The following is a 71,558-nucleotide window of genomic DNA, read 5'->3' on the forward strand; positions in this document are numbered from 1 at the left end:
CCAGAAAACATAGATCCTGCAACTTGTCAGGACTGCTAAATATGTAACAGTGTGGGAACTCTTAGCCTTGTGGGTCTGGGATAGCTGCTGACTTGTTGCTATAGACAACGTATTTTCTCTTCCACCTTGCTGATGATACCTGCCTGTTTCTCTCTGTTGCTTCCCTTTACAGATATCTGCAGGATCCACAGGTTCTCTGGAGAAGCCATTGGCCCCAAAAGCCCACATGGAAATACCATCTGCACCCAGAGATACTCCTCATTCCTTTCCTTCCAAGTTCACTCCAAAGCCAAGTGGAAGCTTATCTTTCAAGCCCCCTGGAGCAGATTTGACCCCTGCCCCAACCCCATGGGCAGCTCCACAGCAACGCGTGGAGCCCCTAGCACCAGTCCCTCCACCCCCCTCTCTCCCTCCTGCTCAGACTACCCCTAAATTCACCCCACCCCCTGTTGCTGGCTCTCCTAAGTCTGGGTCCAAATCAGGTGCCAATGTTCCCATGGCTCCCTCAAACTCTACAAGATATCCTACCTCCCTTCAGAGTCAGTTCACATCCCCTTCACCTTCAGGTCCCTCCTCTCGGCCACAGCCTCCCAATTTCACCTATGCCCAGCAGAGGGAAAGACCCCAAGTGCAGGAGAAGCCACGTCCCACAGAACAACCTGCTGCTGCAAAAGACATGGTAAGGGATAAAGCCATGGGACCAGTGTCTTTGGACAGGCATGGCATCACTGGGAGTGGAGTTGGAGGATGGAGGGTCTGTCCCAGGCTAGGGGAAGCTGTTACCCATCTGAAAGAGAGATGTAACTAGAGACAGTGGTGGAGAGTGACAGGACTTCATGTAAAGGTGGAAAGAAACAGGCATGGTGGATGGCAGATTGTTCCCTAGAGGGAGACAGAGAGAAGGTGGGAGAAGTAGGTTTAAATTAGGAACAGGGCGGGAGGGAGTCTGTATGTGTCCTTTGGGATTGAATGTTTCCTCTTCCTGCAGCATAGACCTGCAGGTTCCAGTGCAGATCCACCTAGGGGAAACTCCTGTCTGACCATGAAGGAGGTAGAAGAGCTGGAGATGTTGACCCAGAAACTAATGAAGGATATGGAGCATCCGCCCCCAGCAGAGGCTGCTACTTCTGGTGCGTTCCCTCAGTGGACAGCAGCAGGACTAGGACTGTGGTGGGTTTTCCTCTCTCGTAAGCCCTTTCTTCTTCCATCGACAGAGCTCTGCGGCTTCTGCCGGAAGCCACTGTCGCGAACCCAGCCAGCTGTGAGGGCCCTGGACTGCCTTTTCCATGTGGAATGCTTCACCTGCTTCAAATGTGAGAAGCAGCTGCAGGGGCAGCAGTTCTACAATGTGGATGAGAAGCCCTTCTGCGAGGACTGCTATGCTGTGAGTCACTGGGATGAAAGCTGCTGGAGAGGGCTGAGCTTGCAGTGGTTGCCCTGTTGCTTTCCCTTCCTCCTTCCATCTTGCCTGTCTGTGGTGTAGCCTCCCAGGGGTGAGGGATTGGATTAATGTGTCTTACTTGTTTCCTTTGGGTTCAGGGGACCTTGGAAAAGTGCAGTGTGTGCAAACAGACCATCACAGACCGGATGCTGAAGGCCACTGGTAATTCATACCATCCCCAGTGCTTCACCTGCGTGATGTGCCATACCCCTCTTGAGGGGGCCTCTTTTATTGTGGACCAGGCCAACCAGCCTCACTGTGTGGATGACTACCACAGGTATGGAGAGAGCATGTGCATGTGGTGTCTGAAAGAAGGCAGATTCCCTCATAGCTGTTTAATTTTGCTGTAGTATGGGGTTGGGTTGCCCATGTGGTCTGTTGGACATGAAGTTAAAAATGAGTCATCAATGTACCTTGTAGAAATTAAGGTCTTTTCCCACCTAAACTTCTTTGTCACTTATTCCTCTGCTGCTAATACTATTGTACGGCAGTGAGAAAACTGCATTGAATGCCACTATGGTGGTCATGGGTCTCCTCTATATTTTTGTGGGTTGCAGGAAGTATGCTCCACGCTGCTCAGTCTGTAGTGAGCCTATCATGCCAGAGCCCGGAAAGGATGAGACAGTGCGTGTGGTGGCATTGGAGAAAAATTTCCACATGAAATGTTACAAGTGTGAGGTAAGCCTGGTGGCCCCACTCCTCCCATCTTTCCCATTCCCATCACCAGCAACTGAGCACCTTTGTTGTCTGTCCTGACCAAACACTAAGATTGTTTTGAATGAGTCTGGAGCATTTTGAAGCAGGTTCAGAAAAACATGAGACATGGACCACAGGTCCCTGAACAGGGACTGTGCAGGGCTGTAGTCTCTAACATTCCTAATACAACAGCTGTGTATATAGGAGGAACATGAAGGAACTTGCTCTTCCCTCAAAATAGCATTTCCTGCTAGCACCATCAGAGACAGAGCAGTGGGCTGTGAGCCATTATCCTGATCCAGTGGAGCATTTCTTACATCCTTGAATGCATTTACCCTGCTGTTGCCTGTCACTGAGTTCCCTCCCTTCTGTCCCTGTTTAGGACTGTGGGAAGCCCTTGTCCATTGAAGCAGATGAGAATGGGTGCTTTCCACTGGATGGGCATGTGCTGTGTATGAAGTGTCACACTGTTCGTGCCAAAACAGCACGCTGAGGAGCTTGGAGTGGGCATACCCTCGAGACCCCTGCACTCAATACTCTTCCCCTCCCCGCCATTGTCCTCTCCCTCTGCCTGACAAGGCAGATTGCTACCAATGGAGACTCTGCCAGCGCAGTTCTTTACTCATGTAGGACTCACTGCTCCTAGATGTCACTCTGCACACCCACCACGAAAGGACCTCTTCTCCTGTTGCCACTTCATGGCCACAATGTGTTCCACACTGGGGGCTGTGGTCAAGGTGAGTGCAAAATATCTGTTCCCTTAAGACTCTGGAGGAGAAAGACCAGACCTCCACCACCGCCTGGTGGAAGTAGCAAGAATGACCTGGTGGCAGGTGCTGGAAGGGCTGAGCATTCTTCTGTTCAACGGAGCCAAGAACAATGATTTGACCTTAGAAGGTGGAAGCCTCCATCTCGGCACCACTTCTGTCTTTGATTTTATCTTCTTTTTTTTTTTTTTTTTTTTCTCTTGTGCCACCTCGTTATCAGGATGTCTTCCCCTGCCCCCTCCCTCACTTCTAGGTTAGAGTGTGGAGGCAGAACATATTGGAAATCTCTGTTATCGTTGCTGGAAAAAGCTAACCTACTATAGCTTTTCTGTCTCTAATGGATTTTACTGGCTAACTGTCTTGTCACTTTTTTTTCCTTAGCCAGATTAAACTGGCAATGTTTGGAATCCTACTCTGTTCCTGAGTTTGGAAACTTTTTTTTTCTCTTAAAATTTTTTTCCCTCCCCAAAATGAATCATTTCCCAGTGTGGTTTCTGGACAGCCAGGCTGGGCACCAGAGTAGCAAAGCAGTCCAAAGAATGCATGTTTACAAATAAAGGCTGTCATAAGGACGGGCAGCACATGGTAAGGAGGCATCTCAGTGAATGGATGAGGATTCAGCAGACTGAGGAACGTCTCCCTGTTTCCAGTAGGGATGCTTTCACTGCTGTCAGTGAAAGCTGCAGTGTGATTGCAATGTACTGTCTGGCTCTAAGTGTTACTGCACTGAGCCCCGTTTCCTGGACTAGAAAATCTCAAACTGAACAAACCTTTTGAATAAGTACACTGTCCAACCACTGTTTGCATTCAATAAAATGTGGGTTTTTTCCATTAAGGTGTGTCTGCTGTATTTGTTCAACTACCCATGAGAACTGCTGTCTTAAGCAGTAGAGAATGTATGTATAGTTGCTATTCCACCTAGCCTCCAGAGATGTTGTCTGAAAATGGCCTTTCTCTCTCCACCTCTTGGTCTCCTTTTCAGACTGTTTAGTTTCCTGCTTTTGTGTGTCTGAAGAGTAGCTCTCATTTAAAGCAGTGGAAGACTGCATTTCAGCAAGATTGTAGTCTGCTTAATGGTGTCACTGGGAGGCAGGTTATTACAATCCACTTGCATCAGACTGGAATGAAGTGGTCATTTTGCTTGCTTTGCCTTAACTATTGCTACTCAGAAAGTGTTTGTGCTTGATGTTTATGGTTTTAGGCATGGTATTGTCTTGGTCACTGCAGGTGAAGCTCCTCTTTGTGGTAAGCATCAATGCTTCTACACTTCAAAGACATGAAATGTCTCTTGCTCTCTTGCCAGTTTTGGGGAAATCTTTAATGACTCCTTGCAAATTGATCCAGTAAATGATTTGGGGTTTCCTATAGGATGAGCAAAGAAGAAACAAATTGTACATTTGCTTTCTTTTTCTTACCTTTCTTGCTTGTTTGTAGACATTGTTTTGAGTGATTGTTTCTAGATTATGTGATTAAAAGCTCATGCCCACAAACACCAATGAGCACAGAGAAGAGAAACAATGGGGGGGAGGGGAGAGAAGCACTCTAACCTAGCTCCTCCCAGAGCTATCAGAGGACTATAGCCCCTGTGTCTGAGTATGACACCTGTCCAGCAGAGTCAGTGGGAAGGAATCTCTGGATCACCTTGCAGATTAAGGGGAGGTTAGTCCCTCTGAGGGGCATGGGGTGCAGGGGAAGAGCATTTGGGGACTATAACACTTGTTACGGGATGTGTAAGGACAAGATCAAAGGCGGGAAAAGGGAGTGTTTGAGGAGAGGAAGCAGCATGGGAAAACTGGGGAGGGGGGAAGGGCACAGAAGGGGTCAGGCTGCATGTACACAGTACACTTGTCTGGCCATGCCCTGTGTGTCGTTACTGCAGTCTGTCCTGATTTCTTACTAAACTTTTTTTTTCCCCCTTCTTCCCCCCCCGCCCCCCACTGTGTGAAGGGACTCTGTTCAGTGTTTGTGGAGGTCTAAGTGCCAGCAACTGGAAATACCTGAGTGCATGCATATTGTGTGGGTGTGTATGTCCATGCGTAATCACTAGCAAAAATCAAGTCAGAGTAGCTGGTGAGTGAGGAGGGTAAGAGACTTGAGAGCCATGAGTTGGCATGGCTGAGTCTACCCAGATGCTGGAAAGACCAGTGTAAGAGTCAGCAGCTGGAGCTCCCAGGAGGTCCAAGCCAGCTACTCTTGGGTCTGGAAGTCAACTACTGGTAAGCCTGGACCAGCTACCAGAGAACAGGTTGCACCTGTGTGTGAGGTGACTGGGAGACCAGGGAATCCTGGGGTCAGCTGCTGGGTAGAGCCAATGTCTAAGGCTAATTACCGGTGGGCTCCCGTGTGTGCGCACACGCATGCATGAGGGGTCCGAGTGCTCACCACCGGAGTGGAGCTGCAGGCCTCAAGGACTTGTATGTCCTGGTGCTAGCAACTGAGGAGAACCAGCTCAGGCTCCAGATTGTGGAGCCAGCTACTAGAGGACTGCTCTTAGACACTAGAGGGATCCATAGTATATACGTATGTATTTCCCCTGTAACAGGTTCATCCTGATCAGCCGGAGGAGGGAATACGATCAGGCTGTTTTGTGCTGTGCTTGCATGACTGCTGTGTTTTCTCCCTCAGGCCAGTCATATGCAATGCGTATGCGTATATATACATGCACATATTATACACATGTATATTTTGTGTGCATGAGTGCCTATTGGGAATACATGCTCATGATTGCTACTGGCTGTACCTGAGGACATAGAACTGAGCAGCCTCTTCTCTGTCAGGCCAGCTGATTCAGCAGCTCCTCACAGTTGAAGTTGGAAGGGACCTCCCTGCTCAGAGCAGGGTCAACCGGAGCAGGTTGCTCAGGAATGTACACTGCCAGTTTTTTAATACCTCCACAACCTCCCTGGGTAACCTGGTCCAGTGTTTAACAATTCTCATAGTAAGTTTTTTCTTGCCTTCAAATGGAATTTATTCTATTTTGATGTGTTCCCACTGCTGCTTCTCCTTTCACTGGATACTGCTGAGGAGAGCCTGGCTCCCTCTTCTCCACTCCCTCCCATCAGGGATTTATACACAATAAAAGAGCCACCCAAACCTTCCTATCTCGAGGCTGAACAGTCCCAGCTGTCTCAGCCTCTCCTCGTATGTCAGATGCTCTGATCCCTTCAAAATCATAGTGGCCTCTCAGTGGACTTGCTTCAGTAAGTCCATGTCCTTCTTTTTACTGGGGAGCCCAAAATTGGACAGAACGCTCTGGATGTCTGACCAATGATGAATAGAGGGGAAGAATCGCCTCCCTCCAGCTACTGGTGATGCATTTGCTAATGCAGCCCAGATACCGTTGGCCTCCTTTGCTACAAGGGCACATAACTGGCTCAAGTACAGCTTGCTGTTCACTATGACCTGCAAGTCCTTTCCCACAAAGCTGCTTTCCAGCTGGTCAGCACCCAGCATGTACTGGTGCATGGGACTGTTCCTCCCCGGTTGCAGGGCTCTGCATTTCCCTTTTTTCAACTTCATGAGTCTCCTCTCTTCCCATTTCTCCCATCTGTTAAGGTTCCGCTAAATGGCAGCACAACTATCTGATGTATCGACCAGTCCCAATTTTCTGTCATCTGCAAGAATAGGCTGAAGTTTACATGTGCATGACACAAGCTCATCATCTTGTGTCAGCCTCATCAGGGCTTATCTTCTAGCCTGGATATCTGCCGTGTAGCAACTTCATTACCAATACTTCATGTTAAAGACACCTATTACTAAGATTGAACTTACTGATACACTAAAAAGACTCACAGTAAGAGCTTGTCATATTGGCTGTATCTCTTACTATAGTCGCAGTGACTTGAGCAGCTGAGGTATGTGTATAATGTGGTTCCTTGTGTATACTGCTTCTCGTGATGAATAGAAACTAGCCTTCTTGCTTTAAGTTGCAGTTCTTTAGATCGCTGCTTCTTAACCCTTCTGTCATTTATGGCTAAGCAAGACCTTTCCAGGAGCAGGAGTGTTAATTTATAGCCTTAAGAATTTGGAGCATTATGCAATTACAGAAACAGTGATAGCTATCTACAGCAAGTAACTGATTGCTGAAGGGCTAGCACTCACCTCCTTCACCAACCTAGACTTAGCTCAAGCACTGAAAAATAAATCTTGAGGTGACTACTATTCACAGGTAGGAGAAAGTCTTAGGAACATCAGAGTGAGGTCTCAATCATATTTGAAATAAGCCAAAGAACTCAAACACAGCCTGCTCTGCCACAGGTTTATTTACAAAATATTATTTACAGTCTATAACTGTCTTGAGCTCTGATAAATAATAACATTTCCTCCACAGAGAAGGAATAAGACAGACCACCTACAGGTTTTTCTGTTACAAATACCCTATCCAGCCACACAAGAATATTCTCTCTTTTGAAAAGGGGCAGAGAAAAAGGGGTACCTAAAGGGTTTTCTGTCCATGGCAGAAGTAAAGGTATTAAGCAGGTCAGAGAGATTTAAATCTCCCTGCTGAAGTGTGCATGTGCAAAACAGCAACATGCTGAGGTTATGTGATCACACAAGTTACAGCAGGGTGTGCTGCTACTCCCAACTTCTTCTCCAAAGTAGTACACCATGAGTTGGTGTTTAAGGCAAGAATAGCTGAATTAAAAAATATATCCCTTACCAGCAGTCCTGTGAAAGACTGAATAGTTTGTTCCTGTTGTGAAATAAGGAAGACGGAAGGCTGCTGACTGAGAAGGGATGTATGCCAGGAAGTGAATGGGCCCAATCTCTATATGTCTGTGTCCTTGTGCCTGTTCCCTGAATGTCCCATTCTATCTGAACTCTCATCTCCAATCTTTAAGCATTATCCACCACCCCCAACCCACTTTGTATGTATCCTTATGTTTCCATGTGATATACTGAGGGTCTGAAATTCCAGTATGTGGACTACAGGGATTACTGCAGACTACAGAAGGCAGGGCTGAGACCAGTTTCTGAGACCAGTGCTCTGAAACGTACTGATGGATACTGTAGAGTTAAAGCAATGGGGAACAGAAATGAGAGCAGGTGGTGTTGCCTCATGAGCCTTTTCAGTTCTGTCTGTTTTGCTTTGCTTGTCCCAGTCACTCATTTGGAAGCAATTGCCATAGGAATGATTCCAAGTGATATCTGGTAAGAATGGGCATTTAGCAAGCTTAAGAGAGCAACAACTGATCACTCCTTAAAGCCTTGGATGCTACACAGGATCCTCTTCTGGTGGCCTGGAAGTGACACTCCCATCTGTTTCAAGTCCCTGAAGGAAATGGGAAAAGAAAGGAAAAAATGAATTGTTGTTCTTGTTCCTTGGGGACTGGGATGTGGGTAAGGGCAGAAACAGTTACCAAGCATTAGTGTAGAAAGCTTCCTTTCCCTCAGTGCCTCCTACTACGCCTACCTTTTCTCTAGAGGGAAGAAATTTCTAGATGTTCCTGCCCTTCCCTGCCTACCTCTGCTCACCCAGTCAACTAGCTTCTCCCACCTTATGACTAGGCCTGTGCTCCCATTAAATCAGGGCTGTGTCCATGTCAGCTTGTGATACGGGCCATGTCTCAACCCTTTAGCAGGTCTGTCCCTGCACTGTGCCTACTCATTTGTTTTATGTAACTGCCCTGGTTGGAGCTGGCTATGTGTCCCCCAACCCCACAACAGAGCATGCCTATGTTGGTAAAGCATCTGACCTGAGTCCTTCTAAGGAGCCCAGAAGGACTTTGCTCTGTGATAAAACAGCCTGGCTGATGTGGGGGGAATATCACTAGCCCATCTGGAGTTCAAGGCAAGAAAATTCTCTTATAAAGTCCTACAGGGGTGAGGAGATGGTCAAGTTAGAGAACTGTCAGCCATCTATTGTTTCCCCTTGCTGTTTGTGTCTGATGTGAGTTCAGAGCAGCTCAGGCCCCTGAAGAGCCTTAAGCATGGACAGTTAGGGAATTAGTCTCACAGTCTGGGCTGATCCCAATTCTTCTGGGCTAATTCTTCCCTTTTAGGGCAAGAATCCAGTCCACTTCCATTTAACTATATAGAGAAGATGGAGAGAAGCCTTCCAAGTAAATAATGGGTGCCTGTTCAGATAGCACAGGGACAGACACAGCTATTTGTAGCATAGCCTGGGGTGCCTTGTGGGAGCTTAGCCTGCCCTTACTCAGCAGTGAGCTCCAAAATGGACTCCATGGTGTCCAGGCCAGCAGTGCGAAAGTTGGAGATGTAGCGCTTCATGCGAATGGATTCCAGCCACTCAGGAATGGATCGATAAGGGATCCCATCAGATCCACTGCAGCTGGGGAGCCGGAGTGTTACCCTAAAGACAGATAAAATCCTCATTATCCAGGTAGCTACCTTAAATGGCCAGTACTATGAGATAGCAGCTAAAAGGCAAGCACCCTCTGCCAGAGCTAGGCCAACTTATCTGCTCTCTGCACAGCGAGGTCAGAGTGCCCAGGCCAATGGCTATGCCTTCTGTCACCATGAGAGAGAAGTTATTACTATCTTCTGCAACAGATCATTCAAGGTGCCTCATGTCAGCCTGCATTGCTAGCACTACCTCTCCTCCTGCTGGAGACGGGGAGGTGAAAATCTCCCAGTTAACCTCTCCTCCTCCAATGATAGCCTGTTACCTGGGATCAAAGTCTGCAACAGGACGGAGGAGCTGGGGACTTGAGATGAAATGTTGGAGCTGTGCCCGGATTTCCTGAAAATGAGGCCTCCTCATCCGATCGTGTGACCAACAGCTCTTCATGAGCTCGTAGAGGATAGATGGACAGTCCACAGGTGGGGGGAGCTGGTACCCATCCTCTAAGCTTTTCATTACCTGCACAGAGGACAGAGAGAAATCTGACCAAGAGCAGAGAATGCTAAAGAGGAGCCAGAGACCTCTGCAGGTCTGGGAGCAGGTAGTTCACCATTTTGCACAGTGTGCAGTCACGGAGGGGTTGAAGCAGATTACATGTGTATAAAGTAGGGTATGGGCAGCACAGCAAAGGATCAGGACACCTAAGGGATGTCAAAAAGTGAAGTGGCATATGCATGTATTTACTGGCCTAACTCCCATTTGCCATTCAGGGCATGTGTTCATGAGAAGTGAGGACCAAATGATCCTGGCACAGGCCTGGTGAGAACACAGGAACCAGACTCTGAGGAGTAATTTCAACAGCATGTGCTAATCTCACAGATGTGCTGAACCTAGAATGAGTATGAGACCACATATACTACTCCAGAGCCAAAGGAAAGAGAGAAAGAAACCAACAGAGAACATCTCCAGACCCAAAGGCCATGGCTGATTTAACCAGTCTTTAATTTGGCTCATTGCTGTTGACACCTGAACATGGTTCAGAGGCCCAAATAGTTATTGCCCTTGACTTGGTTGCATTTATTTTTTAGCAGGGAGGGAGACATAGTAGTTAGGCCTTCAAAAGAATGTCAAGACTGCAGGCCGAGGGAGATCTGCAAAAGTTGGGCCTACATGCCTTGTTTATTTTTTTAAATCAGCCCTTGAGCCCAGTGTCTGTTACCTCTTGATTGCTCATGTCCCCATATGGCTTGTCACCAAATGACAGCACCTCCCACATGACAATTCCAAAGCTCCAGACATCACTGGCTGAGGTGAAAATCCGATGAGCAATGGCCTCTGGGGCTGTCCATCGGATGGGAATCTTACCACCCTGTGAAAGAGCAGAGACACAGTGTATCCAGCATGTATCACTGAGTTGTGTTTCTCCAGTGCTTTCATGCAAGGAGCTTACGAAGTGGTTCAAAGGCTGGGCCCACTTCACTTGAAGTGACATGTAACCACCCCGGGGGAAATTTCTCAAAAGGACAGAAACATTCTTGGAAAGTGAGTTTAAGCCCTCTGTTCAGTTGAATGCTACACAAAACCACTGCTGTGGGAGTAATAGCCTGACACCAGTCACAGCCCTACTTTGAATGACACCAGATATTAGAATCACAGGAACTTTCATTGAAAGGGACCTGTAAATGTGTCTAGTCCAAACCCCTGATCACAGCAGGGCTATCTTCAAAGCTAGATTTAGTTAATTGAGTCCAAAAGATCAGACCTCTTATTTTGCTTCTCATTTCAAAACTACAGTCCCTCTGAATCTCTTAGCAAACAGAATCAATTCTCCAGACAGAAAAGCACCACCTTCTGAATCATCCACACTATGACTTGCAGTTTTATTACAGGTTTTCCTCAGAGATTTTCCATCCAAATCTTCCCCTGGCCTGGTGTTTTCTATTGTGAAGAAATTCTGCCATTCTTATCTGGCAGAATTCCAATCCCCCTGAGACTACAGTTCATTTACAAGACTGAGAGATTGTTTTTGCATTACCTTGGTTTCATAGGTTCCCTCTGCATCATTCTCCAATATTCGGGAGAGACCAAAGTCAGACACCTTGCATTGAAGACTGCGTGTTACCAGGATGTTCCGAGCAGCCAGATCCCGGTGCACATAGTTGTGTTCTGAAAGGTAGGTCATGCCAGAGGCTATTCCCTGCAGCATGCTCACAAGTTGCACAGGGCTAAATTTTTCCTCATTCTCCTGCATGGAAGAAGAAGTGAGAGAAGATCCTGGTCAAGTGACATCAATCTGTTGGGTTTCTAGTTACTGGCCTTATCAACTTGCAAAAGTGGGCATTGGTGAACAAGCAAAAAGGCAGTGCTGCAACCCAAGGGACCCAACAGGTTCTCACTAAGGGACTGGTGGTGGTCTCCACATTCATCATTAGGCACCTGCACTTCAACTACCAAAGGCAGCACTACTGGACACTGAGCAAACTGGATGGCATCAAGCTTCAGCTGCTGGGACTGGAAATGCTAGTGAGCGGAAAGTAGAGTGGATGTCTGGATCTTATTTCCAGTCTTCTTTTAGGGTCCTAAATCCAGGTCAAGTGCAAGTTTCAGCAGTACACAAGCCTATTACAGATTGGAGTCTCTCACCCGGAGGAAGGTATCCAGCGCTCCGTTCTCCATATACTCAGTGATGATCATCATCGGCCTCCCTTGAGGAAGACAAGAAGGTGTCAGCCCTTTTGCAATTCTCCTGCTCTTACCTTTCAATGCTCTCCACATTGCCCCAAAACAGAGAACCATATCCAACCCCAGCCAACATCCCCACTCCACTGATACAGATGGCTGACCCTTCTCCTTAGATCTCCCCCAATGATTTTGTATTTCTCCTTGTGTCACACATATAGCCTTACAGCATCCCTTACACTACCCCAGCTTCTCATCCACTCACCAACCCAAGAAGACTTCTCCTAACACTGCCTCATGACTCTGCTGGAAATCCGTACCTCTCCTCCCTTCCTCATTCTCTGGCATAGGCTAACATGACAATGCCTGTCTTCTCCCAGCCTCTCTGACAGCATCCTCTCTAAGAAAGGCCCAAGAAATGTGCCAGTTTCTGCTCTCATTCCAGGACTCTCTCCCACACACTCTTACTTTTGGTGACAACTCCTTCTAGACGCACAATGTTCGGGTGATTGAATTGCCCCATAATTGTTGCCTCGCGTAGAAAGTTCCACCACTGTGAGTCTGAATATGTCGGCTTCAGGGTCTTGATGGCAACCACGACACGTTCTTTCCCTGGGAGCCTCAGGGACCCACGATAGACCTCCCCAAACTCCCCTGAAGACAACCAGAGGCAAAAGGTCACAGATGACCTCTGGAATAGACAGCAAAGTAACAGTGTGGGGGAACTGAAAGATAGGGAGAGCAACAAGTAACTCACCCTCTCCAATCACATTCTCCATAGTGACACAGGAGACATCCAGTTCCTTAGTGAATTCCAACATCCCTCTGCTGGGGTCATCATACGGTTGCAGGTCTACATATGGTTTCAACCAGACTTTCTCTACAGTAAAGGGAAACAAAAGAGCAAATTAACCTGTCAACTCTTTGGACAAGCTTTGTAGGGCAAAGCTACCGAAGCAGAAGTGAATCCATGGGATTCTGACAATGGCAGTAAACAAATCTACCAAACATACATTGAAGACTAGAGCTGTTATGGGAAGAGGCAAATTACATCAGAAAATCCATGCCAGTGTCTGGTTTGCAACTACTGTTTCTCTTCATTCCTTCTAACCCATTCCAAGCTTTTCCCTGGTTCTACTACCCCTTTGAAGCTCACCTCGATCAAAGCCTGAAGTATTGTAATCTGGCCGTGCTTGTCTCCGACGAGCCTGCCTGGAACATAAGGAGCAGTCATGAAAATAAAATGGTCAGCAGATAGCAAAGAGAAAAGTAAGACTTCCACGGTGTCTCCCCTAGCTGGTCAGGGACAGAGTTCAGGGTAGCACAGAGCAAAGAGGAACCAGACGCTGCACCTACTTGGTAGAGTACAGCTAGCAAGAAAATGTGATGCTTCACTTACATTTAGAAATTGAGCTTTGTTTTCATGCAGGTAGTTTTGTTTATCCTTCTGCTTGCTGAATTATAGATTAATTTCTATTTTATGTTTTCTGTACACTTTCAGTACAATACCTGATCTTCTTAAAACCAAATAATAGCAGCCTTATAGACATTTAGAAAGGAAGTAGAATTTTGTATTTGAGTAGAGAACCACTAAAGTAATGGTATATGGAAAATGGTTTGAAATGACTGGATATATTGCCCACTTAATTGATCAGCAGCTATAGAAATTATTGTAACATAACAATATTTTTATTCATCTGTCATGGTAACAGTATGATAGTTCTGGATTATAACAAAACTGAGAAACCACCACATTTTCCTCTGTCCTTAGCAGCAAGCATTATCTTACAGACATATCAATCCCTCCAATCCTGCTAACTGAAATTACCTACTGAGACTTATTCCATCTTGCTGCAGCGCACTGGTCTTAACTCCTTCTTCTCTAACTAACTTCTACCTATCCAATATCCTGTGAGAAATCAGGGCCTCCCTCCCTTTCTCAAGCTCCCATAGCTCAGCTATTCCTACATCTGTACCTTTTTCAATACCAAAAATCAACACTTACTTTCGCCGAAAGATGAGAAGTCCCAGAAACAGCCCAATAAATAGTAGAACTCCAAAGATAATAGAGACTATGACTCCACCAGACAGAGCTCCCGTGTCTGCAGAAACAAAGAGAAACGCCATTTATCATTTAAAAGACCAAGAACTGTTTGTCTGGAATGTAGCAACCAGCTTCTACCAGCCAATGGTATTAGGTAAGCTATGGCCATTTGTCTTCCAGGCAGTAGAGCCACCAGATTTGAGTCCTATCATATTGTTATTCATGTGCATGGAGCACCTTCTGGTGGGTATCTGGTTGACTCTTATCTACAGTCTTGTTCTACTTGAGTAATTTATCCCTATGCCTGATTTCCCGCATAAATTCCATGACACTTTCAAAAACCAAGAACAGCTGTCCCTTCCCTCCCACTCCTCTCCATCTACTCTTTCAGATCAGACCCTTCTTCCTGGCCAGCGGCTGATTTAGACTATGGCACAAGCAAAGACATGATTTTCCCCAGCAGTCTAACTTGACTCTCTTCTTGTTTATTAAATTAATTTCCCCCTTCCTTTCCATCAATATCTGGGTTGGTCCTTTGCCTAATTACCTTGACAGAAGCCACTGTCTGCTTAGGACTTTTGAAACAAGCAGGTACTGACTTATGAACTTGCAGTCTAACATCATATTCCTGCTTTCTCAAAACTAAGCATCAGGTGGTTTCATTTCGTGATTGGACAGCATTCAGATAGCGTTCACACAACACAGTCTTCTTCCATTTAGATTCTCAAGCTAAAGCCATCCATTTCCATACGGTATATTTGAATTCATCAGAGGAAATGCTAAATGACCTCTGTTGGTGAAGTAGGTGTTTTTAAACCTTATTTCCCGTAACTTAAAAAACTATTTAAAAAATTTTAAAAAATTAATGAAAAGTGTTCATACCACATCTAATGAGAATCTACTTTTTTAAATATTTTCCCTAAAGAGATTTAGGAAAACATCCAGAAGAAAGAAAATTCCTAAAGAAATTCTTTCAATAAATGAGCAGATTTTAACATAAGGAACAGCTTGTGTGACACAGACAACTGTGTCTGGAGATGCTTCCTAACATCCAGTCTAATGGTCAGCATCCATAAAGCCTAATTAACACTTGTTATTCTTGCTCAATTTGATGCTGACTCATCCCACTAAAATTACTAAAAATCACCAGCTTCGTTAAGCAGAAATCAAAGGGCAGAGCTAATGTTCTTTTCTGTTAAAATAAAAGAAAGCAAGATTTGGAAGGTGAAATAATATATTTTATTAATAAAATGGACAAGCTTTTAGGTCCATAGCACTTCTGCAGGAAATTAAGGGATATAAATTCTCAAATTCAGATTAAAAAAAAAGCCTCTTCCTGCAAAGCTTGTTCCACTAATATCCCTAGGCCATTACAGCTAAACAATGCTTCTAGTATTATCAGAGAAGAAATCCCACCAAATTAAAACTTGCTGGCACTTCTTTTTAATACCCTTCATATTCAAAATGCCTTTGTCTTGGCAGGATGAGGTGATCAACTGTTATTTAAAAAAGCACAGTCTTGAAAGTATTTTCTAATATGTCCTTTTATAATTAAAACCATGTAAGGTACATGTTAACTTACATATTTTCCACAGAACCTTTGTGGTACGTTATTCTATTGGTTAAAGATCATTTATGTCATCATCATTTGGCACTGTGACTTCATGAAAATTTTACCAAAAGCTCCTGGTGCCAAAAAAAGCCCAATCTTTAAATTATATTCCAATCACGGTATCACAACTCCTTATCAGCTTTTACACAGTTAACTTAACTATTTAGTTACATTAATTTCTTCTTTGATTTCTTCCATGTCCTTATTTCATTACAATAAAATTAGCCTTTCAAAGGCATCATTTCAATGGATGTATTTCTAAAATTATCCATAGGGTCAATAGGAGGATCTGTGAATGTGTGGAATGAAGAGAGAGCAAACTCCATTATAGAAATTTTTTTATAAATGGGAAGTCTCTGGGTAACCCAGGGAAAGAGGAGGTTGGATGTGAGGCCTGTATGAGATGTTCTTTGACATAGGAGAAAGGTCTTCCTTGTGGCCTCAATAGCTTGGCCTTCTACACTTTGTGCTTTCGTGGAGAACTTTTTTCAACAGCACATACCATCTTTTGGGGCAGAGTGACATTCAGGGGCTGGACTACATACAGTGGAAATGATAAAGCTGGAAAAAAATAGTGGTGAGGTCCTTTGAGTTCTCCTTTTCACTAGTAACTTTCACACAAAAGGAGGCATATGGTAATCATTTTGCTAACATTGAAACTTAGAAACATTAGCCAGAATCAAAATATCTTTCAGGAGAACTAGTTGAAGAGCTGGTAAGTAGTTTGCCAGTACAACAGACAAACCTGAGACTGATCAGTTCTGAACAGGAAAGTACAAGCAGACTTTATATGACAGCAAGGAAACAGGATGTCTCCTTGTTCTACATTTTTGCAAAGTAACAGGCTTGGCCCTGGTGACAACAAACTCAGGAGTGTGGTGTCTGTGCCTTACAGCTAGCAGAACACAAAAAGAGATCCATGTACCATGTGAATATACCATCTGATGGAGGAGTGAGTTTCTCCCAAATGAGATACCAGTGGTTGTCCCTCACCTGGTGGAAGGGTGCGGAATTCCTGCTCTGGGGAGTAGGGCCCAGGCCCGAGGGGTGTGATGGATCTCACACGAAGCAGGTAGGCTGTGTCTGGCTGCAGGTCTGTCAGAGTGACATTTGGCTCAAGAAGGTGCTTCACTGTGTAACGTGCCTCCTCTCCCTACAGAAATCAAACAGGGTCAAGTAACCAATACACACAGAACAAAGAGGACCTTTCCACCCCTTTGGGTGAAACAGGGAAGAACAAATAAGGCAGGCCTCACCTTCTCGAAGAACATGACCTCATACTCCACTGAGGTCCGGCTGCGCTGCCGTGGGGCAAGCCAAGAAACAGAAAGACTACTGTCATCTCTTTGTGTCAGAATAAACTGGGATACCGTCACCGGAGCTGCAGGGGAGAGAACAGAGAACATCAGGAAGAAACACAAACGTAATGCAAACTAGGTCCTCACTCCACCAGAAGCTCTGTCTTTCCTTCCCTGGTCATATCATGCAACTGGAACTGACTCTCATTGCCACTGCCATTCCCTCATCTTTCTCTTGTGTGGTGAAAGGGAAATGAGGTCTCCAGTTGTAATTAATTGTTTTCCATGAATAGCATGCTTCCACCCCAGCAATGGAAGCATAACTTTCTTTGGCCCTCAAAACAAAATTAGTGTTCTAAGAAATTACATTTAATCCAGCACTGCACTGAAAGTGTTCAATTTGAAACAAAAATGTTAGGATTTTATGTTCTTACAGCAGCAGTAATGCAACTATCCTATGTGATTTATGAATCCAGCTCCATTTCAAAAAAGTATGGTGAAATTCAGCGCTCAAAATCTGTCAGCTGACTGCAAATGCATGCTGTTCATGAATTAAGAGGTAATTCTCAACAATCTGCAACGACTGAAGTCAAGCGTGGTTCTCTCCTTGTCCTTCATCATCACCAGGAAGTGATGAGGCAAGCCAAAAGTAGCTCTGCTTTTCTAGCTCAGAGTTGTGCTGCCCCCACATAGCATCACAAAGAAAAGTCATATTTTGTCACTAAATCAGAACCTGGGGAAAGCACCAAAGGCTGTTGAGCACTGCGATGTCACTTTTCTATAATCACATTTCACAGCACTCTGGAAAGTATTCACAGGACAGCCACACTAGCCAGCTTGAACCTAAACACAGAAATGTGTCAAGAACTTGCATGTTTTTAACACCCTAATTTCTCCATGCTTTCAAAGCTTTTTTTTTTTTCTTTTTTTTTCAGTTACAGTGGGGTTTCTGTTGTGTTTGGTCAGATTTTTTGCAATATCCGAGTCATGGGAAATATTTCATGCCAGAGTCCCTGTTCTTCCTGTCACACAGGTAACAGCACGTAGGCTGGACTACACTAGTGTATGACAGGGAGGGCTTTATCCTCCTCACCTCTGTCCTTGGTGGATTCACAGCTCTTGGTGGGTAATCACTACTGCTGCTTTGACTTGCAAGGAATATGACTAATGGACTTTACATGCCAGAGGCAGAGGTACCTTAGAGTCCTTATCATACCATACCAACACATGTGGCAGACAGAAGGGAGAAGATGGAGAAAGCTTAAACATTCACAGAGATTCCTCTTCCTTTTCCTGATGAGCAGGAAGAACTTCTCTCTGCTTCTGCTAACCTGCATGTCCAACTGTGACCCAGAGAGCTGGAGCAGTTCTTTGTGGAGCAGGTCCCATTCCTGAGACACCATTACGGGCTTCCACAGCAAATGTGTAGTTGGTGTATGCTTCTAGGCCATCCACGTCCACAGCAGGTTTAGTGAGACCAGAAGCACCGGGGGAGAATACCACACCAGCCTCACATGGCTCACACGACAGGAAATGGCAGCGCTGACAGAAGACTGTGTAAGTCAGGTCCTTTCGCCCACCATGGTCACTGGGTGGCTGCCACCACAGACTCAGCTGCGTGCCAATAAGGGAGAAGCTGACATTGCGGGGAGCTGAGGGTGGGCCTACAAGAAGCATGAAAGAAAGTTTAGATCCAGCTGTTAATACCCAAAGTACTGTGGCAGTTTCCCATCTGCTGATGCATTTCGAACGGAGCCTTCTGTCCCCCCAGCCTCTCCCTCTCTGATCTCTCACACCCATTTCCCAACGTTTTGTTTCCTCACATCTCCTTGTTCATAGAATCACAGAATGGTTTGGGTTGGAAGGGAGCTTGAAAGATCATCTAGTCCAACCCCACTGCCATGGGCAGGATCATCTTTCACTAGATCAGCTTGCTCAAATCCCCATCCCACCTGACCTTGAATACTTCCAAACACGGGGCATCCACAACTCCTCTAGGCAACCTGATCCAGTGTCTCACCACCCTCATCATGAAAAATTTCTTCCACATGTCCCATCTAAATCTATTCTCTTTCAGTCTAAAACCATTGCCCCTTGCCTTGTCATTACAGGCCCTGGTAAAAAGTCTTTCTGCATCTTTCTTATATTCCCCCTTTAAGTATTGAAAGGCTGTAACAAGATCTCCCCAAAGCTTTCTCTTCTCCAGGCTGAACAACCCCAACTCTCTCAGCCTTTCTTAATTAGGGGAGGTGTTCCAGCCTTCTGATCACTTTTGTGGCCCTCTTCTGGACTCACTTTACCAGGTCTGTGCCTCTTTTGTCCTGGGGACCCCAGAGCTGGATGCAGTACTCCAGGTGGGGTCTCATGAGAGCAGAGGGAGAGGATCACCTCCCTTGACCTGCTGACCACACTTCTTTTTATGTAGCCCAGGACATGATTGGCTTTCTGGGCTACAAGTGCACATAGCCAGCTCATGTCCAATTTTTTGTCCATCAGTATCCCTAAATTCTTCTCTGTAGGGCTGCTCTCAATAAGTCCATCCCCCAGTCTGTATAGATATTGTTCTTTCTTTCTATCTGCGACTCACGGGTGCAAGCAATGTTATGGCCCTCTGAAGGTGCTCGATAGAAGCCTGCATTGCAGGAACAAGACGTAGCCCCTGACTCATTAGACAAGCTGTTGGGGGGGCACTTCAGGCAGCGTTTAGTCCCCAGGGAGTGACGGTAGAATCCTCGCTGGCAGGCTGTGAAGAGACAAACAAGTCAATATATTAAGATCAACAATAAACCAAGATCAACAAGAAACCACCTGCAAGTTCTGTTCAGCTTCTTGAACACTCCTTTATCTGATTGCTTTTCTTCTATTTTCTTAGCTCACAGAAATATTTAGGTTGGAAAGGACCCCTGGAGGTCACCTAGACCAATCATCTTCTCAGAGCAGACAGAGAGGAGATGCAAACTCAAGGTAGGATCAATGTTATGATAGGACTTGTAGACTGAAGAAAAGTGATCTCATTCCTCACAGATGCTGTATGAAAACAGAAGCTGGTCAACCTCACAGACTTCAACATAAACCCAGACTGGTCCCCACCTTGCCCTTCAAGCTTTTCACACCATAAAGAAGAGCTGTAAATACTAGTTCCAAGTCCTTGTACTCCTCAGAGTCCTCTGCTTGCTGACTTCATATGGGAAAGCCTGTGGGCTTTTTAGCAGAAGCATCTTTTCTGATTTCAAGTATTGTACCAGACCAGCACCTAGCAGGGCCCTGGAGAATATCTAGGTAACTATCAGTTCACCTAACAGCATTGAGTGTAACTGGCTATGGAGCCAACACAGAGTGCAAGAGAATAGGTGCCACATGCTTTCTATTTCCAGTCCATAAAAAATAAGCAGCCACATCTTTCTCTAAGTGTAACATCTGACACACTGTTTTTGCTGCATTACTACTAGCTTGATCTGCAGGAGCACTGGTCTGTCTACCACTTATCTCAAGGTCAATGCTTCACCTCTATAGGCGGGTAGCAGGGAGAAGATGAGTGAGGGAGGTTGAAGTAACCTGTGAGTTTAATGGTTTACCAGCCTGTGCTAAATGAATCTACCAAATGTTCTTAAACTAAAGAAACAAACAACCTATCACTAATCAGATGTTTGAGGAATGCATACACTAATTTTCTGCCACAGCTACCACCTTGCATTTAACTTGAGCATTGGGGGAATGACCCTTTTCATATTGCACTATAAAAGCAACAATGTCCTGTGTAATCCCTCAGGAGATCTCAATGGAGAACACCCCAAAGCGATCTGCTCAAAAGCCTGACACAAATGGCTTACTATGGTGGAGCATAGCATAGGAAATGACACTTTATCCAGAAGACAAAAAACAATCCAGCCATTCCTACTATGTGACACAGAGGAACACCTGAGGGACCTAAAACAATATTTCCACTAACAGATGCCAAACAAGACTCTTCACCATCAGTCTCAGGAAGAGTCATTATCCTCACCGTACGTTGAGATGTCTCTCTAGATTGCCAACAGAAAAGTGGCTTCATCTCATTCCTTTTGGTCCCCCTTCTTGCCCTGAGATGGCATGCAGGCTGTCCCATTAATGCTGGATGACATCAACTCGTCTACCAGTTGCATAGTAATACCATCACACAACCGTTTGGGGATACTATGACAGTACACAGGCCAAAAGGATTTGCAGCAGTTAAGTCTAAAGAGCACAGAAAGGAGAAATAATCACAAGAAGTAGGAGCAACCAGCACCTTCCAATTTTGGGAAATAACAGAGCCACTCAGGAACAAGTCTGTTATTCTGAGCTACAATCATACAACTATGTGGTCAATGACAGCAAAGGCTGTTGAAAGAATTACAAGGCTCAAGTGTTGATTGTCACCAGCCCAGAGAGATTCCATTTATAACCAAGATCAAAACATCTCCTTCAGAAATTGACAAGAAGAAAAGTTACTTTGACCTCTAGGCTGTTCATGACTGAGAGCACTTCTACATGACGGAGTGAAAATGAAAGTTTTGTGGCCTCCTTGCCATTTTGCTCCAGCATAAGATTTCAAAATTCCTGACACTGGATCAGTTTGGGTCAGGAGAGCTTTGACAGCAACATGAAAAACAAATGAAGCGCAGAGCCACAGACTTGTGTAACACAGAGGTTCTGGTGTTCCCTGGACAATACTACCTGCCATAAATATGGGACAACATACACACCCTCTTATTACCAGGCTGAGACAGTCAGCAAGTAAATTAGGAAAATTTGGGCTTGGGGACCTTTGCAAGGGCAGTTAGCTCTGACCCCAGGAAAACCTCTGTTAGGCCTCTGTTCCTCCAGGCCTAAGCTCCAGTGCTGCTCCAGCCCACAGTTCACACTTGCTGCCTGGTCTCCGGTCTCCGCTTTACTCGCCGGTGGTGCTGAGACCCTTCAAGCAGGAGAGCAGCCTTGCACGGAGACAGCACACCTCGCAAGGAGAGGGAGCGCAGGGAGGGAAATGTACAGGGGACACGTGGGCGAAGGGACAAACCCAGGAGGTAACCGGGCGGGCACCAGCTGGCTGGACCAGGTCACATCACCTGAGCCTGTGCCTACACCAGGAAACTAAAGGGGGGCAGGAGGTGCAGGCAGGAGCGGAGGCAGCCAGCCGCCTGCACGGCCCCAGCCCCGGGCCCGCTGGGAAGGACGGGGCGCAGCGCGGGGGCAGCTCCCGCGGGCAGCGGGCATGGGGCCATCCAGTCCCGGGCCGGCGGACCACGCAAGCCCAGGCCAGCCCCGACCGGCGCCCTGGGAGCGGCGCGCACAGCACAGCCCCGCAGCCAGGGAGAGCCCCCGCGGCCCGAGAGGCCCCGAGAGGCCCCGGTCCCTGCCCCTGCCCCGCCGCCCCCAGGCCGCCGCCGTCGACTGACCGCGGCAGGCGCTGCGGCGGCGGCGCCCGGCGCCTCGCCCCCCCCGCCACGGTAGCCAGGGCCCAGGCACCCGCCGTGCCGGCCCCGGCCGGCAGGTGGCTGCACAGCACCGGCGAGGCGCCCGGGGGCCCGCAGCCGCGGTGCCCGGGCCCGCCCCGGAGGCGGTGCGAAGCCTCCCCTGGAGCGCCCTGCGGGGCCGGGGGTGCAGGCGGCAGTCGGCCGCGGGCGGCGGCCCGGGCCTGCCGCTTGGCGGGGTGAGGACGCGCTGCCTGGCGGGCGGCAGGCCGCGGAGCCGGCTTCCGTCGCTGCCTGCCTCCCTCCCTCCCTCCCTCCCCTGGAAGCCGTGGGCAACGTGGGCAGAAGCAGAAGAGCGGCTGCCCTCGGCTCTCCCGGGAGCGCAGTCGGCGGGGGAGTTGCACAGCCCGCAGGCTCAGCTCCCGCCCAGGGCACCCGCTCCAGGCCACAAGATGGGAAGAACAGGTCTGGGAAGGGGCCTGCTCAGCACGGCTCGCCAGGCACCGGAGGGCAGAGAGGATGGCTGGGGCCCTCCCTTTACTCCTTATTCCTACAGGTGCTCATCGGGAGACTGCCAGCAAGCACTGGGCAGCCTGCAGACGCCAGACCTGAGCTGACAGGGAGCTCAGCTCGCCTGCCACCCCGCAGAGCCCATCAAGGAACCAGAACACAGGCCAGGGGCACAGCCAGGCTTTGTGTTCACGGTCAGGAAGGTTCCTCACAGTGACAAAGTTAATCATGGAGCTCTGGGTTTATAGGCAGCAAAGCCTGCAATGCTATGAGAGGCTGAGATGTCATCCTCTGGGCAGGCATGGTTTTTCTGGGATAATGGGATGGCTGAGCCATTATGTACCCAGCAGAGCTTTATATGGCTGGGAATGCACAGAGAGGTTGAGTGAACTAGTTCAGAACCTCAACCTCTGGCTTTCTGTTGCCTCCTGTCCTGCAACAGGTCAGGCTCCCCTCCCTGTTATGAGGCAAGGGACGTAGTTCAGCTTTGCTTTTTTTGTGGTTCCTACTTAAGGCAAAACTCAGAACCTGCCAGGTCTTCCTCCCTCTTTACATGTTTGAAGGAGAAGCCCTTCATCTTCTGAGGACAAAGTAGAACCTGTGACCTCAGTCCCTATCCTGAACTGGATTGCTCCCAGTGCTTTGCACAGTGCCTGGTCTTTTCTGTTGAGGGAGAGGATCCCAAGATATGCCCCAGCAGGCAATCTACATTCACCTTTTCCTCTGATCCTCCAGTAAGACACTGCTCTTAATATGAAGTACCTCTCTCTACCCCTGCTAGGTTCTCCCCTCTTCCCTTCCTCTCCTGGGAGACATCCCCAGTCCCTACTGATCCTACAAAAGACCCTTCTGGCTGCAGCTGTACTTGGGCGGAGTGGGATAAAAGCACAGATGTAGAATGAACCTGTGCTGTGATAGCAGTCAGGGCTTGTCCAGACATGACAGCTTCCCTGCCCCTTCCCAGGGGAGTGCTCTCAGGAGGGCGGGGAGAGCTCTGTAGCATGTAAGTGGAAAAACTGGCTGAGCTATGCAATGAGAGGGGATTGCTGGAGAAGGGAAAGTATCTTGCACTTCAACCTTTACCAGCTCCCCAAATGAAATGAGCAGCAAGCAGTGGAGATTCATGGAGGCACCAGATCCTTGTAGCAGAGCAAAGGCAGAACAAAGCAGAGAGACAAGGCATCTGCTGACCCTGACAACAGTGCATGGATTCCTTTTTCTATATAACTTAGCCTTATGCCATATGGCTCTGACGACAAGAGCAGAGATGTGCTGTCTTTTACCTCTCTCCCTGCAGTAATCCATATCCCCCAAAACACCACACGTATCCTTTCCCCTGACGAACACACAAAGTCACCCTAAGAAGCTGGGTCTTGTCCCTTCTGTGGCAAAGGGAGAGCCCTGTGCTGCTTGCTCCAAGAACCCTGGCTCGCTCTGTGCTCCAGTCCCCCAGTGACTCCTATGCCTGCTAATTGCTCTTCCTCAGAAATGAGCCGGGCACCAACATATTGTGCAATGTGCTTTAACGTGGTTTCCCATGGCAGAAGAGCCATCCCAGTCCAAGCAGAAGGGGACACAGAGGAGAATCGTGACCCCCTCTGACTCTCAGCTTTCTAGTCATTGGACAAATACACTGTTCCATGCGTCTGACCCGTCTGCCCTGAGAGAACAAGGCTGCCATTTAAGGGCTGGGAACCAGTTGTTGAGTGAGTCAGTGTCAATCACACAGTTACAGCTCGCAGAAACTAGCTCCAGAGCTGAAGGTTCCTGGATGAAGCCCAAGAGGGAGTGGAGAGGTGTGTGCAGGTCTTACACCTGACACATAAGGAGAAAAATCACAATTGAAAAAGAGAAGCTAAGGAGGGGAGGAAAGGTGTAAGATACACCTGGCAGGCACAGAGGGCAGGCAAGAGAGAAGTAGACCACACTAACTCCCCTAATCCCACTTTATGCTTACAGATGCTCTGATCTCTAGCTCCCTGGAACCTCTCCCATGGCCTACAGCCAGTGTCTGTCTTGCATACTCACCTACGCAGCTCCCATCGACTTCCTCAAACCCCACAGCACAAAGGCATCGGCCCATTGGTACCAGCCACTCCCCGTCAGTGCTGCAGTGCATCCTGGGGGGAGAGCCAACTTCTTCAGATGCATACTCCACGCAGACCCCTGGCACTTCTGTCAGCCCCTCTGAACCTGCTAGCGTCTCTGGAAAACGGGCCAGGCCCCGCACTGCCTCCGGGCAAGTCTTGTAATACACTCGGACAGACACCATCGCTACGCAAGCCCCCGAGTTCTGGAAAGCCAAGTAGAAGCCCCGTCGAGACAGCTTTCCAATGGGGCATACTTCTGTGTTCAGCTGCATAGCACCCGATTCAATGTCTCTGCTTGTGAAACTTCGATCTGCTGCCACAGTGTTGAGCTAAGTGAAAAAGACAACAGTGTTAACACCTGAGCAGGCAGCAGCAGCAGCTGAGATACCCGTGCCTCTCAAACTTCTTTTACACTAAGGCCTTTCAGAGGCTGTATGGGCAACTGTTTCTAATGCCAGTGCACTGCATACTTCCTTTGCATGTGGAGGAAGTGTTAACAACAGCATCTGCATCCTTTCTTGCCTCCATACTTTCCAGCACTTCCTTTCAAGTCCTTGGCAGTCCTTCACTGGTCTTATATAGTACACTGTGTTCTGGGTCTCTGATCTCAGAGGTCTTTAAGAACTGCCCCTAAAGGAGCAAATCTCTCTCCTGTGCTATTCTTCTTTGTTTGCAAATTGTATGCAGTAAAATCACAACAGCGCTTAGATTTGTGTTTTTAAATTGACCACTGAATTACAGCCACCTGTTTCTAGGCTGTACTTGCAGATCAGATCATCTACTGCAAGGTGCTTCTCATGCAGCACTCAACATATTTCAGCACTGTAGATACTTGGGTGAAAAATGCCCCCACGCTCTCACATTCTCACTGCCTCAGCAAACAAAGAATGAGAAAGATGCTTTCAATGCTTGGGCAAATGGAAAAGGCCTCCAATGACATCATGTGATATGGAAGAGCTGGACTGCAGATGGGGTGGCCTTTCTTCTCAGAGAGGGAGCCTGATAACTGATCCTCTCCACCGCAGGCCCCTCCCCATTACGTGACACCACCCACTCTGTGGAGCTGGATGGCAGATGAAAGGATCTCCACAGCAGCTGCATCTGGCAGTGGGATCCTAAGGCAGCTTTAGGAGTTGTGGAGGTATCGCACAAATTCACCTGGTAGGTCCCAGCTGCAGGGGAGGTGGAGGAGCACCGGGGAGGAAGGGGGATCCGTTACCAGAGTCCTGCTCGGCCTGTGGTGGCCTTTACCGTTGTTTTCATCATATGCCATTTAAACTGCAGAGGAAAGGGCAGTCAAGTATTTTAGATCTGTGCCTTCTTTTAGGACAGAACTGGGTTACAGAAGTTCCTTTATAAAAAATCCAAGGTTCCCTGTTCTGCAATTCAAATGTTTCCATGGCAAGAGGGCACTATGTTGGGGAAAACAGTAGTTAAAATACAGCGGTGCTAAATACGCAAGGGAGAATTTCATTATAGCAAGCCATCATCTCCAGTTTTAGAAAAGAAAGACCCTATATTTCATAACAATCAGAGTAAATTATCAGGACCACAGAGACCTTAACTAGATTCTGTTCTTCACTTGGTCTAATCTTGCTTTGTTACCTAAGGCAAGTCAAATTCCTTTGGCCTCTGCTTTACTATTTCTAAAAATTGGTGTAGCCATCTAGCACTGTTATAACCCTTTAGAATCCTTACCTATGTGGTGTCCAGTTAAATACCTGCTTATGCAGAATGAAGGGCTGATCTCATTTGAAAACTCCTGTGTCTCCTGTGGCAAAGGCTGCTCTAAGCATTACAGAGGGCACTGGGGGCAAAGTTTATTCTAAGGACAAGCTTACTATCCATGCCCCTCCCCAGATGCTGGTTCTCCTGGCCTCCCCCAGCCAGCAAGACACACCTAGTTCAAGCTGAAAGATGACTCAGTCCTCACCCCCAGCGCTACAGACCTTGATGAACAGCGGGCGACGGAACTGGATCCCGACATCTTGTTCAGATTCCATGTAATAGAGATTGAAGGTCTCTTTGCAGGTCACCACTTCACCTTTGAAGCTCTTGCAGTCCCTCACAGTAAACTTTAGCTCCACATAAATGCGGGAGGCTGCCTCACCCCGATAAATCCAGTTGGTGCGAAGCCAGTGATCAGTGTCACCCTCGGAAAGCACACTGCAGTCCTGGTACATATAAACTGGGGTACCGTTTATCATCTGCTGCACTTCACTCCACTGCTCACAGGGAAGAAGAAAACACATTATTAGAGAGATGTGAGAAACAAGTTTCGCTTCAAGTATGACAAAATCTAGCCTAAAAGATCCATTCCCATATAACATTCAGGGCTCAAAGCCTGGCTAGCTAAGAGGTCTCTTACACTGAGCAAAAGCTGCACCTGGTCTAGAGCCCCATGTCTGCCTAAACTCTTTACATAGGGAGCAAAGAGGATACTGTAATTAGGATCTGGCTTATGACATTGAAGGGAACAACAGTGCACAGACCCTTGCACATCCCCTTCATCCTGTCTTGGTTCCAATCTATTTCTTTCATACACTGTCTTATCTTAAAGTGAGAAAAAGACCCACTGCTCCCATGTATTGGCCACTTTTCTCTGACACCATTTACATTCAAAGTAGGACATACCAGATCAGGACTATTATCTGCCCCTGAAAATAATGCACAGCACTTTGGGCTAAGAGAAGAGATGTCCTGACACAATGGGAAGGTCAGTTGCAGAAGGACTGTACCAGAGCAAGTACGCATTAATTTGGATTTCATGCTTCTTGAAGTGTGATATTTTGCAAACCCCAATTTAACTATTAAAACTCAGTTGATTTTCCTGACTTCATACTAGGTTCTGTTTCTTCCCCAGGCAAATAATGCCTGAGAGGAGGACATGGGCCTAGCTGGTTATATGATCTCAATGATTGTATGAATCAAATAGGGTTTGATACGTATTTTAACATACACTTTTCCTGAACTTTATGTGGTTCTAGTTTTGTTTCCTCACCACAGGTCAGATACAAAATGCAGAGAATAATCACTTGTGAGTAAGTCACACATGAGAATTGAAAACTTGGAAAGCAAGGTTTTGTCCACAGGGAAAGTAACTTAGATCCTTTTTCCACCCATGCTAAGACTGCCTTTTTCATTATGCTTTAAATGTTTAATCAAATTAAATTGAAACAAGTGCCCACATAGGTATTGGCACAAGTTTAAGCATCTTGGTTTTAAATCACACCCCAGGTTAAGATGCAATTTAAACAAGGTCTCAGTCTCCATATTACTCTAGGCTTGTCAAGTCTCATGGACTGAGCATGAGACTCACACATTTCTCCAGCACCACCACCTCCTGTCCTCACAGCACAACCCTGCAGCCTCTTTCCTAGCTTCTGATCCCACAGACCAGGTCACTCTGCTAGTGGAATATAAGATATGGACCCACAGAGTGCCAAAGGAGGCTCTGCTTTTATGGCACGACTTAGAGCATACCTCCTATGCAGCACCACTGAAAACTATCAGAGTGCTTTCTCCACGCTAGCAAGCCCTGCTGATAGCACAAGCTCGTATCTGGCTGATTTCAGCAATTTGCCTAAGTGCACACTAGCAGTCTCCTCCCAGGAAGTTCTGCGGATGGTATCTATGTGTCCCTTCTTGTTTCCTTTTTCTCCATGTAATTAATCTCCAGTGTTACCCCACCCTCTTAGTATGATCCAGCTGGCATATACCTGCACCACACAGGGCTTACACTTATTTCACGTACTGGAGGTCAAAGGAGTTAGGCTAGCAAGAGAGAGAAACACACTGATCAGTCTCAATTGGTCAGCTAGAAGGGGCAATCACTTAATTGCCCCTTGCACTATTTCATTGAAAAGCTTCTGGAAAATGCTACTGAATTTACAGCACATCCTAAAGTATATTAAAATGGAAGAAAAGAAATTAGAAAGGAGAATAAGAGCAAGGTAGCTTCCACAAGAAACTGCCAATGTTAGGACTGGCTTTTAGAAGCATTTTTCCATCAGTGTCTGCCTCCACCAAGCTGATGGGAAATGCATAATTGCATTTGAAGGCTCAGAGTTAGAAAAGTTTCCATTAGCAGTTTATCCTAAGGCAATGCCACAGACATGTCTCACCAAAAGACATGAGCTGTTGTGATGTATGTCCTGAATATACCATTTTCAAAACTTAAGTGATACAGGACCAAAATTTCATTTTCAATAGTGACAAGTCTAGCAGAAAAATTTCCTTTAAACTCTACTGCTGGAAAAAATTGAACTGCTAACTCCTATACTTCTTAGCTCATCTCAGCCCAGCTTCTTCCAGACTGAGCTCTTCAGGGCAAAGATGCTTAGCAGTGACTATTGCACAGTTTCATATGCAGAGTGCTGCGAAGAAAAAACAAGGGAGTCAGACTTGGTTTTTCTAGACTCTACTGCTGATGGGTAAAGGAAGTAAAATGAGGATATTATTTATGCTAACAATAGAGAACTATTGTTAAATATGCTTGTGACTTCTTTTCATTATTCAGTGAAGCTTTTAAATTTAAAGTAGTAGAGGAAAACTGTTACATACAACACTTAATGAAAGGGTGATGAGTCCAGAAGTTGCTAGGCAACTGTCTCACATCCTCAAAGACTCTGCTGCAAAATCAAAATGTATGCCACAGATTTTTAATGTAATGTTCTTAATGAACATGTGTGGTAAAGTCTGGCTCAATCAATATGAATTACTTGGCTCTCCAGTTTGTCTGCCAATGATATTGAATCCACCTCCTTTGATAATATAACTTTCTACTCATTTCATTCCAGAACCATATCCTTACTCCAGTCATCAGTTTCGCCACAGGCTGGGAAACATTTTTCTAGGAGAAGTGGGGGTCAGTGGGAGTCAGACTTCCTCATTTTAGCAGTGAGTGAACTGTGATTTTATGATGCTACAGAAAACTTTCTCATGAGATTCAGAATCATAGAAAGACTTAGGTTAGAAAGGACCCTTGGAGATCATAGAATCATGGAATGCTTTGGGTTGGAAGGGACCTTTAGAGATCAACTAGCCCAACCCCCCTGCAGTGAGCAGGGACAGCTTTAACTAGATCAGGTTGCTCAGAGCCCTGTCCAACCTGACCTTGAATGTCATCTAGTCCAATTCCCTGCTCCAAGCAAGCTAAAGAGTTCTTAAACTCTTTAATTCTTTAAAACATCTTTAAAACTCCTTTTAAACTCTTTTAAATTAAATTCTTTTTTAAGTTTAAGTTTAAACTGTCTGTAAACTAGTCTTTAAACTTTTAAAACCTTTTAGAATTCTTGAAAAGTTACTAAGAAAACAAAAGCCAGTGCATTCAGGCGAGGACCATAAATTAGCAACTTGACTTTCTAAGAAGTCTAAGGATGTAGCCATTGGATTTGAGAACAAAAGAGTGTTCTGTACTTCTCAGGAACCCATATACTAACACAGGCACTTAGTTCCACAGATTTATTCTTCAAAGTCTTGGACTGGTGGTGTAATACAGAGCAAAATAATTCCAACACAGCAATTAAGTGTTAAGTGAATGAAAACCCCAAAGCAAAAGTGCTATCTCAATAACCTCAGAACACTGCAAGTTTAGGAAAAAGGAAGGCAACTTCCTCCCATTGCTAGGTTGGACTCAATATAAAGAATGCAGCGGTGAAGACGAGCTGTCTTTATGGAGGCCATTCAGAATGACTTGAATGACAATCTGGAAGGGCGCCAGTAGATATTCCTAGTAAACAGTATTAGTTTGGTCTGCCTTGTGAGTAAAGATCCAAAGATAAGATACGGTACATGCCTTTTAATATCTGCCTTGATTGACTCTGAATTGATTATACAGTTTGAAGGCTTACTAAGGAAGGCTTCCTCTGCTTTTTCTATAAATGAGCCTTCTCTAGGTTAGGTCTGTGTCAAGGACCCTATCTAGGACAACCTCTGATTCCTCCATCCATCCGTGGGCTACTCTTCCTAGGATCTGCCATAAGGTGTAAGATGGGAACAAACTGAGACAGTTCATATCTCTTCTTGGAGCTGCTGTCTCAGGCTCTGCAGACATCAATAAAAGTGGTCTCTTTTGTTTTTAGTCCTTTTTATATGGGAAAAAAAACCAACAAACTTTTTATGATGACGAATACAAATTTCATCCTTGCTAATAAAGAAGTAGACTACCAGTGATAGAGGCACCAGACTGTGACAGTACTGCAAATCCTTAGGCTCAGAATGGAGTCAAAAGAGCCTGTGGCTCGCAACAGTAATGCTGTCTCCATCTCCAGCTTGCCAGGGACTTATCCCGTCTCCTTTCAGGTAAGAGCCTGCCTGCTGTGACCTATATTTCATTTGCCTTCATATTAGCTTAGCACAGTGGCTTCCAATCTGTGGCCTGCAGACCCCTGGGGAAAGGCACAGTGAAACTTTTAAAAGACTTACAGAAGGCAACAACAAGGCAAGCATCTTGCCAATAGGCTTAAAGTTACTAAACTAAGACGCATATCTCCACCGGAAAAGATAGGAGTTCACATACTGAAAACCAGTAACTTGTTTAACTTTGGGTTAGAGAGCTGGACTAAGATGAAAAGACTGGCTGAGTTAGTACAGCCAGGTACAGTGTACCTGTGCTTAGCAAGTACATCTCTTTCCCATTTAATTTGCAACAGAATTCAGAGTGCTATTTCAATCCCTGAAATCTCTTTTGAAGAAAAATCACAGGGCCCCAAAACAGCAATCCTTTTCAGCAAGAATACATCACTGGTGTCCCAAGCCTGAAACCACCTAGCAGAACACGCACCACTGAATGGTTTCCATCTCCTTGCCCTGGCAGCACTTTTGCCTATGGAGTCTCTTTGACTTTTCTGTAGTAGCATTTGCATGCTACCGTGACCAGAAAAAACCTTCCTGCAATAGATTCAGAGTTGAAGGCATTTGTACATTACAGGTTCAGCTGTACTACATTCTTAGCATAGTGCCTCAGAGGAAAGACTGTAACAATATTAGCAAATCTTGCTGATACCGGCCGTGATATGATGAACAGCTTCTCTTTAGCTAAAATACATCTGACCAAAATCTGTCAGTAGGTAAAGCTAGACCAGTGAGTCAAAAATAGCAGCACCAAAGTGGTGTTCCAACAATATTCCAGAATGAAGTCTCGGTGACCCTTCACTGAAAGTTTCTCAATACTCTTGCAAGTTCTTTTGCTGGTTGTGGAAGACAATTTAGATGACGATGATGAAAGAAGTGTGGTGACATCTAGACACTTAACTTCATGAGTCCTATAACTTTAGATCTGAGAACAGCAAAGAGGCTGCTTTTATTTCTTTGATCTTTTGGCAATGGTCAGGGAAGTTTGATTTCATCACATCATCGTGGAGTCTTTGACACAACTGAACACAGAAGTGATGTTTACTTGTCTACAGTATCTTTCTGGGTGGGATGATATATTTTTTCCCCACAATGATCCATTGATTATTTTCAGGGAGGAGCAACTGCATTATGTAATTACTTGTCCTTTAGGGCACTAGCATACAGCTCATCCATCCCACCCATCTCCTTCCAATTTAACTTGTACTCAGGTTCTTATGGGAAGATAAGGTGCTCATGTGAGCCACAGAGCTCCAGCTTATTGATTACAGAACCTGTTTATCAAACCCAGGTTCTGCTGTCTGCTCATTCTCTGAACTGTCTGGCCACATTAAGGTCTTGCATGAAAACAGTTCTGATCACAGCAGATGCTACTAGGTAAGGGATAATGATACTCTAGTCAAACATTTCACCTAGGTATTTTGGAACACTTGTTTCATATATACATATTTTGCTAACATCCACTAACAATATTAATAACTACAAAAAGGACAGGAGTGGAAAATCAGATGGTGTATCTTAAGAAGTCAGAGTTCATGGTCTAAAGTCATATTACCAATAAAGCAAATGTTAGCTTTCAGTTATTTTTGCACTCCATTGTGCGTTGCATAGGATCCATTGTAAATGGAAATTATTCTTTTTTCCAAGGCAAAGGGCTTTGTATGGTGCGCGTTACGGTTTTGTATGGTGTGTCATGTATACTTCCAGTATTTACAGAGAACCTGGGAAATGAGTCTGGTGGCAATGAGCAATATTTGCTCTGTTTGCATAGGTTCCTTTTAAAGATGAGTGACAGATCAGGTGGAATCCCACACAGGGACAGGGTAATTGTGCCTTTTCTTTGAGATGATCAAACCTGCCTGAAAAAAAGAAGCTGCAGGAGATGGCAGCATGAAAGTCACAGTGAGGAGCTGGCAGGCTCCAGGTCAAGCATAGGGAAGCCAGGAACTAGGCCTTAGGAGCAATGGAAATAACCTTCCAAGAAATCAGAGGGAGCAGGCACATTTTTCTGCAACTCTGCTTCTGAGGTGGTAAGAATCACACTTCAAAGCATCCAGGTCCATGCAGCAAGGATACACTAGGCAACAAAAGATATAAAGCCTTTCCTTTCTAACCTTCCTGCCTGCAAAATCACCAGTATTTTGGTTGGTATTATAATAAAAATTTTTGGTTTTTACTTTAAACAGCCTGTTAGTCTTCTTGGAGGACCTTGCTACAGGCACTCATCTCAAAGCTCCTGCTGACTTTTCATGCTTTTGTGTTGACATGAGGAAGTTCAGTGAACTTTGTCCACTCTCATTCAACTGCTATAAAAGGGTGAATCAGCTTCCTGAAGCTGCTAGGCAACAGTGCTTCATCACTGTAGTCCCTGAGCAGCCACAGTGATGCACGTCATGGTTGTATGGCATCTTCGCTTTGGCTCAGAAGATGGTCTTTTCTGGCCTTCAGGTCACAACACTGAGTGCACTAGCTGAGATCACTACTTGGGTCTGTGGCAGTGACTTCATCCTAGGTTAGTGGTTCATGCAATCTGGCCTATGGTACAGTTATTAATTTACACCTTATTTCCTCTCGTCTCACTTTTTTTACTCCCCCCTCTCACTCCTCTGAGTAAAGTATATCTGCATATGAATAGTATTTTTTTCCTTCTCTCCCAAATCCACACAAAATAACTAATTTTCACTTAACAGAATATCATCAACAAGTATCTCCACCAGTCTGCATATCGACAGCAGCAGGGCATGTCAGGATATGACCCTGAAGCCAGAGCTGTTCCCATTTCCAGTTAGTTGTTGACTTTACTGGGCATTTGTCCCTTCTATACAGATTCTGTTCACTTCGAAGAGCTAATCCCCTGTGCCTGATATTTCAACTGAGACCAGGCTGAGGTACATAATGCTACTTGATTCCAGGTTCAGAGGTGAAGACATCCCTTTGAGTTAGATCTTAAAGGACATGCATTGTCAGCAGTTGTCAGAAGAGATGCACACAATAGCATTTTTGATGGTTATTTTTCACACCATCTTTGGATACTACAAAAAGCTGACTGGTTGAAACTCATTCCAAGTAAGACTATCTAAGTAAGATACCAAGAAGTCCGATTAAAAGTGAACTGCCCTGGTTTAATGAAATAGGAGTGCTGTACTGGAACAACTTACAGGTTGAGGGCTGTGTGGCCCACAACAGTATTTGCTTCATGACCAGGCCTATCTGAGCAGAAGCGGTGGGAACAGAAACCAGCCATCAGCTATTACTAACATCTGGGACCTCTTAGTCCAGTGGAACACTACCTCGCCTTGCTAGAACCTGACGGCACAGAAACATTATCGTGTGGTCTGTGATACAAAAGTTGCTGACAGATCACAGGTACTTTATCTCGTCTATTACCTAAAGAAAATAATTGAGCAGTGTAGAATTTCTACTATGCCTGGGATTTAATAGGAAAATAACGGCGTCAAAAAAAAAAAAAAATCTGAGCATTGGCTTACTCATATTGCATTCACATTGCTTTGGCAGCTGCTATGTTCGTAATCAGACCTCCTGTGAAACACAGGGTGCAGAACTGCACAGACATGACATAATTGCCAAAGTTTTTCAAGTGTTTTTGGAGCCACAACAGTTCCAGTTTATGGCTATTTATGAATAGTCTCTGGGATACATTAGGTCACTGGGATTAAATGCACATCCTTAGTCCTGTGTGAAGGTAGACTTTGGAAAAGCTGAGCAGATCAGGTGCCATGCACACTGGGAGACCTGGTAGAAAGTTTGAAACTGATAGCAACACTTTGAAGTATGTCTGGAAGCAAGCAGGAGTATGGAATAGGCAGAAAAAATTATGTCCTCCACTTCACCATGCATAGGAGACTGAGAATAATGGCAGCCTAGAAAGGAGACTAAGAAAATAATCTGAAAACTTTAATAATACTATGATCCATGCAGGAATATCATTTGGGAATAATAAGCTCCATAAACCAGCCACCAGTTGAGAACTGAGCATTGCTGAACCTTTAATCTAAATAAATATGACACAATTTGGCAATTAGTGGCAGCAGCAGAGTTCATGTCATTTCTGAAATAACAGATATCCAATGTAAAAACAAAGTTACTGTGAAAAAGGGCTCTTTTATAAGCAGACAGCTGTAGAACTGGTGAAAGCATGCCTCCCAAGAAAACATACCAGCTAAAAAACAATAAAGTGTGTTTAATTTATAATCCATTCAGCAGCATAGAGACAGAAAGTCATATTGAGAGGCCCAGTATACAGCATCCTACAGTACAAATGGCTAGGAACTTAAGTAGTTACATATACTCATGGAAGTATGACTGGATTATGCAAATAGTATTCACACACAGAAAAGAAATTGGAAATAGTGGACAAAAGGAAAACTTCAACATAGGCCCACAAGCTGGGGGTGAAATAACCATAGCAACTAAAGACAAATATTGGATTGCCCAGTATGTTGTATCATAGGCCTACATAAACTGATACAGAAAATCCATAGGAACAGATATTACAGAGCTCAAACATTAGAACAGGTAAAACTGGGAAGGCCTTTTGTGCCTGGGCTAAAATGCAAGCTCAGAATGCTAATGAACAATGCAAAACTATCACTTAAGCACAGAAAGATTTAGGTGGGAAGGGACCTTTGGGTCTCTACTCCAATCCCTTGCTTACAGCAAGGCTAACTTGAAAGCTAGGTTGGGTTGCTCAGGGCCTTGTCTATTAAAAGCAAAATGCAAGAGGATAACATGACTACTCATTACCATCTTTTCAAAGCTGATGCAATTATACTTGAAAGCAAAATAGAGATAGATAACTTTTTATACTATTATTTTACAAGCTGCCAAGAAGCAATGCTACAATGCCCAGTAAATGAATTTGTTCATGATAGGATCTGAGAAGTCCTTTTTGGACAGTTTCAGTGATTTTTGAAATCAGTTCAAGTAGCCAGGCTGTTTTTGCAGCATGGGGAGCCTTAAAAAAATGTCAGAGCAAGTAAATTCTGGACTCCTCACACCTTCAAAGTGATCATCATTAGCTCTGTAATATATGTTAAAAGACAGGAATCTATCACTAGTACATACATCTCCCTATGTCCAACTGGTATTGCTATCTCAAAAGTTCAGAGACAAAAAATTTATCAAGGAATTTGTTAGATGAGGAGGGGGTGGTAAGGAAGATAAGAAAGTGATTATAGGAACTACAATCTGCCTTTTTAAGGGCCTAGTTTCCAATAGTAGCCTAAAATAAATGAAACCCTTTCTAAACAGCTATTACAAAGCAAGCGAGCACAAACCTTTTAGCAAACCAACTTCTACAGACACTTTACGTAAAGTACAGACACTTTCACTTAAAGACCACCTTTAAGGTTAGGCAAGATTTCACTGCCAGTTAATGTACTCTAGGAGTCCAGAAAAATGACCCATGCTGTCCAAAACTGCCTGGTACGCAGCTTGGTGTTCTTAGGCTGAGCATGTGTTAATAGAAGCATTGTCTGTACTGGATACAGACCAAGTCTGACTGTGAAATAGTCACACATGGCAAGCCACCTCATCCATTGTCAGTAGCTAAAAGTGAGGAGAAAACAAAGTGTAATTCTGCCTCCACAGAATTATCCAACCTCTTCTGAGCTATGCCTCAGAGACTTTGTCCATATAAAGCATCAAAATTCCTCACAGCAAATTCCTCCTCTGTGTGATAAGCATATTGACACAAATCCAGCTTACAGATGGGAGTTCTCTGGCATGTGAGGTTAGGTACAAGTAGCAGTGTTACATGAAATACACCCTTCAACTCTGCATGCAATACAGCTCAGATGTTTCCAGCCTGTTACTAATCAAGCTAGTCTGACTATTCAGTATTAATCTTAGCTCTTTTGTGTCAAAAAATGTTCTGAATTAATCTCAGTTCTCTTTCAAACATATTCAGTTCTTCATTTTGGAAGAATGGTTTCAGAAACAGTTGTTCGAAGTTCTGATTCCAAGAGAATCGCCCATTGTTCCCCTTTTTGCTTGTGGCAATTTGTCAGCCTTCCACCTAACAGTTATTGGGAAATGACGTAATTGGACAAATCCCTGCAAAAGAGTTGCTCATCAGAAGTCAATGAATCTATTCTTCATCCTCTGTTAGTTTATCAGTCATCAGTATCCTGATCCATTAGTTTAGATTGCTCTCAGGCCATGTCTTCCAGCATCTTCTACAATTCCCAGTTACAACTACTATATTGTAAATATACGTATTTTAAAAAGGAGATGTAGCACAAGCAGAAGGGTATGCCAACTCCTAGCACTGCTGTGAACCTACTGTGCAAAATCAGATGTTCTGTAACAAAGCTTTTGTCTCCTTTCGGTCAGATTATTTTTAGAATGCACTTTTCAGTGTTTTCTTCCAATCTCTTCAACAGGCAGACTTCATCCTGAACATGCCTGGAGCCTAGTATTGAGTTAAAATTACCACACAGACAGTTGATGGGGACAACAAAGGGAACAATGGGCAAAACATGATCTACATTGGTTTAGGTGGGCTTGGTAGTGTAGGTTAATGGTTGGACTGGATGATCTTAAAGGTCTTTTCCAACCTAGAAGATTCTATGATTCTATGATTCTATATATGTCTCACTAGGGCACCTGTTTTGAGTAGGGTAGAATAATAATAATAATAATAACCAAAACAGCTGTACTAATGAAACAAGTGCAGTTATGCCAGTACAGGAGAACCCCTCTGACTGGCTCCAGTTCACCCAGCAAGACTACCAGGAGTAGGAGGAAGCTGGGGTGAATTTAAACCAGCCACAGTGCATTACAGAGGAAAGTTATGAAAATTAGTTAGGAACAGGCTGAACCCAGGTCTATTTTATAAGCAGCAAGGGTAAAGACTCCTTCTCCATCAGGGAGCTTGGGGCTTGCTAGAAAGGTAAGAGCATGGATGAGGAACTGGAACTATGTATTAATACATGTACTTCTAAGTACTGCAGCGTAGTCCCTGAATTCCCTTTTCTTTGTGCCTTCCTTCCACCACTCCCACAGTCCTGCTGTTACAAAGGAAGCCATCTCCAATAACGTAGGCTATGACGCTAGAGGGGCCGCTCAACTGTACTTGATGCAAAATAGCTGTACTTGTACAAAAATAGCTGAGAGCTCAGCTGTATTTTTGGGTCCAATTTTGCAGTGGTTTCAGGAGTAAATTTTGAAGCACTTCCATCAACTCAATTTTACAGTCATGAAACAAAGGGAAATGCCTCTCTCATCATCAGCTGTGTGGGCCAAACACAGCATTAGGGCTGTGTGTAAAGTCCTAGAACCTTGCAGCCCACCCAGTAGGCCAGCTTGCTGCCCCATGAGTTAACAGTTACTTCTTCAGTCAGCTGCTGATTTAAGAAACATGTAACTGAATCATTCAGTTTAGTACTCAAGATGAAAAAAGACAGAACAACCTTAAGCAGACAAAGATTCTAAATTCTTAAGAGACTTGGAGACAGAAGTACGTCTGCCATGGCTGTTTGCCTGGAATAGGAGACATAAGATGCATTTGCAACATGTTAGGATGAAAAACTGGGTGACGATTTGATTTTTTTCCTTTTTCTCCATTAAGTTTTATTACTTCATGGAAACACTATATTTCAAGGACATGTTTAATCGTTGGGAGCTACTGGAAGTCAATAGGCATCAGAACAGCTACTGGAAGTCAATGAGGCACCAGTCCTCAAACAGCTGGCTAGCAGGTGAGGCTGCAGAGGTGAAGAGGCTGCAAGGGAGAGAGACTTACAAAGCATACAATGTCCAGGAGAGGATGGAGCTGCAGAAGCCCAATTTTGGGAGGCAGGGTGAAATTTCAATTTTGATTACACTTCTCCATCATTTAATACGCCCAGTGGCTTCCCTTTCTTGACGTTGTCTACTCACCCCTACTTCTGGAGGGTCTGGAAGCCAGCCCAGTTCGCCCTGTGCAGTGCTTGTGTCAAGTAGATCCACTGAACACCAGAAGAAGGGGAGGGGAAAAAAAAATCAGTGACCCAACTCATATGGCCTGTGGACTGGCTTCATCCTCCTTTTGTCACAGAAGGCAAAGCCTGCACCTCCCCTCTCAGCCCCACATCCTTTGTGACCCTTTACCTTCAAAAAGCATGGCTAGAGGAAGGATGGGAAGACACAAGACAGTGCAGTTAGTCAGGAGTTAAAAGATTTTCTTCATATGAGACCCCCCTTCCCTTCCACCCTCCTCTCAAGTTATACCCACGCACATCCAAAAAATGCAACCTTGACTAATTTTTCCACTTCCTAAAGCTGCCCCAAAATGTCAGCAGGAGGCTGAAGCCTATTGAAATGGGAACCCTGCATTAGCAGCTGAACAGATCTTTCCTTGGAATAGGAAGGCAGCAGCCAGAATGGATGAAGAGGCAGGCGATCAAATAAATTACCAACACAAAAGATCAATCACTGTCGCCTAGAGGTACTATTCAGTGCTTGAAACACTGTGGGAAAGTACAGAGGTAGTGTGAAATTGTAGAAGGGACTTTCCACCGTCACAGTACCCAAAAGCCAGGAGATGCATCTGTTGCTCAAACTGCTGAGCCCTCTACCTCTGACCTAGGCTGTCCACCATCTGATGGTGGCCTAGAAATCATTTCACTCTCTCCCCCCGTGACTGTTTTAGCCATGACAGTAAGAGAACAACGGCTCCCAGGCATAGCATCGCCACCTCTTGCAGAATTGCACTGCATGGCTGTGCTGTTAAGCCTTGGCTCCTGGAGTCATGTGACAAAGGAGAAATTCAACGGTATGTTCATTGTTAGTCCTCAAAGAAATTGGAAATGTGATCAGAGTTTGCCCTCAAGTCTTGATCTGAAAAGAAATTAAAAATCTCTAACTTCGTAGGCAAACAGGGAGAAGAGAGAGGAGTTGGAGTAAGTTGTACTGCTGGATGTGCAGCTTTGTTCCTGCCTTTGGGTCTGCCAGTGCTGCCAGAACAGGCTACTGGTTTTGGGACACCTATTGCAGCCCCAGCTTGGGAACACAGGAAACAGGAAAAATTCCTTGGATTCCCTTTTAGATTCCTGTAGGTGTATTCAGAGGGGTCATTTCTAAACATCTCAGAAAAGAATTTGGGGGTGAAAGGTAGGAGGGGGGAAATATTTAAATGGCATTTAAATAACCAGATTTCCTCCCCCTCATCTGACTGCTTTACAAATACTGCCTGCCAACTACAAGTAATAGAGTGTAAAGTGCAGATCAGCAAGAGTCCTGTGGAATGAGGAAGCAGGCTATGGGCCCAGAATCAGAGATAAGAGGGATTGCACTGCTGTTCTCACCTCTGAAACACCCTTTCAGGATTGGGAGAAGGGAAAAGCAGGAATCCAGGTTTTGCATTCGCGGCATCCACAGCATGGTCATATGGCAAAACCTTCCTAGCCACAGACTCCCTGTCCAGACAAGGCTCCTCACTCACTTCCCTTCTGCTCTCAATCTCTCTATTTGAGATACTATTCTTGTGTTGTTGGCTCCAAAAACTCTCAGGGTGAGGTAGCGTGTCCTTCCAGAACTGTCACCCAGATAATGTCTATCCCACGCACTTCAGGCCTGAAGCAGTGATGTGGCAGTGAGAGGGGCTGCATGGCAAGTTCTAGCAGAGCAAGGGAAGAGGAACTCGGAAGCAGCTGGGACGGGAACCTGGCACAGCCCGTGAGCCATGCCACTGCACTGCCAGTAGCAGCTCCTTCAGCTGCCAGGTGCCCACTGGAGGGGCTGAAGTCCATTCTCAGGAAGCACTTCTCAAAGTGAAACCCACAACAGGGATTCTCCAAGGAAAAGAAGAATGAGTCAGCAAGACTACAAGAGCACAGGGAATACAAGTACTCTGGGGCTACTAGCTCTCCGGTCCACAGCCTCATGGCTAGGAATCTCACATGGCTGTCCAGCCACATGGGAGGAGGTCTCCCCAAAAAGAAGAAAGACTTCAGATAAGAGAGGACGCCAGGGAAATGAGCTGTTCCCAGATAGACGTGTTAAGGAAGAGTGGATCACAGACACAGCCCAGATGAGATGGTTCAGATAGGGGAGAAGCAGGCAGAGAAGTCCCCGAGTGTTACTGCCAACTACTGGTCACACACTTACGGAAACGAGAGCCTGCATGGCGCTACCTTATATTACTTCTCACCTAGGCTGGCCTTCTCCACAATGTCTGCTAGCTGCATCCATGTAGCTGGATCCTTAATACAAATGTGCTTGTCAAGAATGCTTTAAAAGAGCACTCAGCACTCGCAGATCTGAGATGAGCCCATGGCTGAACTACCAGTTATGACTAAGTCCTCTCGATTGAGAGCCTGGAGCAGCAAAGGAGAGGGCCGTCCTTGGGATGGAAAAGCCCCAACGCCTCTCGCTGTGCAAAACAGAGATTAGAAGTCTCTGGCAGGAATTAACTGCAGAAGGAGGTAGGGAACAGAACAGAGATTTACTCTTCTTCACCTCTCTATTAAAAATCCCATTCCCCAGATGTTTCATAACCACTGTGCAACTGCCAAGATGGAAGAAAAAAAGATCATTACATCTAATAAAAGGGACTAAGTGGAACAGAAAAGGGAAGCAATGGAGTCTTAAGAGAAGAGGTGGAAGAGGAAATTGTAAAGCCCAGCTTTACCTTCCAACACTGGGGTAGATGAAAGAGGCTGTCTCACCTTTCAAGCCTCCAAAAAAATGACTGTCCTCTTGCCCACAAGGGTTAACTCCCAAGAGGGCTGCCTGAGGAAACTGTGGGGGTGTTGGCTGGGGCGGGTGGCAGGGGGAGAAACTTTCTGAGTTTGTGTTTAAACTTGTTATCTGCAACGCTTGTGTTTTAAGGCAAACAGAAGCAGAATTATCTTGGATCACTGGATATGCAGAGGCATTTGTGCTTCAATTGGGAAGGAGTTGGGGGGGAACATACCTGGGCTCAGTTCACTGAGCCACCAAGAGTTGGATGGGGTTTGATCCTGGCCCTCATCCCGCCACACCCACCTGCCCTCCCCAGACACCCCAGCCCCTCTCCAGTCCCTCCGGGCGAGCTGTGGTGCCCCTGGGACCCCACGCGTGTTGGCCAGGCCCTGTTCCCTGCCCCTTAGAGAGGTCCCTCTCTGCCTGCCCACCCAAGCCCAACCCTCCAGGCAGAGGGACCAGTGGGTCCCATGCTTACCTTCTTTCCCAGGCACCTCGGGAGGAAGGAGGGCCCAGAAGAGAAGGAGCCGGAGGGAGAGCTCGATCCCGCAGCTCCAGGTCCTCAGCTCCATGCTGGCTGTAGAGGAGGGCTGGCTCCCAGCCCCTGCCCGCTCTCCCGGCTCAGGCCTCTGAGCCTTGGCTCCTGCTCGCAGTGCATGAACCTCTCCTGCAGCCTCCTGACTGGAGCGCACACATTGCACAACCTCCCTGCCTGGCCCACAGTTATGATGAAAGATCAAGGCAAGTGGGTGGAGAAGCCTTACTGCCTTTACCTGTTTTAAAGGGGCTGGTCACAGACTTCCCATCTGGCAGGCAAATAAACCCACCTTAAAGGCAGCCACCTTTTTCCTGGGAGCCTCCCTCCACCTTTGCTCCAGTCCCGTAGGAGGCTCCCGATTGCCACCTCCTGGGCAGCCCTCGCCACCGTCCCCGCTCTTGCGCCGCCGCCGCCGCCGCCGCCCCCGGGCGGCTCTGCGGGGGCTGCCCCGGGGCCGCTCTGCGGGGCGCCCGGCCTGGGCTGGCCCCCGCCTCTGCCTCCGGCCCCCCCCGAGGTGCACTGGTAACCCGGCTGTCTTTTAGAGATGAAAGCAGCCCCGACACTGCGTTAGAGACCGCTCGGTCCACTTCTCTCTGTGAGAGTGCGGCTGAAACCACTGAGCCATCCTTGCAGTAGATACTCAGGAGATCCATCCGTACGCAGTGGCAGCAGCCCATTTTGTTCCCCGAGCTGTGGCAGCATGTCACAGAGTGATAGCTATGCCACTTTATCTGGCAGAATTACTGTTTTTCTTTTAGTAAGCTCCTCAGCATTGATGGAAGGTGCCTGCTTTTCCATCAAAACATCATGGGAGAGGAACTGACCCAAAAGGGTTCTCTATGTAGGAAGACCCCATGGGAGTTCTACTTTCCTTCCTGAGGGACATAAATGTGAAAGAACTTGCTTTTTTTGTATCCCTTCTGCCATTCATCAAGGATGTTACTCCCACCCATACACAGCTATTACACCCCTCCCCATAAAATACTGATGGCATTTTTCCTCCACTTGCTGTAAGGCTGCATTCCTCCTGCTCTCTTCCTCTTCCTCCCCAAGGAAGGCTAAAGAAAGGACTTTGTCAGGTTGCCTAGAGAAGCTGGGGCATCTCCACCCTTGGAGATGTTCCAGACTTGCCAGGACACAGCCGTGAGCAACTTATCTACCTCTGGAGTTAGCCCTGTTGTGAGCAGGGACTACAGACCTCCTGAGGTCCCTTGCATCTAAATCTTTCAGTGAGTTCTGTGATTCCCTAACCATACATTTTGGAAAACGAAAATCTATCCCAAAAAGTTTGAACACAGGCAAGAGAAATTTGAGAACAAATGGTTAAAATACTAAGCTTTAAATTTTACCTAGTATATGAAGTAAAATAATCAGTACAAATAATTTAAATGTTAATGTCATTCAGAGTAGTTATATCTTAAATTTATTCCATTTTAATCCTATTTAAAGTGCTCTTTCTCAGTCTACAGTGCTAAGTCTCAAATTTTTATGCCCACCTTTCCCCCACATTTGAATGACTCCCACTGCAGCACTGGTATAAGGTTTCCTTGTCTACATCTCATACCTTGAGTTTGTGCTAGTGGGATGTATCCATTTCAGTCTTCATTTGTACAATACTGTGTCTTCTTCAGTCTATGATGCAGTAGTGGGGCCGATGGACCTGCAGCTAACTTCTCCTTTGTGACAGGACAACATAGGCGAGGCCTACATAGACATGAAATGGGAAAGAGCCCTTTGCAACTGGAGGGTAAGGCTCTAGGGCAGCTCAGGAGCTCATAGCCTTCCTAAGGAAAAAAAAAACAACACATCACTGTTGCAGCCTTACATTCCATTCCTCAGGGCTACCCGAATTTGCATCTGTAGAATCTCAGAAGTGCCAAAGCTCTGGGGTGAAGAACCTGGGGATGCTCTGTCTCTGTTTCATTAGTGGGTGGATACTCAGGACATTTGATATAAGCTCTTTGGAATAGGCAGGAACAGATTTACTGTTATAAAAAAGTAGAAACCCAAAATGCCTGGAACTTTACTGATTTTTGTAAAAGCTCTGCTGCATTGCTTTGCCATGTGTCCTCTGCACCGAAATGCAGATCCAAAGGGAAAGGGAGGGAATCTACACAGAGGCTGTACCCAATACAGTGCAGTACTACATGTGAATTATTTATACAACTCTGCTGAGTATTTCATTGACAGGACAGTTTTGCTTGTGCATCACAAGGTTGGATTTTGTCTTTGTAAACTGTTGGACAAAACTAATTCCCTGAGTGTTTAGTGCCAAAAAAAAAAAAAAAAAAAAAATCTGACATAACTTAATTTCAAAAAATCTTTATCATTACAATTGTACTCTATGATTCTGTGATTCTATGATTTACACCTCCACAACCTTTTCACTGTCGTGGCTTCCCAGTGAGCTTCCCATCTCTGGCATGCTTTTTGATGGTAAGGAATTAACTGCATCTTTTAACTTCACTCTCAGCATGTCTCTTTGGGTTGAATCTCATCCTGTATTTCTAGTCCATCTGAGTATTTCTGAATCACAGGGCATATTTTTTCCTTCCATGTCCCAGCATCCTATTTTGAGTATCACTGAGATTAGGTATCTAGCTGGAAGATATCACTACACAACACACCTGGGTTTTCCTCCTACAGATATGTGGGCTTGTGGTGAGGGAAGTGAGGAGGAATGGTATGCACCAGGTCTTCTCTTGATGTACTGTTGGGACAGTCAAAGGGCACTCCCAAGACTGAGTTGGGACGTGCTTCTTTTGAACTGCAGTTCAGACAGAACTCTTTCATACGTTTCTTATAAATTGTTTACTGTGTTTGCTGCTCCTCACATTTTAGAAAGAACTATGAGTTTCACCGTTGTGCTGTTAAATGTCCTAGATGATGAATGAAACTGAATGTAGAAACAATCTCTGGAGTTCCTCACCTGATATTACTTCCCAGACTATCAAAGCATCCCTTTGGTATTGATAACTTGAACCTGTGCTTCTTGAACTGGCTTTCAGTAAGGTGTTATAGTAACACAGATGTTTAGGGCTCCCAGGGTCCCCAATCACATTCTGCAACAAGACCCACTTCAGTCTAAAGGAGGAACTTGCCCTTGTTCTGTGGCCTCTGATTCACTCCTTTTATCCACTATCTCTACAACTCTAAGAAAAATCTATGACAGCTCTGTAGGGCACAAGGGATGCTCTGTTCCGATGTTTCATTCCCTGTAGAGAATTCATGCTCACTCTCTGTCTTATTCTCACCTCCATGACCACAGTTTAATATTCTAGTGTTTTCTTTTGTATCTTGGAAAGTTTTCTGGCTCTACTTCACCAGCAATTATCTTAGAATATTTCAAACAACTGGCTTCAGACGGTCTTTTTGCAGAAAATAGACTCCTACCATCTAGTGGTTTAAGCTGTTAAATTAGTTTTGTACATGGAATGTTTTCATTCAGAAACTCAGACTTAAACAGATATGTTAAACTGCTACAAAGGAGCACAAATGACTCCTCTCGATCACAAAGTGGTCACCCTTAGCTTAGGGACTTGGGGACTTGACTGCACAAGTAGTCAAGCTGGTTATCTTTCTCCCCTGAGAAGAATAGCAAGGGCAAGGGAATGAATGAAGATGATAGAGACAGGGTGTAGAACTGGGTTTTCATTTTTATTACTCGTCCCAGTAGAAGCAGGGGATACTCCCTCACTCTTCCTCACATATCCAGAGAGGAACACTCTTGGAGATGTACAGGATTTGCCTGAACAAGGCCCTGAGCAACCTGACACAGCTTTGGTGTTAACCCTGCTGTGAGGAGGTATTTGGGCTAAAGACCTCCAGCAATTCCCTTCCCACCTTAATCTTTTTCTGACTCTGTTGATCGCTAGTAGATGAACAATCATGTCTTCTTGCCACCAGGAATGTAGACAGCTCCTTGCTTGGGCTCCGGTCAAAATGGGAGGGCAGCTTCCCATATGTATTCTCCACCTAACGGAGATGACATGCCAGTGGGAAGGACTAACCATGCACTAGAAGTCCAGTACCCCTGCATAAAACCCCACTTACTTCTTCATCAGCAACATACTCATAGGTGTTTCTCTATCTACTGATGCCCTGGCTGGACACCTAATGAGGCACAGAAGTGTATTTCTGCTGTTGGCTGAACTGCAGGCTTTCTGCCTTTTGTCTCTTGATAAGCTATCCTGCACATGGTCTGCTATGCTCTTATTGGGCTTGCAAAACAGGAGTAAAGTAAATTACTGTACAGTCCTGAAAATGAGGAGGAAGACCTTTCTTTTTCCCAGAAGTTACCTGAGGAAGTTCTCTTGCCTTCATATTCCAGTTCTGCTCCCCCAGGTGGTCCAGTGGATATGGAGCCCAGGAGGTCCCGGCTGCCCGAAGGTGCTGTGGCAGGAGCAGAGAGCAGCCCATCCCACCCATCAGGACCACACGCAGTTTAAGGGTGATGCAATCAGTTTTGTCTGGTGATGGCTGGGATTTTGTTTCTTTCCAAGTTAACACTGTTGGTCAACAGTGAAGCCATGAGAGACTGAGGGACCTATTGCAAAAAGAAAAAAAAAATCTAAGCAAAACAGGGCTTCACTTATGTTAAGAGATGACATTTTGGATAGACAAGTGGAAAGGAATGCAAACCTGGCCCTAATATAATCTGATTCATATTCCCATTCATAAAATTGCCCTAAGTGGTACAAGAAAATTAACTCTATCCCAGCCGAAACCAGGACACTGGGTCACAAGTGTTAGTTACTAGATAGAAATTATAGCACATTATATACTTACAAATCCAAAAAGTGCAGTTCTATGCTTACCACTCCTCTTCGAGAGCCCATGCTTTCTAGGCACTTCTGAAGATACTTATTTATCTTGGTGGCATTAAGTTTTCACTTTTTTATTACTTCTAGTACTGACCTCAGGGGAAAAAAAAAAAAAAGAGCAGAATTAAATTCCTCCTAACAATAAACATAAAATATGACCCAGAGAAATATGATTTCTAGTAGAGATGCTCATGACTTCAGCTAAATTGAAGAAAAATAAGATTATAATATTTTTAGCAATTGAATCACAGCTCAAAATATAGCAATAGTAGTCTCTGCATGACAAGTACATACCTCTGTAATTTGTAATTTGTTCGTATTTTCTAGCTGTTCTTTCACACTCTTGGATTAATTATGCTTAAGTGTGAAAATACCTCACCAACATTGAAAAAAATCATTAACATTAATAACATGCAGTAAGCAGCCATATCACTAGTCACTTTGATAGTGTGATTTTAAATTTCTTTTTTCTACACTGACAGCTGAATGTGTGAGTTAATCTTTTAATTTCTGGGGTTTTAAATAGATATTTTAAAGCTTTTATGTCTGTTTCAAATCTGCAGTTATTTTTATGGTCCTCTTCTTGACAAATTAGAGTTGCCTCCACAGTCTAAACACAATAACCTCACCCTTATTTCTTGCAGTTGTAGCGTAATCTTGGTGTTGTAGTGTTGCTATCCTGTGCAGAAATGAAATAGTTGCCACTGGTCACTGCGTTAACAACCTATGTTCATCCTGAGTTGTTTCAGTGTTGACATCAAGATAAGATATTTGAAACAGACACCATGCTGCCTTGCAGGTGGAAGGAGGGCATTGATTGTGGTAACATCTTCCCAACTCACTGTCAACTCTATTCCCAGTTCAGCTTCCCACTTGATTTTTGAAACTTGAACTCCTAATTAAATCAAAACATGAAAACCAAAGAGCAACTGTAGACCAAAACCACAATAAAACGCAACACAGATTTTGAGAGACCTGATTTTCAGCAGTAACTAAGCTAGAGACGATATGCTGCTGAGCCATCTGGTCTTCCCTCAGCTTTACATACCAATTTTTAGAACCAGATGGTCTTATATCTTTACATACCAGTTTGTGAAATGAGACTGTTTCATATCTTTGCACTTATGCAGGTAAAGCCAAGGGTACACACTGAGTGGGTATTGACCTTCCCACTCATTTTTTCCTGGACTTGTCTAGAAGGTAACTGAGCACAGCAGGATCTTTAGAGCCAAGAGATTTATGTTAGGGATATGATGCTGGAATTATTAATAACACCTTCAGTCAGCTTTTTGATGTGGAGATGATTGCAGGGCAAAGTGAAACTGACTCTGAAACCTACTAGCTAGCATGGAGCTTCACCTCCTTCCTCAGCTCCACTTTGGTCTCCTGCTTATTTCTTGTCCTATGTTCCTGGTTGCTTCCTGAAGCAGTCCATTAAAGGGGACTTAAGGCCTGCACAACCACCCAGCTGGAAAATAAAAAAGCTTTTAGAGTCTAGAAATTTTTTATTCTGGAGGGGAAGCACAGAATATTTAAGCATATCTGTTCCCCATTAGCCCGTTTATAGGGGTGTGGACTTTATTTTTTTATATCATGTAGGATCCTATCAGATTTTATATATGGGGGGTAAGTAATTCCATATAATGGCACAAAACAATCTCAGGAAGGACTCATTTCCCTTCTTCTGTAAACCTTCTATCTATAAATATCTGTAAGAGAAACTGCTATAACATTCTAGTTTTTGTCATAGTAAAAGTCAATATGGCTATTTCCCTTGGCATGCTGAATAATAAACATATTGAAAACAGGGGCCTTTTGTCAATAAAGCAAATCACCACTTTGACAGCTTTTCACCCTCATGATATTAAAGTCCGCTTTCTAGGTTTAATACTATCCACACATCCATTTTCACTGGCTACAATTCCATTGTCGTAAATAGCTGTATTAATGTCACCTTGATGCTTTTCTTCTGCTTCAGATCAAAGGACAAAAGAAATTATTTGAGTAAATACAGGATTATGTTCAGGTTTTCTAAGCTTTTAAAGAAGCCAAAAGAAAGGAGACTGGTGGACTCACTTTCCATGTAAGCCAAAAAGCACAGGCTGTGATAACATGCCTTTGTCAAAGGGGAGTTGAAAACATTGAAACTCCTTCTATGTTCTTAAAATTGGACTTCCATCAGAATTTCAGCTTCCCTAACTCATAACAGAAACACATCCCCGTAGTAAACTTTTTGTATTTAGACCCCTAGAAAAGTAAGGAAATATTTTTAACGCAAGTGCATTTAATTCTTTTAGGAGATTGATTGTTTATAGGAACAATTTTTAGGAAATGTCTTATCTGGATTGCCAGCAAAACATGACTGTGCAAAAAAAAAAAAAAAAAAAAGAGCTTTCACTGTTTTACTGGTTTCTCTACACCGAAAAGGAGATTTCACTGGTACCCTACCAGTATCAGTGGTACTGGTAGGTAGCGCTCAAGATACCTCCTTGAAATACCTCCTTGAGTGAAGGTGCCTCTTTGAACAGTATGTACCATTCAAGGTACTGGACCTTGAGCACCCTGAATGTTACTCAACACCTCCTCCAAACCCTCTTCATTTTTGAGCACAGGTACAGCACTGATGAATCTGTGATCTGTGTTCTCATCCAGTGCCTTGCTCAGGGCAGCCTTGACAAAATTAATTGCAAGGATGAATACTCTGTTTTTAAGGCTGTGTAAACCATGAAGGGATTCTTAGAGATGTCTTAGCAGGCTTCATTGGAAAACCTTATGACACCTGTGTTTGCCAGATCTCGGACCTCTGCAAATTTGGAGATGTAGGTATTATGCTTCCAAGAAAGGACAGAACCATTTGTGGAATGCAGGTCCCCAACCTTATTCATATACGGGGTGGGTCTTGAGACCCTACCCAACCCAGATAGTTTACAATGCCTGTGGAAAGATCTTTGCCCTAGTTACGTTTGGTTGGAGGTGGAATATGCAGTGTCTAACTCTGCACCGCCTGGCTGGATCCTGCTGTTCCCTGTGAAGTTCTGAAAAGGACTTAGAAATTCTTACATTTTTTCTGTGCTGATGCCCTACATCATAGATGTTGCTGTCTTACTTCACTTGGGCATTCTCCAGCTCTCAACATACAGCATTCTGAGTCCACTGGACTCAAACAGCCACTTGTAAAGGGAGGTAGTGGAAAAGGGACTTCAGGCAGCTCCTGGCAATTGAAAGATAACATTTAAAAACAAAGTGGTACTGATATCTCAAATACATTGCTGCTGTTCTTACATCACAAGTTTCCCCATCCCACTCTCATCCCTGAGTCCTCTCTACAGATCTATACAGCAAACTGCACTCAACACAGCTGGACATAGGAGAGGGGCAGTGGGTGCTGTGAATGGGTGTGGGAATACTGATGGGGTCAGGATGGGGGATAATCTTGGGCTCTGGGATATCTCCTCACTCCATTCATCTGCAAGGACATTGGGTGGAGACAGTGTCTTTGTAGAAAGCCTCCCTTGCTTGTTGTGCTTCCCGCACGTATTTCAGAGCTAGAGAGCTAGGAGTCTAGCCTGGCTGCTGTTTCAGCAGCCCTCCCAAAAGCATCATCCATATCCTTGTAGTGAGGACAGGTATGCCGAGGTGCCCCCAGACAGCAGTTGTTCATGAGGAACATCTCTAGTTCAGGACACAGCCCTGCTATCTTCTCACAGCTAGCAGCAAATGATAGTTATATCTCTGCTATCCCATGCCTACAGCTGCCAGAAACACATGGGGGCCTCTGCCAAGGTTCTGATCAGTATTATAAACCTCAGTGTCTTTCTGTCCCTTAGTTTTATTGCCAGGTGCTTGAGCACATCAATACCTCCTAGAAACCTTTGCTGCAGAATCCTACTAATCTCAGAAGGGACCTCTGGACATCTCTAGTCCAGCCCACTGCTTGCAGCAGGATTAACTTCAAAGCTTGATTTGACTTGACAGGATTTGGAATTGATGCTTCAGTTGTGTCCTGTGCTCTTTACAGTTATTTACTGTCTTTAAATCCTTTAATAGTATTTGATTCAAAGTACTGCTCTAATGTACTTCTAAAGTACTTCTCTATTAATAAGTAATGTGCTTTTATTGAGACCCTCCCCTTCTCATTTTTGGAAGACCTGGCAGGTGATTAAAATGTTCACTACAACTTTGATCATTTTAAATAATGCAGCTAAACCTTTGCTCACAGCAGTAATTAGGTATTCATTGACATGAGAGCCAATATTCTGTGTTAATATTTTAGCCTGGCTAGACTGTCAACTTGAAGACAGCTTTTAATGTGAGTTTTAAATTGCACATTTCTCTTTTGTCACATGGCTCCAAGTTAACTTCCTTAGTTACAGTGCCAATTTTTTACATTAGTCAAATCCACTTAACATAATTTTTAATGATTGTAGCCCAGAGAAAGCAAATACCACTCTGCTCTCTCAATCTGCCAAGGGAGAGAGCTGAGGGCAGCTGAGGTGCTGAAATTCCTTTGGATTAGACAGAGAAACAGAAGCAGGCCTTTTAATTTTTTCTCAACAATTTGGTATGTAAGAGGTGGGTTCTGAATCATAGGGTCTGTTTGGGGCATTAAAGAGGTGTGGGGGAGGTAAGTACTAAATAAAATAATGAAGCTGCTTCTTTCCCCCCTGTTCCTGTCCAAAATTGATCTTCCCTAATTTGTCTGAATCATCCGGTTCTGCCTACATGTAGGAAACACACAAGATAACACTGCTTTGCACCTTTCAGACTCTTATGTCTGCTGCAGTCCAGCATGTGCTGTAACTCTCACTGATTTTGCTAAAGAAATTACAATAACTGTAGCAGTAGTATTATTAATCTTACAATGATACATTTCAACACTCCTCAGGCATCCTTATTCATATGATACAGTCTTTCCTGATAAAACTCACATGATAAGACCAGTATCTTAGTCTTTATGTTGCCATAGGAACAATCCAAACCTGAAGCATCTCCCTATAAAAGGAAAGATTGCTTCCTGCTAAACAGGCATAGGAAAGTCATACTCTTGTCAAATTAATGGCACTTTCATTTTCATTATCTAGAATAATTCAAAGTAAGTTGAGTTTACACTAATGATCTTTCCACTTGTGATGGGATGTTGGAGTGCAGCCTTCTGCTAAATTTGGAGAAAACCACAGCCTAACTTCCATTTCTTTCTAGGTGTGGGCTTTCTTCTTCTAACCTTCCAGTAACGCTCTTTAGATATTTTTGTGCTGAAAAACTTACCAGTCTAAAATTTTTTTATTGAGTTTCCAGTTTCTACTTTCATCTTGATAGAAAAATAATGAAACCAATACAGCGGCTTTAAATAATTTTGTGTTGATCTTTTGGTTGTGCTGAGATGACTGTGAATCTAAGCATAAGTATGCATGTGATCACAGAACTGAGATCACAAACTGATCAAAGTAATTCTTCCTCACAAGTCATTAAAGCATATCCCTTTAGGTAAAGTGCTATGTTAGAGATCTTTTTTTTTTCTTTTTTTTTTTTTTTAGCAGAGATGTCATTTTATCATATATGTATTGACACATGACTACCTGGATATTTGCCATAGTGAAGTCTATGGAGAATCTGGTCCTAGCATGGTTATGGGGCTGTTTTCCAACAAGCACACATTTGTTCTACTAAAATTTACCACACACACACATCACAGCTCTGATAGTATCCAAGTTCAGCTAGCTATTTTCTTCCTCCTCAACATTTTCCTGAGGACCCCTCTGATTTTCTTGTTCCTCAGGCTGTAAATGAGGGGATACAGTAATGGAGTAACATTGGTGTAGACCAGAGACACCATCTTGTCTCGAGCTGGCGAGTAACTGGATTTAGGACGAATGTACATGAAAGTGGCACATCCATAGTGTAGCAAGGTGATGGCCAAGTGTGAAATGCAGGTGGAAAAGGCCTTTCCCCTTCCCATGGAGGAGGTGACATGTAACAAAGCAGCAGCAATGCAAATATACGAGGTCAGGATTAGGAGGAAGGGGAGCAGCAGAAGGAGCACACAGGCAGCCAGCAAGGGCAGCTCACGGGTATAACTCTGTATACAGGCCAGGTGCAGCACAGCAGGGACATCACAGAAGAAGTGGTTGATACGATGCGACTGACAGAAAGGTAAGCGGAAAACAGCCACTGTCAACCCCAGGGCAACAGCAAAGCCTCCCAGACAGCATGCCACAGCCAGCCTGAAGCAGAGCCCCTCACTCATCACAGCTACGTAGTGAAGTGGCTGACAGATGGCAACGTAACGGTCATATGACATGGCTACCAGGAGGAAGCATTCAGCCCCACCAAGTGCCACAAAAAGGTGCATCTGTGCAGCACAGCCTATGAAAGAAATTGTGCTGCCATCCACCACTATCAGGCTGAGAAGTGCCTTAGGGACAATCACTAAGGTATAGCAGAGCTCGATGACAGAGAGCTGACAGAGGAAGAAAAGCATGGGAGGACGGGAAGGCTCCATAACCACTGCCATGAAGATCATCGCATTCCCTGCCAACGTGACCAAATGGACAATGAGAAAGATAAGGAAGAGGAGGACCCGCAGACAGAGCAGCTCGGAGAAGCCGAGCAGGAGGAACTCCATGGTTGCATCAGTGCTCTTATTGTCCCTCTCCATGCAGCCTTCACATGGCATCTACAGGGAGAGAAACAGAAGGGAGACAGTTGAATTTGACCTGATGCCTGGCAATCAATTCCATATAGGAAATAATGTTGCAGTACTGTAGAACCAGTGTAGTAAAGCTCATTGTGTGGGGAGGAAGGTGATTTCATTTTAAAACAAAACCGATTTCGCTCAGTCACATTCAACACTCTCAGACCCATATTTTCACAACCACCAAGGTTCTTGCACCCAAATGATCTGCCTAGGATTCTTTGCCATGACATTGATGAGAAGGAATGTCAGCTGTTGGGTCTTCATCACTTCTTCTGAGTTGTTCCTAGGTGGGTGACCATGTGCAGGTTTTGAACATGCATTAGGTACCTACCCTTTAGGAGTTGACACTGTCTCTCCATCCTGTCCTGCTTTTGAGAGTCATCATTGGACTCTCCCTCCTAATCTGAATTTCCTAAGAAGCTGCAGATGGATGTGTTGGGATCTCGATGACAATCAACACCTAAGTCTTGCAGACATTCTGCTACTGCTCCTTCTAGTGCTTCCACTCCCAGGCAGACCCATTAATTCTCTATTCACACCAGTACTGCAGTTCTCTACATCTGTGCCAGAGATGTACAAGGACAATCAGACAGTGAGCTGGAGCTTCTGCTCTACAATCTGACTCCAATTAATGGGAATTTGAGGTGTTCGCTGACTGGCTTCTCCCTTCCCCACAGTGGATCTGCCTCAGAGTTCATATGGAAACAGGGTTTCAAATGGAAGGGGTCCGTGATTAGACATGAGGATTCCAGAATTAGAGCTGACATTTTGGCTGCTTACATCTTTATGCCTGGCTCAGCCCTATGGCATCAGAGTTAAAGTAAACAAACTTCCAAACTCAAAACCAAAGCTGTCCATGGCAACATACTCTGTATAACAATTTTTTAAGGAAAACACAAAGGTAATATCTTGGACTTAGAGAAAATGAGATCTTGCTTGTCACAGGAAGAATGGAAAGTTCCTAGGAATATGGAGTGATGCAAAGCTGTTCAAGTTGTAAAGATCCAGAAAAGATAAGGACGTAGAGAGCCATATAATAATAAGTTACATATACTGGTAACAAGTGAACAGTGTTCATTGCTCATGTGTTCATCATGTAATGCAATATTTACTACAAAGAATAATTCCAACCCTTTCTACACTTTACTGTAAACCAAAAATAAAAGCAGAGATTCCTTGAAGACTTCTGCTCACATCAAAAACCTAGCAATATTTAAGTATGAAAGATGCTGGAAAATTACATGAAATATTCCAGTGCCATCAAGAGCAAATAAAAGGACTGGGAAGTTGATGGAAAAAATTTAGTGGAGACAGGAATTTTCCTGGAAAGAAGACATCTCAAAAAAGCTCCAGAAAGAAATAATCAATAAAGTTGAGGAGGTGAATCTGATAAACCTACATGCCTTTGCTTTTATTTTTGCCACTGCAATCTCTGGAACTTGCTGCCTCAAGGTTTCCTTGTGATCCAGTATCTCAGCAGGATTCAAAACATCTGGGGGCTCAGGTGAATAATGAAAACATCCACAGTTATATTACCTCAGGTAAAAAGAGGATTCTACTAAACACAACAAAGCTAAAGAGTGGGGAAGAAACAGGAGTTTCCCTTCCTTTCATTTGAAGTTGATCATTTCAGTGACAACATACCGTCTCTGGGTTAGAAGATAAGGAAATAAGGACTTCTTCCTCTCGATGATGTGCGTGGTCTGGGTGCACAGAATCTCAGTCTAGGCTGAGATTCTGTTCCTTGCCCAGTCTGGGGTCCGTCTGGCTGTGAGTGTCCCTAGAGCCAATGTTTTCTTTCAGCATTTCATAACCATCTTCTATTCTCTTCTGCAGGACCCAGTTCCTTATATACAATATGACATAGACGTCTTCCCTCTTCCCCGCTGCCTCTGCCCGCCCTGCATGAATGACAGGCAGTTCCATTCCTCCCAAGAAAAGGGGGTTTGCAGTTTTTCTGTAAATCAAGCAACAGGATGTAATTGCACCTTCAGAGGAAGGCAGTGTTGTAACACCCTCCTAGAGGGCTCTTGCTCCTTTCACTGAAGCAGTTGAAAGGAGCCGATTATTCATCGGGCTGGTTTGTACCGGAAATAGCAATGATTTAATTAACAATGCATAGCTGCTCTTCTTAAATAAAAATAAATCTGTGGGTCTTTAAGTAAGTTTAAACGAAACTCACATTTAAAGGCAAAGGAAAACAGATATAAAAACTTTAAACCCATCTGTAGAACTGTGCGTGGAGTTTTCACCAGTTCAGATAATCCGTTATTTCTTACTGACTCAGATCAAATCACTGTTCAGCAGTGGATAGGGCTGAGATTATTCGGGCCCAATTTATTTTTATTACTATTGTTACATTCCTGCCCACTTACACTGAAATCATTAAAGAGATCTGTAGGCTTATGTAAGTAGAAACAAGAGGCAAAGTCAAGATTTTTGACTGCTAAAATGGAACTGCTTTCTGTTAACCCAGCTTGGCAGAAACACGTAAATATGGTACCTTAAGATTTTTCCCAAGACATAGTTTAGAGGAAGTCTACTTTTCAAAATATTCTTCTATAATATTTTATGTATATGCATAGTTATTCTGGGACAAAACTACCCCATGCATAAGTACAGTCTGGGGTCTAATTGTGTTGGGAGCAGCTCTGCAGCAAAGAACCTGGGCTTCCAGTGGACAGCAAGATGAACATGAGCCAGGAACAGGCAACGAAGACCAACCACATATTGGGCTGCAATAGCAAGAATGTGGCTAGCAGGTGAAGGGAGGTGATTATTCCGCTTTATCTGGCACACATGAAGCCATGTCTGGAATACTGAGTACACTGTTGCAGTCCCCCATACAAGAGATGACAAAAAGCTCAGGAGGAGCACATGATGTACAAGGAGAAGCTGAGAGCATTAGGTTTGTTCAGCCTGGCAAAGAGGAGGCCAAAGGTAAATCTAACTGATGACTTCAGATAGCTATTGGGGGGCTACAGAGACAACAGACCCAGAGTCCTCTCAGTGGGCACAGTGAAACAGTCACGACGTTTGCATCAAAGAAAATTCTGATTTGCCATAAAGAAAAAAATGCTGCTTCTCACAAGGTTGGTTCAGCACTGGAACAGGTGTCCTGAGAGGCTGGGAGGTCTTCCTCCTTGGAGATGTTCACATGTTGCCTGATCACAGCCATGAGCAGCCTGATCTAGCTCTGGAGCTAGCTGTGCCAGGAGCAGGGTGTTGGACTAGAGACCTCCAGAGGTGGCCTGCCATCTAAACCTTTCTTTGAGTCTATGATTCTGTTCAGCCTTCATCACACATCCAATATGAACAGGAGCAGAAGTGTGTGTGTAACTGAGGAGCTTTGCTGTCACGAACTGAAATACTTGTGGAGTTTTGGCTCCTCCAAAGCCACTACCTGGGATTCTGTAGTGTCACAACTTTGAAATGAGGCAGAACTTAAATGCCAAAGTCGTATTTAAGTGGTTTTACTCTTTTTTAAACCTGTCATGTAACTCTTGGAATTAAAGCTATGACAGCGGGGTCTATCCTCTTTAGTCTCTCAATTCACTTCTTTAATGTTCAACATTTAAAATTTTTTTTTACTTCAACTTTTTTCTCTACACTTTTTTTGTTTAAGATGCTGCAAACAATTCAGGGCACAGAATGCCCTTAAAGCATTTACCAAACTGAATTCTGAATCTGGCTGGAATTTCTAGATGCTGTTGTATAATAATGAATAAAACAACAGCCCTGAAGTCTCTCTGTGGCATATTGTCTCTGCAGCTGTAACAGGAGTAAAATCAAGGAGCTGCTTATTTTATAATTCCATCTAGCAAATTGGGTGGATTATAAGGGGAAGTAAATCTTTACAGTGAAGAGTCTGTTTTAGTCAAATGCTTTGCGGAGCAAGATTGCTCCCTCTAGCAAATTCTATGAGAATTTCAGAACGTCAACTGATTAACTCATGTATAGTTTCTCTTTGTGTCATAAAATAAAATTCAGGGGTTTAGGTGCCATTTCTTCCTTTTAATTTATATTTATTCTCTTCTCTAACCCAAACCACAGGAGAAAATCTGCTACCTCAGTAACAATGCAAAAATAATTACAAGGAACTATTTTGACAAGTCTGTTCCAACTCTCTCATCTTCAGATGGTCCTTTTCTGCTGCTGGACTGGAGGTGAACCTAGGTGAGTCAGCACATACCCAGTAACCAATACCACACAGTCAGCAGTAATACGCACTACTTTTTTTTTACCATAGTGCCCAGCCTTACATTGAAATAAGTAAGGCAAATTATTGTTTCAGTTTGTGTGTGTGTAGATAAGCTGTCATTTATTAACATGCAACTTACCCCTCCCCGCAACGTTTCAACACACGCCTACACATTACCTCCAAAATATGGCTCACTGAACAGGGGCGCGTTAGCTTGAGTGAGGCATGCATCCCAGTGCCAGAACACACAGCAACAAGACAAACAAGGAGGGAGCAGGAGAGGATGAGAATATGCATGTCAAAGTGACTCCATACTTCCTCCTCTAGCCCACACCTTTCAGGTTCCCAGCATTTTCATTGCATCAGCTTGCAGCCAAATTCATAATAGATTTATAAAAGCTGCACGTTAGCATCAGTGTTTGCATGTCTCAAGTCTGCAGCATGTTAGAGAGATGTACCTTCTTCCTTGCTGTGGAGTTCAGCCCTGCTCTCCTCCCCCGCACTCTGTGTGATTTTTTTTTTTTTTTTGGTACACGCCTGCAAGGCTTTGGGACTAGCCTGCCTTAGCCAAAGTTTGTATAAAGAGTTTCTTGGAATCTAGCTACAGTTAATAAATCACATCATATCAGTTTCTATCAGCAATTGCAACATACTTCAGAGGATCTTCCCCTCAGTCTTCAGAAAAAAGACCAGCATGGGGCTTGCCTATCCACACCACCTTGCCTGCTCCAAAAAGGCAAGAGAAACAATAAAGCTGGCTAGGAAGCATTCCTAGGAAGCTCAGCATAATCTGGAGCAATATGGACAAACATGGAAATGGCTGAGACGTACCAGGAAGCCTGGAGGAGAAGGACAGCCAGTCCCAATGACAGATGAGGAAATGGCGCTCTCAGCCCAGACAGCCCTGCGGCTCTGACATGATGGAGAGACGCAAAGCTTTTCGGCAGACCAAAAATAGTGTTTGAGCAACATGAAGTAACTAGCCAGTGGTAAAAGAGAATAAAAAGGATAAGAAAGATTGCAGATCTTTGCATGCAAAAGCATGCTGATATTGATCCTCTGGGGGTATCATACTGTTGTAGAAAGCAAAGATTTTTGCTTTAGCAGCTTCATTGATGTTCTGCTGCAGGTATGTTCACAAGCAGAAGCTACTTTGTTATTCAGAAATGTTATGGTGACTTACCTGATTAGAGAAATTAGGGAAGTTTTAAGGCAGATTGCTTGAATTGTATTTGGTGATTAATGAAATGCAAGATTCACTCTAATGAAAATGTAACAGTGGCAATGTGAAAATAAATGTTAATAGCTTTTGAGAAAGTGCATTTGTGACTCCATTAAGGCTGATTATGTTGAGGATGTAGCTGGGCCAGGGGCTGGAAATGGCAGCATATTGAAAGAGACTTTTTAACAGGTACTGGATCCCCGTTCTGCAGTCAACAGGAGTGAAGAAATGCTGCCTCCCACAGAGGCAAGACACTGACACAATTGTGCATAGCCTTTAGGAGAAGCAGTGTTTCCTTATTCCTATAATGTTCAGAGCTTTCTGGGAAACAGGAACTGAAACTGGCCGGGGTGGTAACAGCAGGATGACTGGCATCAATTTGCCTTGGTGAGAAAAAGCATCACCCTGCTTTCATTGATTTTCTGCTGTTGGCTTGATAATCACTGGCTGGGAACTCACTCTGGAAAAGACACTGAACCATAAACCAATCAAAACAGAGTTTTGTAAAAAAAGGGTAGGCAGCCTGGCAGCTGACTTCTCATCATTTGTTAAAGGTGCCGTGTTTCTTTCACCTCATTGTACTTACTCATACTGTAACCCAGCCAAAGGCATTGTCTTGCATCTCTGCTAAGAAAATGGTTGCATATATCAGTTAATACCATCATAAATATGCAAGCTTTTCCTAGTCAGAAAAAAATGAAACTGAAAGAAAACTGCTTTAGAACTAGAGAAAGGACAAATCTAAAAAGGGAAATCATGAAAGAGAGGATGAAAAGATTTAAACTGAAAACAGGAAGTGAAAATGAAAAAGACAGACAAACTGAAAATTAAGGTACAGTCCCTGGAAAAGATTAACTTGAACTCCTGTAGTTAAGACAAGAAAGAAGGTGAGGGTAGTAAGAAAGGCTAACATCCTGAAGACAGATCTGTTTTCTTATCTGATGGAGAACCTGCTTCGTGTCTATTCTGGGATTTCAGCTTTCCTGGGCATCTGGTTGTTTCTGTGAAGTAATCAGTACAGATGTCCTCAGCCCTTCACAGCCCTTAGGGGCATCACCCTTCACTAATTCTGAAAAACTTGAGGTGCCTGTTAGCTGCCATTTTCAACTCTTTGTCTCGCCACATGACAGCCTGTCACATTAGGTCTCACATTGTGACCACTCCACCTCATCTACAACATCAGTCGAGATCTCAACAAGATAATCGCATGGGACTAAAATGGCAGGACTCGATGACACAAAATGACATGGCCTAATATTGCTGTAGGGCAAGAGAACAACATGACATAGTTGCATATCAGTCACTAAAAACACACAAGAGTGAAAAAATGCCAGTGCAATAACAAGGACCTTAGGGATGGGAAAGAGGAAGGTGGAGCTGGACCGCTGTGAGGCCAAGAAGTGAGAAAATCCGCCACAGTCATGTGAAAGGAGTACATAGATGACACCAGGCTATGCTAATGGGGGCTGCAATCCCCTTCATCTGCACCCTGGAAGCCTTTCCCAGTTGTTCAAAATGAGCTGCTGACCAGAGAGATAACTGGAGAGTGCAACTCTTAATGTTATTGGAAGTTAGTTTCAGATTCATTTGGACAACTTTGTAGATGTCTCTGTAGATCTAATTAAAAGTTTGTTTTTTAACAGCCAGCTTATAACCTGCAGCCAGAGGGGTCTCATATGGAAAGGAACAGAGTAGCTGCATCTCTCGTAGCCCTTGAAGGAGCTCAGCAATGCTCAGGTCCTCTTGGGACTGGGATCACAGCACCCTGGGGCCTTGCTGAGAACCACTGGTGTTGACATCTGAAAAATCATGTATTTATTGCCTTCTTTTGTTCCCTGTGCAATAGCAAATGAGGCATTGTCCCACCTGAGCTCTTCCTTAGGGTGGCAGTGGCTGAGACACTCCACCTAGGGACATCATTTGTTTTTGCTTAATTTGATGTGATGCAACTGCAGCTCCTGGGCGGAAGGGCAGAAAAGCTCATTCTCTTATGAAGTTTTCCACAGGAGACATCATCCCAAGCTGATGCTGCACACACTCCATCCCAAATGTACCCAGACTACCACTCATTTCCTCCTCCTCCTCCCAGCTCATATTTGGCCATCTAGGTTAATGTTTTGCACCTATGTTACTTCAGAACCCAAGGCTCATTTTCAGGGTAGCGAGGCAAGTAAGTAGTAGACCAATATGTTTTTCCAAAGAAGCCTATTGCAGAAAGTAAACTCTGGCAACTAGCATCCCAGACTGAATGAACAAACTCCAGATGAACTGGAGCTCATTTAGACAGAGGAACCGTGGTAGACAGTCAATATATGTGTCGTCAGAGAAAACAGGTGGGCTGCAGAACCATTCTAGCACTGAACTCTTGAAGTTGTTTCAGGCTATGTTTCAAGCAAGTTAGGTGGAGAAGGTGAAAGAAAAGAGCAATCTGACACTTATGGTGGACAGAACCTATGTTTTAGAAACCATATATAGCTGCTTGATGGACTGGATAGCAAGGGAGCAGATGCTCAATCAAAGAGCCATCCAGCTCTTGCCTTCAGCATTCTTTAGCATCATTTCTACTTGTTGCCTCACACAATGATGTACGCATTATCTACTTCTGTTATTCTGTTTCCTGTGCTTGCAACATCATATATACTTATCTAGCATAAAAGGAAAAGCTAAAATGTCTCAGTGAGAATTCATCAAACTATCCTTAATACAAAGTAAAGCAGTGCAGCCTCACTGCAGAACAAAAGCTGAGTTACAGTAAAATGATGCTAGTGCAGGTGTCCATGAACACAGATTTACAGGAAATAGTTTCAAGATAAGTAGATGCAAGAGAGACAGACTTCTAGTAGCTTTTCTGCATGAGGACCTGTTAGAGATAGGGGAGAGAAATATCAGCCTGCAGGCATCCTTGTGTACAGATGTGTCATATATTTAATTTCTTCATTGTGCTCAGTGGGTGACCAAGGCCCTTATCTGAAAGGAGACATCGCATGGCACAACAAAATCATGAGCTGTATGGAGGAAAATGGGGAAGAAGGGGACAGTGGCCCTATTATTCTTCTGATGAGCAAGCAAACTAGGCCAGTCAGCTTCACCACCCATTTCCATCCAGTTTTGTTATTGGGACTCCCCTAGCACAAATAATTGGCAAGTGAGGTGACATTGAAACTTCACTGTAAACACAGGACAAAAAATTAGGCCCTTATCACCTTCTGGGAGTCTTAGTGAAGATGAGGCAATAACAGAGGACTTGTGCTTGGCTGGGCTTTCTGGAACCTTGTGTGGCACCTTGCATTACAGTGCTGAGAAACACCCTTTTCAGCTGTCAGAGTCCTGAGCCCTGTCCTGGGCAGGGGACCTGTGGGCACACTTACATTTAGCAAGAGGCCATGCTCATGTTTACATGCTTGCTGACAAATGCAGCAGAGCTAGGCCTTGGATGGATGACCTAAAGCCTGATCTCACTGTTTTCCAAGACTTATTTTCATGGATCTATTTGGTGCAAAGACTTGTGTTTAGAAATAAACTGCTTGTTAGAGTACATGTGAGCTAAGAAGCCTATCTATGCCTATTCCTTTATATTTAAACAGTGAGAAGAGCTTTCTCCATATTCAGTTTTAGCAACTTTCTTTTATCAGCAAAACCTAATTTTTCCTAATTAGGGAACATAGGCTGAAGATCTTGCAACAGCCTGAGCAGTAAACCAAGCTAAGTAATCAGATGTTCTTTCAGGCTGATGAATAGGAAATGTAACAAAACTGCATCAAGTGGATGTGATACCAAAAGGCTCTCCAGCCCTACAGAAGCTCTTCACTGAATCCCAGAAACATAAGAAACTAGGCAGGAAGATCCAGCCTTCTGCTCAGAGCTGGAGTATCACTAACACCATGTCACATCATCATGGCCTTCTCTAACTGAGTCTTGAAAAACTCCAAGGTTGGAGACCCCTTCACCACTCAGGATACAAGTTCCAGTGCTGTGCTGCCTCTTGGTGAAAAAGTTTTTCCTAATTTCCAACCAGAACCTCCCAAGCTGTGATTTACAGCCATTGACCATTACTGTTGATTTAATGGAGCTGTCATATAACCTCTACTATTTGGGACTGGAAGGTGGGGAGAAGAGAGGGACAGGACAGGAAAGAGGAAAAACAAGATCAGTACATCAAGGCCATGTTGGAAAACAGCCTGTTAGAAGAGCATGAAGAAGGACTAGCCTTCTTTACTCTTTTTTGTATGAAGTCACAAGGTGAAAGAGTTGAAGGAGCGGAGAGGCAGTGAAGTCTAGATCTTCTTTGCAGAAAGCACCATGTAAATGCAATGCCTTCCTTTGAACTGCTGTACTCATTAGCCAGCAGTCTTTCTGTGCTGAGCAACTGCATTGGAACTGGCATTGAAATGAAAAGCATGAAATCAACTGTCTTCTGTGGTATGGGGCAAGAGGTTGGCAGGCAGAGTCTGTCGGGTATTGTGTTGCTAATAGCTTGAGCTGAGCTGACTGCAGGTAGCTGTGTAGTGAAACCAAGTTCAGCCTCCAGTATATCCCCACTTCCATTTTGGTTCCCATACAGATGGATGGAGAATCTACTGCAACTGAGTCTGTGCATGACAAATATCTTGTACTCCTGGGAGACACTGATAGCAAAGCGTTGTTTATAATTTTTCTTTCATGTTTGCTTTCCCCCCCATAAGCTCATCAGTCATCATATCTCTCTCATTCACTACTTTCAGTTCACAGTGGTTAGGTCTTCAGAATAACAGAGCAGTCAATTCAAAGGGGCTGCAGATATGAAAGTTTGTCAAAGAGATAAATGAAAGGAAAGTTGGGAATCCATTTTTTTTCCTGTCATCAGAAGTGCACTAATGTAGACTGTTTTCTCTCTGCTGAGGAACTGGACAAATGAAGATCATCCTGCAACAGCTCTTAGTCTCAAGAGGTGAGTAGTCAACTGGGAAAGATGATCCTAATTTACACTGCAACAGATACAGCCATACTCACCAGCCTCACAAACTCGAATACAACCTTAGTTACAATAAGGATGGGCCACCCATGGCTTTGAAAGATATGAAATTACAGAAATCTGTTAAATACCAGCTGGAAATAGGAGAGATGAAACTCTGCAAAGTTTGTGTATTATTAAAAACTGATTTTATTTGTTCAGGGCTTTGATGGATAGTGAAACCTTTTGTTGCCTGAAATTTAGAACAGTGTTAATGTCACGTAAGTTAGGTCACAGAGATAGGAGTCTTGATAAGTGGCTCTCAATACTTCTGCTAGACACTAAAATCAGAAGATCAACTTAATTGGAATTAAGTAATGCATATAATTGTATCTAACAGTTAAATAAATTACTTTTTTTCAAGGTGCTCCAAACCAAGGCTTTAGCTTTTACCCAGGATGGAACAACAATATCCATATTTTCTCAAATCACTGCTTGCCCTGACTGATTTTGGAAGTTTGATGACTATTACCAGAAGCACTATTGCTTTCCCAGTCAACAGCCTTCCTATGAATTTTCCATTTCAGGAGGCATTCTTATTAGACTTAACACTACCCGGTTTGTGTCAGAAGTTGAGGACTGTGGAGCAATGGAAATGCTGCATGGTGCGTAGAACACAAGGTGCAAATCATGGCTCTACTTGTCAATTAGCTATGCATGCCATAGAAAGTAAAAAGGGCACAAAGCCACCCTGAAAACAAACCGTGAAGTCGCTGGGAATAGAGCTTTGTAAATGACTCACAACATCAGGCCCTAGTCAAAACAAGAATGATAAAACTGGGAGCAGACCAAGCCTGAGCACTGCTGTTTGTCTTATGGGGCATTTCTTTAAATAAGGAAAGCTGGGGAAAAATGTGGATTTTGAAGACTGTGTTGCAGAGGAAAGTGAATACTCAGAAGAGTGTCCTGACATCCAGGCAGATAAATGGACCAATTATCTTTCTTCCACTACAGTGAGGAAGAAAAACCCTAAGCCTGAAATTTCAGATAGTAAGCCAGAAGTAGAAATCTTTCCCATAGACAGTTGAGTCTGTGATGTTTGATATGTTGGCAGCATTAGGCAGGGATTTGCATCTCTACCCAGAAACAATCATCTCCTCTGTTAGGATGAAATATTTTGAGATTCACCTCAGTCCAGGAATGGCCTCAAAAGAGTACGTTACTTAAAACTGTAAACACAAGTTTTTTCTCTCCAGTAAAACATAAAGCCAAACTGAGAATGACAACAATAGAACTGCTAAGTAACTCAGCCACCACTGTAGAAAATAAGTAGGATGTTCTTGATGACACAGCTTTGCAGTGTTGTAATTAGCATTGCATTTAGATGGAGGACTTGGCTGTCTATACTCATTTTATGTGAGTCCTAGTGTTATATGCAGGTGTTGTTGAAGGCAGCACCTTGTCTGTGGCAGCCTGTGCAGTTGACCATGCCAGTGTCCTTTGCATGGGCACATGTGTGCATATCTCTGGGTTACACGCTCAACCTCACTACTGGCTGGCTGAACCTGCAGTCTGGGAAGCAGCGGCCATGTCCACATGTCTCTTCGACAGAGAGACCCCATCTGGGCTCCAGCGGCCCAGCAGGAGGCTGAAGCCCATCATACAACCCTTAACTATACTTACACACTAAACTTGAAAAGTAAGTTGACCAAAAAGAAGCTCTGGAACTGGTGTTTTTCCAGAGAAAAACTAGCTTGTGCAACTTCATTGTTCATTGCTTTTACTCTATGTCCTTGTTCTGTGATACGTTTTCACCCTCTGGTTCATTACTGCTGATCAACTGCTTACAGGAATTATCATGGGCTTTCCTGGAAGAGCATCTTGCATGTTGAAATCATAAAGATCAGCAGATGCTATCTGAATTCCCTTTTTTTTGCAGCTGTTGTATGTTCTTCTGCTGTGCCAAAAGCAATAAAACAACATCCTGAAAAATTAGTTTCACAAAAGAAATTTAAAGAATGCAACAAAAAGCCCAAACCACCAGACCAAGGAGAGACAAATTGCAGGGACAAATTAATTGCTGAGTGCTAGGACAAAGCAAAGCAGCTCATTAGACCCACTTGAGTCAATGTCAGCACACATAAATCCAGATCAGGACAGTGGCAGACTGACATGGCTGAATAGGAGGGATGGACAAGGGACATGGATCATCTTTATAGCAAGATTGCTGAGGAATAATATGGGACAGGAAATACTAGGATTTGCCAGTCTTGGGTCTTAAGTAATGAGAGCTCAAATGATCCTGATAGCCAGGAGGATCATGGGATCATAGGATAATTCAGGTTGGGAGTGACTTCTGGATGCCATCAGGTACAATCTGCTGCTCAAAACAGGGACAACTACGAGGTTAGATATGGTTGCTCAGGGCTTTATCCAGTCAGGTCTTGAACACTCCCTAAGTATGGAGACTACCCACCTTCTCTGGGTAACGTGCTCTAAACTTCTACTGACCTCATGAAGAAAAAGTTTCTCATTGTATCAGTTGCAAACTCTCTTATTTCGGTTTATGCCTGTTGCTTTTTCATCCTCCCACCATGTGCCGCTCCGAAAAGCCGGGCTCTATCTTCTCAATAACCTTCTTGTAGGTGTTGGAAAGCTGTTATTAGGCCCCACCAAATCCTCTTCTCCAGGCTGAACAAGCCCAGCTCCCCAGCTTCTCCTCACAGAGCAAGTGTTGCGGTCCCCTGACCTTCTCCATGGCCCTCTATTGGGCTCACCCCAGTATACCAACAGCTTTTTGTACTAGGTGACCCAAAACTGGATGCAATGTTCTAGATACTGTCTAAGAAACACTGAGTAGAGGGGGATAATAATTTCCCTCAGTCTACTGGCTAGGCTCCTGGTAATACAGCCCAGGATGCTGTTGGCCGCCTTTGCTGCTAGGGCCAACTTGGTTCATATTCAGCTTGCTGCCTACAAAGACCACCAGGTCTTTTTCAACAGAGTGGCTCCCCAGACAGTCAGTCCCCAGTATGTGTCATTGCAAGGAGGTCTTCCTTCCCAGATGCAGGACTTTGTATTTCTTCATGTCAAATTTCATCAGGATCCTGTCAACCCATTCCACCAGCCTGTCTAGATCCCTTTGGATGGCAGCCCTGTTGTAGAGTTGTCATAGGCGAACTTGTCTAACAAGCACTCCATTGCCTTCTCCAGGCTATGCCTTTTGGTCATAAATGCGTGGGGGCTGCAAGTTTCCATCTGAGGGGCATGAGGAGAAGTGCCCTAGTGAATAAGCAACCAAAAATGTAATATCCATAGAGCTGGAAAGGGCAGGCCAAAAAGGGTAATGATCTTGTATGCCAAGAGAGGTGGGAGAATCTGCAAGAAACAGTGTCAGCACTCTATTGTTCTGGCCCATGGATGACCTATACTTTTTATGCTAAAGAATCATTAATTAAAATGTCTGGACTATTTTAGGAGCAGGTGAGATCCTGCTGGTCTACGGAGTAACAAACATGAAGATCCAGGTGGCAATACACTAGCCTGGTGGAAGAGCACCACTTCTCTCTTCAAACCTGTCATTCATCCATAGTTATTACAAACATGTAGGGAGTTCAGTAATAAGCCACCAGGGGAAACATATCTCAGCCATGAAATTGAAAAAGAGATTTTTTTCCATATGTCTTCTGTCAACACCTTCTTCTTCTAGGATAAATGTTCCCTCTCTTATGTAGCATATGTGCAAAACTTCCAAATATTGCAAATACTAAAGCTAATGAAAAATACTAAGACTAGCATTTGAAAAATCCAATTGTTGAAAAGTGACAGCACTGTACAGATGTCTCACCTCACTTAGGTCTACATCCAAATGGGATTAAGAGGCCTAACACAAGACTTAGGTGCAGTCTGTTGTCTCAGTCCAACCAACAGTTCACACACCAGTCACCCTGTTCACGTGCCCACTCAAAGGCCAGTCTCTGTGTACATTGTTGTGTTCATCTGACAAGGGGCCATCATGAGCTGCTGTGTCTATAAAGCACTGTGCTAAAGAAAGATAGGAGCTTGGGTCCCAGAGTTGTGTGTGTTAGTATGGTACAGTTGCTGTGCTAGGAGGGGCTGATTTACAGCAGGGCTAATTAACTCAGGTGCAGCTTTATGCTGGCACTTTAGATCAATTTAGGCTCCAGAGCAGGTTTTTTATGCCATGTTGCACTGCCATGTAGAAGCAAACTCATTGGCACCAATGATGCCAGATTCCCAAAGTGGGTACACTCACTAGTCTGCAGGACTCCCTTTGGTGAGTTATAAAAGTGTCTCCACTGGTATCTTAGCAGGGAAACTCTTGAACGTGTCTGGCCTGTAAAGCACCCTGCAGATAACCTGTCCTCAGAAAGGTGGTAAAAAGAATTAATATTTCACAAGTAGAACCAACCATGGAACAAGATCAGGCTGGTTTAGCTCACCACCAAATGCAAAAAATTAGGCTCAAGGTCAGATCTTGTCTGCGAGGAAACCAGGTGACAAGTAGGCATACCTGCTTACCTTATTTTGTAATATATGTAACTTTGTAATATATGTGCAGGATGCTAATAATCGGCTACTAAAAGATAGAATCATAGAATCATAGAATTTTTTAGGTTGGAAAAGACCTTTAAGATCATCCAGTCCAACCGTTAACCTAACATTACCATATATATATGTATATAGAGAGAATAGACATGTATATAGCTATCTGCATACCCCTTAGAGAGGGACACAGATAGAAGGGTACAGAAGGCTATGAGAACATCCGGCCCCTGTTTGTGTCTAGCAACCTGGCCAAACGATATCCTAGTAATTGAATCCTTCTACACAGGGAGAAATACACACACCCATGCACTGATTTCTCCTGGAAAACCCATCTCTGCCCCAGCTTTTTTTTCAGGACACCTCTGATTTCATTCTCCAAGGTGTTACCACCACTGGCAACAGCACAGAAGCCATTTTCTTGATTTGCAGGTAGGTGTTCCTGTCAAGGTCAAGTGGTACCAAAAATGGGGAAAAAATGTGAAGAACATCTATATTGAGATTAAATTAAATACTCATGACATTATCTGCCTTCGGAAGCAAATTATGTACTTTTGTTGAAAACATGGAAGGTTGTGGCCAGAGCTTGAAAAACATTCAGTCCTGCTGGCATGCCCATGGTTCTCCAGCTAAGATGCAGCCAGTAGGTAGCCAAAATATGTCTCTCATTATGCACCATAACCTGAAATGTCTTTGCTATTTATAATGTAATATAGTTGAGCAAGAAGGGAGCCTGTAGTTAGGACAAAAGAGCTAATCTGAAGCAATTGGGGGTGGTTGTTCACCAACAGCTACTGCCACTTGGCTCCACAGGTCCCCACAGCCATGCTGAAGAAAGTCTTTGCTCCCACAAAGGGAAGCTGTGTCCCTCTTTAAGAAAAAGGATAAAAACACAGCATACCTCCTTTTTTTAAGCAACTAGAATAGTAAATGAGAAATGTAGACTAATGTTTAATAATCAGATAAAGGTTCAAAATAAATCCTCCTCTCTTTTTTTATTTTCTTTTTAACTTTTTCCCCTCAATTGAGGGTTTTGCACAGCATCATTATAGTGACATCAAAACAAACCTCAGATGAGCTTGCTTTACTCTCAGTAGCAGTCTGACCATATAGCAGCAGGAACCCTATTCAAATTAGATCATATGGAATTTTGTGGCCACTACCTGCTAGCTAAAGAAATACCATTGTGTAAACCTTCATACATATTCCATGTGTTATAAATCCTCAGTGTGACCTCATTTCTTAGTATAAAAAAAAAATTGATTATTCTTATAAATTCTGTGCTTTATAGTTTATGTGTGGTAAGACTACGTGCTTATAGTTTTTATATAGTACTCAAAGTTACTGAGAGAAACAGATGAGAGAACAATCATGCTTTGTTATTAAAAATTATTTTATTAATTAAAAAATAAATTAAAAAATATTTTCAAAAGTTGTTTTATAGAAGTAAGCCTGCTTTTGGAAGTGGTCAGCTTACAAACTTGGGTGGGAACCACAGCTTTAGAAAGCAAAGACTTTGAGGGAAGTGTAAGAGTGAAGCAACCAGAACAGGTTGCTGCTAACCCAATTAAAACATAAGAATATTGCAAATTGGTTCCGTTAGGAGGTTGAATTGCAGGAGGGGTCTAGTATTTCATTGATGTTATCTCATGTGCTTCTCTCAACACTGAGGTTGCTCAGCCATCCTTGCTTTCATAATTATTTCAACCACTTGCCCTCTCACATTTGCAGAGTTGAGTCATACATCTAAATTCTTCAGAGTGCTCCAAGGAAACAAAAAACCATAACTCCCAAGTTTTATGTAGTGTCTGAGCAGAGGATTCTCTTGTTTTGGCTCTTTTCCACTCAACTTACTCCTTTTCTATACTCAATTTGAAGAGTAGCTGTTGCACTCACTATTGCTGTAAAGGTTTTACCCTACCCCAAGCTTAAGGGTATTTAGTATATGCAACCACAGAGAAATTAAAGAATTTTAGTTGTCTCTGAATTGCCTCTTTCTCACTCCATCCTGCTGGTGAACAAAAAGTTGAACATGAGCTAATAATGTGATTGTGTGTCAGAGAAGGCCAGCTGCATATTGCATAGCATGAGGACAGGAGTAGCCAGCAGAGTAAGGGAAGAGTTTATTCCCATCTTCTCTGCACTGATGAGGCCACACCTGGAATACTGCATCCATTTCAGATGCCCCATTACAAAAGAAATATGAGCAAAGTAGCAAGAGCCCCACACAGGCCACTGCACAGCACTGGAACATGCCATGTACCAGGAGAAGCTGAGGGACCTGGTTCTGTTCAGCCTGGAGAAGACAAGGTTGATTGTTCTCAGAGGTGCACAGCAAAAGGACAACTGGCAATGGTCTTAACTGGCAACAGGGAAACATTGACAGAAAATAAGGAAAAAAATTCTCACTGCAAGGGTTATTCAGCCCTGGCAGAGAGGCCAGAGAAGCTGGGGAATCTCCACCCTCGGAGTTGTTCAGAAATCACCTGGAGAAGGCCTGAGAAAACTGATCACATTTGGAGGTAGCTCTGCTGTGATCAAGGGCTTGGACTAGAGAGGTCCCTTCCAGCCTAAATCTTTCTGTCAGTAATTCTAATAAAGATTAAAAAGCCTTAGTCACTCTGTGGCAAATTTGATCCTTTGTTCGATTTTAATAAAGAAGTTTCATCATCAT

General features: G+C 44.3%; 3 protein-coding genes across 3 annotated transcripts in view; 1 reads left to right on the forward strand and 2 right to left on the reverse strand.

The window, feature by feature from the left end:
• The window catches only part of ZYX (zyxin), a 12,418-nt gene extending 9,375 nt beyond the window's left edge, over nucleotides 1–3,043 (forward strand). The window contains exons 5-10 of the mRNA XM_075717261.1: nucleotides 173–679; nucleotides 989–1,130; nucleotides 1,215–1,384; nucleotides 1,540–1,718; nucleotides 1,999–2,119; nucleotides 2,520–3,043. Coding sequence (XP_075573376.1) covers nucleotides 173–679; nucleotides 989–1,130; nucleotides 1,215–1,384; nucleotides 1,540–1,718; nucleotides 1,999–2,119; nucleotides 2,520–2,630 — 1,230 coding nt within the window. The 3' untranslated portion in view covers nucleotides 2,631–3,043. The remainder of the gene's footprint in view (nucleotides 1–172; nucleotides 680–988; nucleotides 1,131–1,214; nucleotides 1,385–1,539; nucleotides 1,719–1,998; nucleotides 2,120–2,519) is intronic.
• A 5,054-nt stretch (nucleotides 3,044–8,097) lies between these two features.
• Nucleotides 8,098–42,482, reverse strand: EPHA1 (EPH receptor A1). Its single transcript, XM_075721610.1, has 18 exons — nucleotides 42,389–42,482; nucleotides 39,127–39,194; nucleotides 26,820–27,095; nucleotides 24,809–25,199; nucleotides 19,429–19,584; nucleotides 18,173–18,505; nucleotides 16,800–16,924; nucleotides 16,537–16,696; nucleotides 13,893–13,989; nucleotides 13,044–13,099; nucleotides 12,645–12,767; nucleotides 12,356–12,541; nucleotides 11,852–11,913; nucleotides 11,244–11,453; nucleotides 10,428–10,577; nucleotides 9,534–9,727; nucleotides 9,062–9,217; nucleotides 8,098–8,176 (listed from the first exon to the last, which is right to left on the reverse strand). Exons 1-18 carry the CDS (start codon nucleotides 42,480–42,482, stop codon nucleotides 8,098–8,100), a joined length of 2,916 nt encoding a protein of 971 aa, XP_075577725.1.
• A 10,499-nt stretch (nucleotides 42,483–52,981) lies between these two features.
• On the reverse strand, nucleotides 52,982–53,944 carry LOC104027717 (olfactory receptor 10AC1). Its single transcript, XM_009478536.2, has one exon. It carries the CDS (start codon nucleotides 53,942–53,944, stop codon nucleotides 52,982–52,984), a length of 963 nt encoding a protein of 320 aa, XP_009476811.2.
• Between the last annotated feature and the right edge of the window lie 17,614 nt (nucleotides 53,945–71,558).

The sequence above is a fragment of the Pelecanus crispus genome, chromosome 1 (assembly GCF_030463565.1).
Source record: "Pelecanus crispus isolate bPelCri1 chromosome 1, bPelCri1.pri, whole genome shotgun sequence".
NCBI lineage: Eukaryota > Metazoa > Chordata > Aves > Pelecaniformes > Pelecanidae > Pelecanus > Pelecanus crispus.

Excerpts from the sequence above, each read along its gene's own strand:
- EPHA1 (XM_075721610.1), bottom strand. The coding sequence starts at position 42,482 with ATGGAGCTGAGGACCTGGAGCTGCGGGATCGAGCTCTCCCTCCGGCTC. Across the intron at positions 12,768-13,043 it reads TACTTCAGGCTTTGATCGAG|AGAAAGTCTGGTTGAAACCA; the intron begins GTGAGCTTCAAA and ends CCTTTACTGTAG. Across the intron at positions 10,578-11,243 it reads AGGGAACCTATGAAACCAAG|GGTGGTAAGATTCCCATCCG; the intron begins GTAATGCAAAAA and ends GCTCTTTCACAG.
- LOC104027717 (XM_009478536.2), bottom strand. The coding sequence starts at position 53,944 with ATGCCATGTGAAGGCTGCATGGAGAGGGACAATAAGAGCACTGATGCA.